This window comes from Dryas octopetala, chromosome 5 (genome assembly GCF_963921425.1).
Source record: "Dryas octopetala chromosome 5, drDryOcto1.1, whole genome shotgun sequence".
NCBI classification, from domain to species: domain Eukaryota; kingdom Viridiplantae; phylum Streptophyta; class Magnoliopsida; order Rosales; family Rosaceae; genus Dryas; species Dryas octopetala.
This window is the reverse complement of record NC_141370.1, coordinates 18,970,118-19,041,791: the sequence shown is the minus strand read 5'-3', so window position 1 is coordinate 19,041,791 and position 71,674 is coordinate 18,970,118. Positions and strand designations below refer to the sequence as shown.

The window sequence follows — 71,674 nt, the reverse complement described above, 5'->3', positions numbered from 1 at the left end:
GTCTTGTCACCCACATGCATGCAACTGAATTCTTGAAGATGAGAAGCAACTGAGAAATAGCTAGCAGGCAGGCACCAAGGTAGTCCATATATATTTAACTTGAAGTAGAAACAAGAAATACAAGACCCGAAGAAAATCATAAGACTTTGGAAAATAGAACAAAAGAAGAAAAAGAATAAGCCAAACTTTCTTTTTTCTTAAAGGATGAAGTACAAGGGATGACTAGATCAGTAGCATTGCAATAATTTGCAGCAAGCAAGGAATATAAGCAATAATTTGCGCACACCTGCTACATGGCATGGTGACTAGGTTTTTACGGGTTTTAAAATTTTTATTTACCTTTTTTTGGCATTCTAATGTTATCCCTAATACATTTTTTTTTCAGCTAATATCATTAATTGTAATAACTTATGAGATTTAATTTATACGAAATGTTCATTAATTATAGGTAACAGACCATTAATTTTATCGCCCAAAAAGACAATGACATCTATTATTACTTTTCAAGAAAAAAAGCAACGTGCTCGGTTACATACCAATCCCTTAACAACTGACGCTGCTTCGACCAAAAAAAAAAAAAAAAAACAACTGACGCTGCAACGCAAATGTAGTTACATACACAATTACTCTAATATAGATTAGCATTAGGCTAGATCCAAAATTTGATTATCTCTAATGTAATAAAAAAAAAGTGCATTCTAAAAAACTGAATTTTTAAAATAATAATATGTATATGCCAAATTGCCAAGTAATAGCACAACCATCCAATCATTCATTTTTCACGTTTGTCACCAATTGCCCTAAAAGTTTTTCATTTTGTTTGTTTAAGAGATCGAATGAATTCGCATTTCACATTTTGGTAATATTTTTTTTAGGTCGAAATTGTGATAATAATTTATTACAATGAAAAACATGCAGACGCACAGAAACATTGGACATCCCGACATAGTTAGATTTCTTTTTTGGTCCAAAAAAATAAGTTTTTTGTTGCTGAAGACCGACATGGTTAGATTGTAACTAGCAATGAGAGTGGAATTTTTTTTTTTTCAGATAATTGACTACAAGACCGCGACTCTGTACTTACCATTATCATGAGAGTGGATGATGCACGGAAGCGTGAAGCCGCCCAACTTGACTTTTAAAGTTGTTCACAAATCAATCACAAGCCTTCCTTCCCTTCCAAAAACGTGGATAATGTTGAACTTAGAGCAGTCCCACACGCGCCACCGAGCGCGTTTACTTCTTTTGAGAGGATTGCCACCTTTCCCTCTCGAGTCCGACAAATGGTGGTCGCCCTCCCATCGACGTTGATTTTTGTCATGCTTCTAATGAAAATTCAATGCACCTGTGTCGTTGAGGACACGTGGGTCCCACTTTCTAGAAGATTGACAAAAATGAATTTATTGTAAATTAATAATACGCTTATAATTTATTAAAGTGTTTACTAATATCGATGCAATTGCTAGTTTTCTTCAATTTTACACAAATAACGCACAACGAGGTGCATAAATAAGGATTGATGTCGTTTTAGGTGGATTTAACTATTTAAGTCAATTTAGTTCATATTTTAAAATTTAATATGACAAATGAAGTGGATTTGAGTTAATAAACGATTTCAAGAGACCCTAATTTACTTTATTTTGCATGTTAAAAGCTAAACTATCAACTATTTGTAATAGAATTGTCTGACTCATGCGAGTCAATGTATTGTCTATTTTTAAAAATTGTAAATTTTATTTTAAATAATTATATATTCATATATTATCGGAATCGCACTGTACATGTGACGACTATTTTTACTGAATATTTTCTCTAACTAAATTGACCTAAACTCAGTATACGTGGAAACTTTCTAGAAGCTCTATAAAATGGATTTTATTGTATGAGAATTTTCATGTGATTATTATTATTTTCTTAATTGATTGGGGGCGTGGAAGAATTGGGATTGACAGAGATTTAGGTCCCTTGTAATTTAGCTTGTCACTAATCCCAAGAGCCAGCGTGTGGAAAATTGTCTCATTTTGTAGAGGTCGGTCCAAAAGTATTTACCAAGAGGTAGACTAAAATCTCTCAGCATAAGGTCCAAGTAATCCTAATTTCTAACTCTTTCCTGTTGTCAACAAGAATTCGGACATCCACATGTCGCCAGTTGTTTGTTAGCCTTCAAAAACCCAAAACCACCCCCCCCGCGACAGTCAAAAATATACACAAAAAAAAAAATTAAATACAAAAATACTCTACAAATTTTACATTAATTCTCAATTAAATGATCTACAAATTTTATATTGATTCTTAATTTAGTTCACTAATTATAAAAAGTATTAATTTGATCCATAAATTTTTCAAGTTGTACCAAAACAGTACAAACGTTAACTTTTATTCAAAAATTAACAGAATTTGTCACATGAAAATGTGGTCACTTGCTGTGCACATGATTAGTATCCGTTAAATTTTTCGATGGAAATTAACGTTTGTACTGTTTTGGTACAACTTGAAAAGTTTGTGAACCAAATGACACTTTTTATAGTTAGTACATCAAATTGAGATTCACTGTAAAGTTCATAAACCATTTTTGTATTTAATAAAAAAATAATAATTTGAGGACTCACCAGTTATCAAAATTTCAAACGATTTAACATAAAACATAAAATTAGTATGCTATAGGATTCAAGAGAGTTGACGACCTTTGTAACAAAATGTGTGATCTTCCAAATAATATGAGTAATACAGTATGAACGAAGATGTGACAAGAGAGAACTTAAATGTCTTAAAAATATTATAAGAATGTAGAGTGTTGTTCCACATTAGAAAATTACAGTCAGTGGTGAACTAACGTTGGGAGGTAGGGGGTCGGGCGACCCCCCAACGCCGATGACCCCTCCCCTTGAAACACCCTTCTCAGCAGCTGGTGACCCCCCAACTGCTTGGTGAAACACCCCCCCCCCCTCGAGCAAGCGAGCAGCATTATGGCTTTTGTAATTTTTTTTTTTTTTCAATTTAGATTGGCCAAAATGACGTCATTTTGAGCCAGGCTTAATGTTTTTTTAAATATCCTGCTCGCGTCGTTTTGAGCCAGGAATTAGAAAAAAAAAATAACAAACAAACAAACAAAACATGCTTACAAACTACTCGAGCCCCTCATTCCCCTAGCCCCTAATTCCAAACCTTAACCAACCAAACCCCAAAATTCGCAACACCCAACCCCAACCCCAAAACCAACACCCAACCACATTTTGGCACCGCTAGTCCTTGCCCATCGCCGCCGCCAGTCACTTGCCCAACGTCGCCGATCACCTGCCCACCACCGCCATCGGTCAACTGCCTATCATGTTGTTTTATCGTGAATTATGAATGAAAGTGTTATCGTTTAATTTTTTTTTATTATCGTCCAAATTGTTTTTTTGAACTTTTACACCATGACCCCTTGGATTAGGGATATCCTGGATCTGCCACTGATTATAGTCTTATTGGTAATTTTCTAATATCTGAAGTAGCATATCTAAATTTAAGAGACAGCCCCCAAAAAAATTCATAGATTTAAGAGTAATTTGAGTACATGTCTGGCCTTTTCCTATTTCTGTTATTTGAGTTTTTTTTTTTTTTTTGGTTAAAACGAATATTAAGCAAAAGAAAGGGTAATGCATGTGCACAATTTGATGCATCTCAAAAAAAATTGGCCATCAGGCACCATCCACATCTGTGGGCTTTGCTAATTTTCCCACTGTTATCTATGTCGATCTAACCCATCTATATGCCAACCAAACATGCATGAATGATGGAGTGGAGCTAATAGCTAGTGCGACAGGAAATTTCCCATATATATGCAGCAAGCATTAGGCTTAGCATCGACCAGAGAGTTTGTACACATATAATATAAGGCCAATCAACCCAAGTCCCACTACTTAATTAATATATTGGCACTTTTTGCTTTCTTTCACGTAGCAGACAGAGTAACCACATCATCTACCACACACACAGCTCATGGCCACATGCATCACCCAATCTAGAAACAAGACAAATTTATGGGTTTGGAATCGGTTCATCAAATCTAAATTCATTTATGAAATAAGACAAGATATCAATTGGGTACATGCATGTATGCCCCCTTTATGATATGATCCAGATCCTATATATGATGAAAACAAGAAGCAAAGAAATTAAGCTGATGGAAATTAAATGAATCAAATTATGGTATTCTAAGAGAATCGTTTTTGCGTTCACGGTTAAGCATTTTAATTAAGTTTTGGTATTTATATTGTAAAAACAGTTGAATAAAAATTAAAAATCCTTCAATTAATCACTTAATTTTAGGCGTTGCAACACAATATTAACACGAATTAAAAAAAAAAAAGATAAGAAGAGATAATTAGACATCATACATAGAAGAGAAAATATATAAAGAAAGAGAAGAACAGAGAAGAAGCAAGAAGAAACATATTGGAGAGAGTATGAGAGAGAGAGAGAGAGTGAGAGATGGATACTTGGAGAAGAGTGAAGAGAAGAACCTGTGGAGAAGATTGCAGAGAAGAACCCTAGGGAAAAGAAGATGAAAAGAGCGTATGTTGATTTTCAGTCTGTTTTTGTTTATCCAATTCTTTATAATTAAGCGTATATTATCTAATCCTAGGTGTGTGGGTTATATTAGTTAATCAGGTAAGGAAAGTATTAAAAGTCCAGTCTAGTTTACATAGTCAGATAATTAAATAATATATGTGGACATTAAACAACTGATATGAATTATTTATTCTTATCCATAATCTAATATAAATATAATGTATCAAACATGCCCTTAATGTGTGTAAGAGTTGACGTGACATTATAAAAATTAAACCCTACTTTCTCTCTCCCACACACTGCCTCTTTTCTCTGTATTCTAACTTTCATCATGCACCATGCAGTAATTTTCATTATACAAAACATGCTGGATTGTGATGTTTTTAATTGGTTATAATTTTTTTTTTTCTGAGTTGCTAAATGCTGTTTTTTGTGGACTAATTTATGCCACTCCCGCTGGAAAGTTCTCACAAGGTTCCCATCAGGCAGGCATGGGTGTGTCCTCATCGACCAACCATAATTACTTGGTTTCTAGTCTACAGCTTGGGAAGTATATATACGTACTATACGCTTATTTAAACCCCAGAAATTAACATATAATTATTTTATAATTTGGAAAAGAAGTGCAAAAGAACAAAAGCTAAAAATGATGGCCAGGGACTCACGGGGATGACTTGACTTTAGCACAGAAATAGACGAAATCCGTGCACATTGATGACGATAATATCACTATCAGGTGGCATTATATATATATATTGCATAACCCAATTAATGGTGTGGGCTCTAGTTGTTGATAAGAAGCTGACAATTATATATAAATCTTTGCAAGAGCTACCACTTGGTCAAGTCTTTGGTTAATCATTGAACACAAACAATTACAATGGGCTGCATTTTGATATATAATATATATATATATATATGTACATGGTCCACTCACCTGTCATTCATCAATTTCATCCACTGATTCCACTCTACTGTTTTTTTTTTGGGTACAAATCCACTCTACGTTTCTTTCTTTCCTCAAATAATAAACACATTGAAGAAGCATTTACACTTGAACAAACACCTCACCAAGTCTTTGATTCCATATATACACTATCAACAATATTTTTTCTTTTTCTTTTTTGGTAAGATACTTGTTGAGATCAAGAGAGAAATTCATATCAAAAAATTAAAATTTTGTATAACAAAATATAAGATTTTCAGTCTCTCCACACATTGATAATATATCAATTAATTCTGAATTAGATGTACTAATATTTTTTCATGATATTAGGATATGCAAGCAATCCAGGAATTGGACCAAATAGCACGATTAGGCCTAAATTCCACAATCCCATTTATATGCATTTGAGTCAGCTTGGGATCACCTCCTCATCAATATTCCCTCCCACAGCCCAGCACTGTCTTCATCCCTATTACCTTCAAGTTTAATCTTGGGAAATCTTATATTAGCAACTTAGTGTAGCCCTTCCTTAATTTAGAGCTCTACACTTGGCCAGAGAAATTTATAATGGACTTACCTAAGTTCTTTGAATACCTGAAAAATTAGATTTATAGCTATTAGAACCCTACTTATAAAGTTATAAAGGATGAAGTAGCTTTATTGTCTTTCTCAACTAATCCCATCAATATTATGTATTTGCCTTTTTTCTTTTTTAAAGGAGGTAACCATTTCGACAGGTTTGATTTTTCATTGGCAAAGAAAACTTTTAAGTTTAGAGTCTGAATCAAACATATCAAAGTTGAGATTATTGAAAAGGAAAAAGGAAGCACACATTAATAACCAAGATGATCACTTTGGAGATCCAACCAATAATTGTCCTTGTCCATTTTTTTTTTTTTTTTGCCATGATCCTTGTCCTTTCAAAGAGACAAGAACGCGTGTAGCCTACTCAGATGGGCATTGTTCCATCCATGCACATTTTGCACACTACCCTCACCTCTTGTTGGCCTTTAATACATCAAAAGTGTCATTTTTTTTCAAGATAATTATAGAAATGGTCCATTTATTATTCGTTTAAGTCTCATTTTGTTCTACAAATTTTTTTAAATGTCATATTGGTCCACAAATTGTTTGAAATGTTCTATTTTTGTCCAAATTGGGCAAAATCATATAATTTTGCCCCTCAATTTTGTACCAATGAGTTAATTTTGAGGGACAAAATTATTCATTTTAGACAAAAATAAAACATATCAAATAATTCATAGACCAATATGAAACATAAAAAAATTTATAGACCAAAACGAAACTTAGCGAATGATAAGTGGACCATTTTTATAATTTTCTCTTTTTTTTCCATTCCACTCTTAAAACTTTTTCTTTCGTTTTTCCTTAACTCAAAGGGACATATTGAGAATAAAATCTCATTTCAAAAACTTTCAGCCTTACATAACAATATATAATAGTCTCTAAACCCTCCCCTTACTGCTTTAACACATTCAAGGCAAACTGATCATGCATCAACCCATCGAACACCGACGATTTTCAGTTTAATAGAAGCAGGGAGAGTCTCCTGGTGGAGCCAATCCCAGCCATTGACCTAGGCTTTTTGTCGGGTGCGACTTCCTTTTTTGACCAAAAGTATGTGAACGCGAAAGTGTCACATAAGTGCATGTTGTGTCATTACTGATAATGCTAACATCACTTAATTTCTTTTCTTCACCAATCACATTTCCTCACACTAACCCACTCAATCCTAGCTAGAATTTGACCACTTATTCCCAAAACTTTTCTTTGGCTTTTTGATCCTCTTTCAATTCAATGGAGATATGGTTCTTCAATATGACCTATAGAATAGTAACCTTATAAAATTTGAAATGGCCCTTCCAAGCTCAAGTTCATTTTATTTGGGATAGGGTTCTTTATGTCCAAAAAATAAAAACTCAGAACTAACTCGTGTTCCTTCAAGCTAGTATGCATTTACCGGGTTTAAATTTTGGGTTAGATTGAGCCAAATTCGATTAAATCTAAAATATATGAAATATGCGCAATACAAGAGTGAGTTGAAGAATTATTAATCGAATCCTAATACATGTTGTTATGTGACTGTGTGGTTGTGGAGATACAGATACACTGTAATTCCACTTTTTGTATGTGTTTCTTCAAGAAAGCTAGCTCGAAATGAGCAGCCTCAAGTGTGCACTCCTAGTCCTGTGGCTTAGCATTACATCATTAATATAACATGTTGTTGCTTCTGGATGGACCATATCACCAAAATATGAAAGCCATATCATTCAATGTTCAAATTACTTTATAATTAACCGTTTAATAAGTGATGTGGTACCCAAGACCTGACCACTTAACAACAATAAACAATACCCAATTGTAAAGTGCTTTTTGATTTAACTAGAATAGCAAATTTCAATATAGTGAGATAATATGGGATTCTAAATAGAAGTATCCCTACACAAGATTGGGCTATCACCATTTGGGCTTCGACACAACCCAAATTAAACATCGACTGACCTTGGTTAGTGGCTCATCTTGAGATCTAAGAAAATGAATGCATAACCACAAGCTTTACCGTCTCTCTACTACACATGAATGGCCAAGCTTGGGTTCTAAACTTTAAACTTTCCACTGGGTTCAACAGTATAATACCTACTTCTCATGGGTGTTAAGTCAAATAGAAGCCCAAGGAATGTTGCTGGGCCTTGGAGTTGTGACATGGATAAGGCTTCATGGATAAGAGTACTTGGTGGCCCAATCATAGAATAAGCTACCATAATTCAGAACCCCTCTCCCGAACAGTTGAAATTTAAATTGGGATATCAACGTATGACAACATAACAAGAAAACTAAAACAATTAAGGGTTCAATACAAAAATGGTACACAAATTTTACAGTGAATTTCAATTTGGTCCACTATCTATAAAAAGTGTCAATTTAATCCACGAACTTTGTAAATTGTATCAAAGCAGTACAAATGTTAACTTCTATCGAAAACTTTAACGAAAATTGGTCATGTGCACAACAAGTGACCACATTTTCAGAGGCATTTTCGTCCGTTCATCACATTTTTATGTGACCAATTTCGTTAATTTTCTGATAAAAGTTAGCGTTTGTACTGGTTTGGTACAACTTGAAAAGTTTGTGGACCAAATTGACATTTTTTATAGTTAATGGATTAAATTGAGACTCATTGTAAAATTTGTGTACCATTTTTATATTTAACCCAACAATTAATTTACAGATTTGATCAAGTGCGGACAAATGAATGTGCGAACGTGCTCGACAGGCACGTTTTTTACAACGGTCAAGCGCTGGTTGCGAAGACTTGAAAATGATCTATATATAGTATGTAGTTATGTACCATCTATCAGACTTAAAAATGCGGTAGCTGATGTTTTATGGCATACGGGCACAGGGATTTACTCGCAATGTTTATTCAAGTAAATAGAAAGCAGTAAAGACTCGGACCAAGAAACAAATTAAAAGCAAAGGCCCCCAAAAAGAGCAAAAAAACTGAAATCAAATTAATTAGTTAATTAATCTGATGCCATTGTCAGCTCTGCGAGTCTCTCTGAAATCCCCATCTTCGAATCTGAAGCTGAAACTGAGCCACTGCCGCCAAAACCTTCACAGTCTGACTCGGACTCAACACCTCCACCACCTTTCTCACAGTGGATCCACGCAGCGCGTCGGCGCTCTTGAACACGCCCATCATCGCCGTCTTCAGCGCCTCCATGGCCAAGTCGAGTGTCGAAATCTGACCGTCCATCAACCTCCCCACCCTCCTGGCCACCGTCAGAATCGGCGGCGCCGCCACGCTCTCCTGGACGGTTGCCATTGCCTGGTCGAGTTCCCGCTCCGCCCGGCGCGTCTCGGATCTGACGCGGTCGATCTGACGCGCCTGGTCGGGCGTGAGGTCCTGGACGGAGGCGTCGAGCATGCGGAGGATGAGCGAGGGCTTGAAGCCGGCGAGCCAGAGTAAGGTCTGCTCGAAGGAGCTGAGCCAGGGCGGAGAGAAAAGGACAAAAACGTCCTCCTCGGCGCTTCTGGCTTTGTGTTGGAAGTACTGCTGGTAGTGGCACAGAACCTGTTCGATCAAATGCCTCTGTTGAGCGTCTTTGTCTGCAGCGTCTGCTGGTGTGTCTATTAGAAGCAGGAGTTGGTCGAGGAAGCTTTGTTGTCGCTGAAGCCAGCCGTGGAGGAATGCGACGAACCCCTCCCGAACTGGGTCGGCCATGTTCAGAGCGGGAGAGCCACCTCAAGTGTAGTAGTGATGAGTTGAAGTTCAAATGGGAAAGAATTTTGTTGTGTGATATTCAAGTGTATATATAAATTTTCTGGGAAAGTGGGATATGTGTGCTCATTTGGAATTTAGTTGAGCTTTCTTGAAAAGGTGTAAACTGTAGAGTGTAGAGTGGAGGTATTAATTCATTTTGATTCCTTTACTGTTTCAAAGCATATGCGCAAATGGCCAATGCATTTTACTTCGTGTTGAAGACTTCTTGGCTTTTACTTCTCTGGCAAGGAGGTCTAAGCAGGTGAGACTTGAGAGAGAGAGAGAGAAGCTGGAGGTGGCGGTGCGGGACTAGTGCACTGTCAGCTGCAGCTGCTGCGAAAAGGTAAAGGGGGAGGTTAGGGGGACACGTGTTAGACAGATGTAATATTTCCTTTTCAGGAATCAGGATTCCTATCTTCTTCTTTCTTTTGTTTCCATTTTTGGTCAAGAATAAATTATAACGTGGCAAAATTCCACGTGGCGACACGTTACTAAGCTAGCTTCTGTCAGCCTTCTGCAATATACGCGCCAAAATTTCCGTAATACGAATACTCGCCTTAGTATATTCGATTATTATACGCGCACCGTATTATTAATTATCATCTTTTTTTGGGTCAGACATTATTATTATTATTATTATGACATTTATCACCTTAAAACTACGGCAGTGGTTGGCGTTCGTTAGAGGGTGGAGCAAGGGACAGAGAGAGCCAAAAGAAAAGGACCTTTTTTTTTTGGCCAGGAAAAGAAAAGGACCTTCAAACATTTCAAACTGTTCATATATAGTGGATTTCATTTAACCTACAATGCCAAATTTATGTATTAATAAAAATCTAAAAGGTATGAATAGTGTGTCACGTACATTGTGAAATCATGGCTTAAACATATTTTAGAGGTTAGTAAAAACTTAACCGCTAGAGAGGGAAAAACTCTCAATTTTCATATTTGGTGGTCGGTCTTGCTAGCTATCTCATGTTGCCGCAAGTTAGTAATTTGATCTCCTTAGTTTGGAGAGTCCCTTTCTTGATTTTAAAGTGGGTTTATCCATTTCTTGATCTAAGAGAGGGCTTGTCCCTTTCTTCATTAGAGAAGATTTTTCTAGAGTTTCATCATATATAGACTCTAGTTTTGTTTTTGGTTTAAGTGTCGTCATGACTCTCGCACCGCTTGTGGTTATGCGTGTTTTTAAGCCTATGTCGTATTTTGTAACCTTGAAGCGAAAAGAAAGAGGCATGCCTTACTGGTTAATCATCCAATGGAGGAGGTAAGAACGTTGTTAGCTTTAGCCAATTTCTCAAGTTTTTGTTATCAGCGGTCGAAGAGGGTGTAATACAATTGATGGCTTTGTGTTGAACATGGTATGTTCTTTAATTGGAGAATGACATTGTGTAGTTTATGGATCAATTTGGGTGTATATATGTTGCAACCAATTTTAATTTTTGATAAAATTTCGTCTTAAAAAAAAATGTATTAATAGTGTGATAATTATATATTACTCCCCCCCCCCCCCCCCTCCTCCTCCATTTTCTTAATTTTTAGTTCTTTTCCTACATTTTGCTCAGGGAACGCGTATGATAATCCATTTGGTTATTAAAAGAAAAATTCATATAAATGTAAGTGTGTATATATAGCATTGGGCTGGATCGAGAAATCGTAGTCCAAATACGTGGGTTAGTCTAATCCAAATATAAGTACCACATCAGACTGATCAGATCCATGCCAAGAAAATAGTTAGAGAGTTTGAATTGGATCCACCCATCAGTTCACTTCAGGACCAATAAAAAATGATCTATTGTTGGCCCCCTTAAAAACCGAAAAATTATAAAAAAACTCTGTTGTTGAAAATTAGAGGGAATATCAATTCAATGGTCATTTGACTCATTACATGTCAATATATATAAATTAAGTTAGGGACAAAGCACTACCTCCACAATCAACAGCTCATTAGATATTTTTAAGGCGAAGAAGGTTCTATCAAGCTTATAGGCTGTTTGATTAGGGTTGTATAATGGGTCGAGATAGGCTGGCCCGACCCTACTTCATTGGGTTCAAGCCTGGCCCAATTTGGCCCCAATGAACCCAAATGTGTTTTTAAGTCCCTCTTTCTTCCTTCTTTCGCTTAGGCCGTCTTAGGGAGGATGAGAAAGAAAGAAAAAGAGAAAGGAAGGTGTAGAGATCATGTTTGTAATGTGAAAAGATTATGCTTGGATGTCCATAGCATCACTCTAGGCCCAAATGAGATGAATGACTGCATAATAGGTGGGCTTGCTGTACAATGAGTGCGCCAAGTGAGCTAATTTGAATTGATAGTATGCAAATTTATTTTAAAGTAAATTACCAAAAAGTCAAAAAAAATTATAAGTTTCACTTAAAAACTCATGTAAAAGATTTATTTATTTTTAAGCCACAAAAAATAGTTTAAAACTAAACTTTTTTCCTGACGCCATATGTAACCCTCACAGAGTTACACTTTATTTTGTTATAATGCAGTATGTAAATAGTTACACTTTATTTTGTTATGATGCATAATGTAATTTTTGTAAAGTTACACTTTATAATTTCGTAAAATTATACTTTGTTGAATACTGTAGTATTATTTTCAGGTTTAAGCATTTAGAGTTTAGGTTTTATAACTTCATATTTAGGGTTTTAGGACTTTAACCGTAAATTCTAAATACTATACCATAAATCCTAAACTTTCAAAAGAATTAAAAAAAAAAAAAACAAACTAAAACTTGGATATGCTTGAGTTTGAATAGTATTGATCGAATGCTCCATACTTGATTTTTTTTTTAATTGTGGCTTAGAAACATTTGTTGTGGCTTATTAATAAAGAACTCAAAATTAAAACCCTAACAAGTAACAACTTATCGCAAAAACATCCAAACTAGTTGAGACCAAATCTGTCTTTCCCCCTAATAAAAATTGGTTGTCAACAACCCAACCCCACAAGGGGTTAATGTATCAAGACAAATAAAGAAACGTGATAAATATGTGATAGCTGTCCTTAAGTAAAGGATTAGGGATGGGGTGTCAAAAGGTTAAAAAGTGCATGCAATACTTATTGGACAAGTATGCCCGGTCAGTGAGAATAAGATTATTGCTTTGAATGTCGTTTGTCAGATGCCTTGTGTGTTGCATTTAAAAATCATAGGACTTTGTGAGTGAATGAGTTGGCCTAAATGGGTACGCACACACAAATCCTAGGACACTACAAGACCTCTTTAATTCAAGCCAGATATGGTATTTAAGTATTTTGGATACCTTTCAATAACTCCAACTAAAAATAAAAAGACACCAACCAAAAATAAAAAAGAAAAGAAACTTTCAATAATCTCACAAAATATCCAAAACTTAGGATTTTGAACTGTATTTCATGTGTTTAACTTTAAGTTTTGTAAATGAGTAGATGTATGCTTCAGTAAAAGTTTTGGAAAATTTTAAGAAATGATTCATTTTAATGTTTTATACTATTTGTAATAAGGCCAAACCAAATTTCTATTTGTAGTAGAGTTTGCAACTTGAACTATTTGTAAATCGTTTGAACCGAAATATTATCATATTTATTAAATATCTATTTCCTTTCACTTCTCTTTTCCCCTATTGTCATCCTCCCCTCCTCCCTTCCTTCTACCCAACGAGAGAGAGAGAGAGAGAGTCATCGATGGTGAGGTGAGGCCAGACAGGATGGGTGGGTGAGTGAGAGGGAAGGACGGTGGGGATGAGGCTTGGGTGGTGGCTATCCACTGTTTGGATCTCTTTTGTTTTGTTAATTTTTTATTTATTTATTTTTTACAATGGAGAATACAAATTTGAACAAAAACAATTTTGTTGGGTGTACAAAGAAAACTGTGGGGTTTCTTTAAAAGCTCCTTCAATTTTTTAAATCAAATTTTTATAGGTAGGTTTTATTTACAATTAAGTACAAACTAAAGAATGATGGAAATTTATGAAATTATGTTCATATAGTTATGTTTGGTTTCCAATTAGGCCAATGTCTTAACATCCCACAGACATCTCTTGCAAAAAATTTTAATTGTTCTTTATTGAAAGCGGAACCTAATTATATAGATCTAATAAAAAAAATTAAAACCACGCGAACTTAATTAGAAAGTAAGAAAGACATTCACATTAAATTGATTATTTTCTATATTCTAAAGAGTTTTACTTGGTTGTTTGCGAGTGATTGTGCGATGTTGATTAATAACTCATTTTCTAACATGAATATTGAATGCAGCAATGACATTAAAAAAGAGAAGAAAACAGAAAGCAACAAACACTTTTGTATTATTATGATAATAATTCATCAACATTGAGGCTTTCTGTGCAACCTGGCAGTTGAGGTTCTAAAAAAACGACAGCCCTCCGAAACAAAAATATCTGCAACCGACGTTTTGCCCTCACTTCCAATCATAATTTGCCAGTTAAGTCCAATAATGAGCCTCCCCTGAATTATCGCTTTTATCCACATCCAGGACTCGTCCGTAAATTACACAAAAGTCAAGGGCATTTCCGGACGTCCACCTCTCTATTCCACTTCACACTGACTTCATACCTGACGATTGCGCGGTTTAACGAAACCGCCACCTCTACAGCTTCTACTTCAATTTACAGACACAGAGAGAGAGAGAGAGAGAGAGAGAGAGAGAGAGAGAGAGAGAGAGAGACTGAGAGAGAGGGGTCGCCGCGATGCCAATAACTGAAGCAGAGCGGGGACGGGGGCACCGAGCCAGGGCTCGACCGGCGGCTCGACCGGCGCCGGTCCCAGCCAGACCTCCGCTCCGCCAATTATTCCGGGTGGCGTCGGTGGGTTGCGGAATTCAGTTCGGGTGGGCCCTACAGCTCTCGCTCTTGACTCCCTACGTTCAAGAGCTCGGAATCCCTCACGCCTGGTCCAGCATCATATGGCTCTGTGGGCCGCTATCGGGCCTGCTGGTCCAGCCCTTAGTGGGCCACATGAGCGACCGTTGCACCAGCCGCTTCGGCCGCCGCCGGCCCTTCATCGTCGCCGGCGCTGTCTCCATCGCTTTCTCGGTTCTGATCATAGGCCACTCCGCCGATATCGGGTGGCTGCTAGGCGACCGAGGCAGTGTCAGGCCCAGAGCCATCGGGGTCTTCGTGTTCGGGTTTTGGATTCTGGACGTGGCCAACAATATGACTCAGGGACCTTGTCGAGCTCTGCTTGCTGATCTCACTGGTATGCAACTTCGCATTTTCTAGCTTCTATATACATTATAATCTAAAAATCAGATGAAACGTTCTTTTTGGAGTATTTTTTTTTTCTTGTTTTTTGTTTTATTTCTCATTTTTGTACTATTAGGCGCTAAATTTTATATTTCTTGGCGGTCGTTCTTCGTCTGTGATTTGTTGAAAGTAATGTTTAGTAAAGTTCAAAGACCTTCTTCCTACTTTGAGTAAATTTTAAAAGATATTTGAAAATATTTTTCAGATTCTTAAAACATGGCAGCTGGAAAACTCAACATAAAAGTGAAATTTATAATTTCAATATTGGAATTTGGAACTACAATCAAAACCCATATCAGTAATTCATAACTATAAGGATTGGAATTTGGAACTATAAAAGTGAAGTGCTTATAAATAACCAGCACTAATCATTTGTTAGAATATCAGTTTCTCTCAGACTGTAAATCCCTTTTCTCGTCGGCCAGCGATCACCCATCATTGGCCACCTCCTCTGTCGTCCACCAGCTACCCTCTAGTAGTTGCTAGTTAATCACTCTCCCCTAGTTGCCGAATGAAGGTCACCGGCTGCCAGCCACCACTGTTGGTTTCCAACAACCATTCACCACTCACCAATTGCCCTCCACCGGTTTCCCTTTGCTGACCAGTGGTTGCTCTCTATCGATTGCATTCACTAGCTATGGTGGACTCCAATTTCCAAAATTTATTCATGGGCATATTCAACTCTAAATATTGTCCTCTATGTCTGGCATTTATTCATCATAAAATTTGCATTTCAGCCAGTTTATGCTATAATAATATTTTATGCTATAATAATATACCTATTAGATAGTGCTGCAGTCTGGTCATGGCTGGAGCCAATTGGTCAAGCTTGGTTGAGTTTGATTGGTTCTGCACTGCGGTTGCCTTGAGCTCAGATCTTTTTGTTCATAATCCATAAACTTTTTTTACAGTGCAGTTTTTGGTGCTATAAAAAATGTTGGTGGTTTCACATTACTTTAAATATTACATCAAACCTAGGGCTTCTTTGATATTTAGATAATTGGTAAGATAAGATACCATAAGATAGCATATGAACTTCACTTGTTTTTTCTCCTGTAAAGTGTTAAATAATTGGTATGGGATGGGATTAAACAATAGAATATGATGTCATTACCTAGTCTATGTTTGGTGCATGCCAGGATTGGATAAGATCTATTTTCTTTTTTGAGGTAGACGACATGTGCCCCCACCCATTTTGCCCCGTTTATTCTGTTTTAATAAATGAGAAGCAATCATGTGTCGCATTGAGTTTCAGTAATATCACTGATATTAAATATGGTTAGTTTTTTATGCATAAATCATCGTATTCATTTATGGCTGTACTTATTTGAGTAATTGTGTGTTTGATTGCACTTCAATTATTTCTAAACCTGTTCTTAAAATGGATATATTAAGCTCGGTGTGCTTTAGCAACCCTGAGAATTTGTGTAAATTAGAACTCAAGATTGTAATCCCGATATGCTTGTGGATCTTTTGAGGTTGCTACATGTCTCTAGGGTGGCAATGAGCCTTGATAAAATAGAGGTTCAGTACTTGGTATGCATAGTTGATTGCAATACATAATAGTGGTTACCATTGTATCAAGAAAGCCAAACATTGGCCTATGTGCTAGATGAAGAACAGGTCTCCAGTCCAACTATTGAATAGAGATTTTGTCTGCAAATGCTAGAATTTTGATTGCTCGCAGGTCTTATGATTCCCAAAAAGCTATGAGGGCAGGAGTCTGTAATGAATTAATACCAAACTGCTAACCAACGAGGGTTTGGTTGGAGTGGTCAGGCCCATGGTTTGCTCCCATGTGGTATGGGGTTCAAATCCCCTCAAGGTACCCTACCTAGCTATTTGCTAGAGTTTCCTGCCTCCTAAAGATTGTAGGGTTCGGCTGGAGGCCCCAGTCTCGCGTCCAGGACTGTGAAGCGGGTTTGGGGGATTTCTGGGTATCAAAAAAAAAAAAAAAAGCCAAACTGCTACAGATCATCCATGTCCTGAATATCTTGCAAGAGGAAACCTTTGCTTTTTACTCTCAAAGTAGACCACTTATTTATTTAACAGTGTGGATAATGCCTATGTGGAGAGGGATTTATCGATACATGCGCTATCTAATGTTTTGCTATGTGAAACCCATAATGAAAGGAAGTCCTAAAAATTATTGATGCATGAATCATGGTTGATTGTTTTGATTAACATCAGTTAGAAATCTGCATACTTACGTGCTATGTATCGAAAATGTACTGAAAGATCAAACTTTCAAAATAAACAACCAGTAGCACTTATCATTTTCGTAATTTCTCTCTTTTTAGGAAAGGATCATCGAAGAACTCGAGTGGCAAATGCTTATTTCTCTCTGTTTATGGCGGTTGGTAATGTTCTTGGCTTTGCAACTGGATCATTCAGTTACTGGTACAAGGTTTTCCCATTTACACTTACTTCTGCATGCAATATTAACTGTGCAAATCTCAAGTCTGCTTTCCTTCTCGACATTGCATTCATTGCAATTTCTACGTATCTAAGCATAACAGCAGCTCAGGAAATACCTCTGGGTTCAAGCGACAGAACCACACCCTTTGCTGAGGAAGGGCCAGAACAGTCAGGCCAGGCTGAAGAAGCCTTCCTCTGGGAGCTGTTTGGGACTTTTAGATATTTCTCAGGGTCTATATGGCTAATCCTACTTGTTACTGCTCTAAACTGGGTTGGTTGGTTTCCATTTCTTCTCTTTGATACTGATTGGATGGGTCGAGAGATTTATGGTGGCAAGCCAAATGAAGGGATGAATTATAGTACTGGAGTTAGAATGGGTGCTCTTGGTCTGATGTTGAACTCAGTTATTCTTGGTATAACTTCGGTGCTTATGGAGAAGCTTTGCAGGAAATGGGGGGCTGGTTTTGTGTGGGGGATTTCAAACTTTATCATGACTCTTTGCTTTCTTGCAATGCTTGTTATTACATTCGTGAACAATGGTATTGGCTTAATAGGCCATGATTTACCTCCAGATGGCATTGTGATAGCTGCACTGATTGTTTTTGCAATTCTTGGGGCTCCACTGGCGGTAAGTTTAATTTTCTCATAGAATGGAATGCATGCCTTCTATTTGGCAATGTTTGATTTGCCGTAAAAAGGCATAAAGGGTTAAAGTTTTATGGGTAGAAATGAGAAGGATATGGGAGGAACATGGGAAATGAGCCCTTTTAACAGGAGAGTATCCTTTTCCGTTGCTAGTATAAAATAACTTAAGGACAAAACATTGGAAGTATATTTACTCCAAATTTATGGTTTTTGGTGTGCAGAGCAATGGTGAATATTGGTTACATCGTACCAAACATATTAAAATGGCTATTTTACAAATATCGAGTATTTACTTCAAAACACTGAAGGCTTAATCTTCTATTCATTTGCACTCAAAATATGTGTTGGGCATTTCGAGTTGGGGATCTCCTCTGTAAAAATGGTGACATGGTCCATTACATATGAGCTTGTCTAATTTTTATTTTTAAAAATTTTGGGGCATTTGAAGTTTTTAGGGAGAGGCCTCTTTACTGCAGAATGATTATTGGAATGACTGTGAGAACTCAGTTTATGAACTGAATTTACATTACTGAAATATTTGTTGCAGATCACATACAGTGTTCCATATGCCTTGATTTCTTCTCGTATAGAGTCTTTGGGACTTGGCCAAGGTGAGCATTTCTTCAACGGATGTTGCTGCGGTTACGAAAGTTTCTTTCGATTTTTAGTTGTAGGATGACTTTTGCTGATTCTTGGTTTTTTACAGGGTTATCAATGGGTGTACTGAATCTGGCAATAGTAATCCCACAGGTATGGTTGCTCTTTTGCTTTTAGCAATGCATGCACATGTGCCTTTGTGAAACTAAATGAACATGAAACACATTACTGGTATGAGGGTTATTTAGTCAACCAATTATGAAGAAATACCCATACATACATACATACATACACACAGACATATATATATATATATATATCTAGACATATTCTCATGTTTGACCCTAGGTATTGCTGTAATTTGGTAGTGATCCCACTTTATGGTATTCCAAGTATGTTAGTTAACAATTAGGTACCAGAATTTGTTAATCAGCTGTGAGTTTGTCTACTTGTATCAGGAAGAGGAACATGAAGTGAGAATGAAAAGATAATGCAGTAAAAACTCAAGTAGTTCTAGGTGCCTGGCAGCAGGTGTCTCATATGTGCAACCTTTTAGGATAAGTTCCAGTAGACTATAAGGCCATCAGTTTCAGATTAAGTTATTATGTTATATGATTACAAGATAATTAAACTAGGAGGAACTCTGACCTTCTTAACTAGTTTGAACTCATCCACTTGGAGGCTTATACTGGACATGCATAACTAGTGAGATTTACCATATCATTTCTTTTTGGTCGAAGAATCATTGTATCTTTGACTAGTTTTGAAGTATATTTACATTTCTGTATGTCCTATTCTTCTTACTCCATTTCTCCCCTTGCAGCTTCTGTTAATGCTTGTAACATTTGAATCAGTTTTCCAAAATAAGATTCTATGTTATTTTTTTGTTATGCATGTGTATTTTGATATATTTTCATCCTCTCAAATACAACTTGCAACATGCTATTTTTTCCCCATGAATGAATTAATAAAATTTAAAATGATACGAAAAGATGATGGGATGGGACTATGATATATATTTAAGGTTTTTTTTTTTGTCCCAATTAAGTCCCGAAATTAATTTTTTGTGTCTAATAAGTACATAATAAAACTTCTAACGGAAGTGGTCATGTGCCTTGCACATGCCCACATTCTTAGGGGCAACTTTGTCCTTCCACCCCAACCCTTCCCTTTCTCTCTCTTCTATCTTGTCTCTCTCCTCACCTACCACATAAAATTTCCTTTTCTCCATCTACTAAAACCACCCTTATCTATCAACATCAAGAGGTTCCCCTTTCCATAGTCAATGTCTTTACCTTCAGAGGAAGAAAGAGACTTATTCCTTGCAGTACCAAGTCGCCCTCTTGGTGTCTTGTTTGGGACCACCCTTTTCTGCACCCAGTTCAGGAGCATGTGGTAACTTATTGACCTTGAAAGATGTTTTTTTGTCTTTGAGGCATATACTCGATTGAAGTCAGCAATAAGTTGTTCCTGGCCAAGCTAGAAAACTCAGGTAATGGCAAAACAGGTACACTGCTCTCTTATTAGGTTGGAGAGGGGGAAAATTGTTTTTCTTGTTGGTGGATATATATGCAGGCACGATGTTCCAAGGCCTTTCAAAATGCAAGAATGTAACTGATGTGGCATCCCATTGCACCTTAGACGCCTTCATTGGGAGCCACCTTTTGATTCTCTAAAAACTCCCCTAGTCCATTGTCATCACTGTCCATATAAGCAGAGTCTCCTCAATTGCTTCTGTCTCAAGCCCATCTCAGAAATTTCTTAGAAAAAGTTCCGCGTAGGAGGTTCAACGCCCTCTATCACCATTCGACTGTTCCTCTTAAAAAACTTGACAATATCTCCTCTGTGTCTCTCCCCCACTCACCCAAACAATCGCCAAGCTCACCCCTCTGTGTCTAGAAGTGGGAGTGCAAAAAATGGGTCTTATAGAGGGTTTGATGATGAGGCTGGTGAAGAGAGAGACAAGAGGGAGAGGAGAGAAAGAAGGGAGAGAAGGGAAGGGGGAGGGTTGGGGTGGAAGGACAAAAATGTCCCAAAGAATGTACTCTTGTGTAAGGCACATGACTGCTTCTGTTAATTATTCTAACAGAAATTTGATTATATACTTAATAGACACAAGAACTTAATTTAGGGATTAAATTGGGACAAATTAAAGTTCAGGTACTGAACTGAGAGACTAGGGTCAAAGTTTAGTTGGAAAAGATGTAACAATCCTATATTTAAAAAGTTTTAGGTGAAACTTTGTAGCCACATAAACATTTGTTATATAAGAATCCTTGTGGTTCATTTTAATTTCCACATAAAGTGAGTATCATCAAATATTTTAAAGTTTCTCAACATAAGTTATTTTGAAAGTTTGGTTGCATGAAATATAGATTACTGTCTTTTACCATTTTGGCATCTCTCACCCTATTTTTCCATTTTTTTTTTCTTTTTTGAATTCTTTTTTATATGAAATGGGACAGACCTAGTTTAAATGTAGTATTGATTTTCTGAATTTAGATTCGTTCTATGGAATAAGGTTTCTCATTTAATTTTAATGTTTTAAAAATTAGATGGGGGCATACTTTTCTTCTTAAAAATAGAAGTTCTTGACATTAGTTTCCAAAGTATACTCTAACATCGAATTTTAACTGATTATTATGTTGCAAAAGAGAAAGGAGTATAATTTTCAATTTTGCATGTCTTGTGGAAATCACAGATACATCTCACCTCAGAAGAATGAGTAATATTAGAGTTCTGCTGGAGTTTTTAGTTTAAAAATTGAATATTAAAAACTCCAGCCTTTTAAATCCCCCCCCCCCCCCCCCCCAAAAAAAAAAAAAGAGCATTTTGTATTATACTCTGCTGCACCTTTTTTTATTGAATATATGCACGAAATATCACTTTCAAACTGTGCACCTCTCCCTTTGTACTATTGTGTGAAACATTGTTGGAATGTTGTCTACTATCACATTAGGAAGCAAATAACTCTGTGAACTGACACCATTCATAGAAACAAGACACCTCTACCAGAAAAAAATAAATGGGTCGAATGAAGAAATCATAGTGCTATGGTGTAGCCGTGTAGGTACAGGTTGGTACGCTGTGCAAAGCATTAAAGCCTGAGCTAGCATTGTTAGAAAAGAATCTGCTTCTTGTATTTATTTTCCTTTATTCAATCAATAACTCAACTGTTTATCCTGTAGTGCAATATTAAGTCAGTACTACCTGATTGAACTCCCATGCACTTCTTTTTGAATAAAAAGTTGTTTGGTAATATGCCTCTGATAAGATTGCATTTATCATATTTTTAAAACCAATTTTGTTCATGAATATTTGGTTTTTGAGAACAGGTGATTGTATCCATAGGAAGTGGACCATGGGATCAACTATTTGGCGGTGGCAACGCTCCAGCTTTTGCTGTGGCAGCAGTTGCAGCCTTAGCCAGTGGGTTGGTGTCCATCTTGGCAATACCTCGTTCTAGTGCTCAGAAGCCCAGAGCTATCACATGAGGTATTTTGTTGTATCAATTTCCAGCACACAGTACAATCTCAATAGGTAGTGAGAATTTGTAAATAGCTATCGTGACTTGCTATTGATTAATACAGTCAATTGCTTGGGGTTGCTTTTGTCCTGGAAATTTTTGCTTTCCCTTTTTCCCTTTTAGATATTCAAATAATTGAAAGGCCTGGCAGCAACTATATGGAAGTTGAGCTCAATTTCTACGTGAAGTGCTTCCATTCAGCAAATTGTACATCAGAGTTTTTACAATATGTTTAACTCCTGTTTGAAATTGAGGACCGTCTCCTGCTGGACACTTGATGAAATCGCTAATGTCGGAATCATAAATTTACAATGGGAGATGTTAGACACTACCGTTTTTAGACGTGTGATGGGAAACAAGTTAGTCATAAAGCGTTGATTTTTCACAAACGCTGGCTACACAAATATGTTGATGTAATAGCTGCCACTAAGTGACTAGTGAGACAAGTTATCTACAATAAGTGGAGAATTTCTTCAATGAAATCTGTCACATCTGCTGGATTGTGGCAACTTGCCATGGAAAAGCAGGTGAAGCCTCAGCTGTAGATTCCAAAATTTCTCCAAGGCTAGTTCCCTACCAACCAATATATGTTCTGCAGTTTGGGAATTATTCTTTTTAGGCAAAGTTGATTGTGCGATGGTGGTTTAATTATGAGGTATTGGAATCGCATGCGTTTTGTGCATGAATTTGTTGTATGAATATAGTGAAATGTGCTTGTTGTGGCCAACAGTGAATATGTGAATTGTACTGATTAAAACCTTGATGGAGACATGCCTTATTATTCTCTGATGAGTTTATCTTGAAAGCTCGGTTCATTTTGTGAGGGGTTTATGTTTATTCTGTTCCTTCTTTTTTTTTTTATCTACTATTTTATTATTCATTTTACATTTCTTTTCTTGTTTGTACCTGGACCTTGGAATAAATTCTTGCGTTCATTCTTTTATCAGTATCTATAATGTCTGTATCCTTTTAGTGCTCCCATGCAATGTTTGCTACCGAAGCCTCCGAGAAATATTTAAAAAAAGAATTGTTTTTTTGGTACCGTCCAATTTCGCTATAATGTTCTAATCGTAAATGAAGGCATGGCAGTGCAAAAGTGGGGAAGAAAAGGAGAGAATTCTGTTTCCAGAGTAGCATATTATACGATTGAGGTACGTTCTTGTCAAATATGGCTGCAGAGTTTGATGGGAACATAGTGGCTTTGCACGTATAAAACTAACCATACACTTGACACAAGTAAGCCCTTTTCACTATTGTGATTACTGGCATTTCTTTCTGCTGTTTAAATTGTTCTGAAATTAAGCATCAACCTTTTCCAGAAAAGGTAGGGAAAAAAGCTTGGTGAGACTGTGAGAGGGATAGAATCTGTGAATTTGTTCTTTTTTTAAGGGGAATATTATCTTTATTAACGTCAAATTCCAACAGGGTCTAGTCATTTCAAATCCTGTTTCCAAAACTTGCATTGTGTATTGTGTATAACAAGTTGGTGCAAAATTGATTTTTCTTTTTGATGACAGTACAAGTGCATATAATCAACATGTGATTCTCAAACTTGTCCATTCTTAATGCTACAAACCGATGGAATTTACATTTGGTGAGTCCCACTTTCTCCTTTAAGATGCTAAATTTGAAATGGGTTTTCCATTTGGATAATGATGGTGTCTGTAAATTACCATTCGTGCATATATAATGCACAAATGACCCGTGAATCATTATGCAATTCTATATAATAAAATTACAAATGTGACAGTAGAATATGCCAACAAAACAATAATGTAAAAAATAAATGCATGTATGATTGATGCATATACATAAAGTTGGGAACCTTCTGCATTTTTTGTTTTGTTTTTTCATTTCAATTTTTTATTCATTTTAGGTCCATTGGTTTTGTTGCTTCACAGACACACAGACAGACCTCTCTCGTCTCATCTATAGCAACTGGTTGAGCTCGATACACATGGAATCTGACATTGGTTATGGGTTTCAGGGAAGTGAAAATCTTAAATACAACAAGGAAACAAATGAAAACTGGTTCTTGATGTTGCTTATCACACACTGTGAGAGTGGAGGGAAAAAAGTTTAACTTGTTCTGCTTGTTTTGGGCTGGTAATGGCAAGCAGAGGCAGAGGCAGAGGCAGTGCTGCAACACAAACAGAAACAGAAACAGTAGAAACAGCCAAATCCCTCACTCTCTCTCTCTCTCTCTCCCCCACAGAAGAGAGAGTCTCAGCTCTGTTGTGAGACGCATACAAATTAAATGGTTGTAAGTGGAGCACGTAATTGTCTCCCAGTGTCCCCTTTCTCCCATCTGCCTCTTCTCCATACAGCATTACAGCCATCTACTGTCAACCCATTAAAATCCATTGTAGTGGTCCCATTCATGACCCAACATCTACCTCCACATACCCATGAAGATAACCCTTTTTTGTTTTCAATAATAAAAATTGTGAAAAATGCAATATAAGAACCCATTAGATTGGGCATATTTTCCTCACTTGGAGTTGGAGACCCTTTTTCCAAAACCCCACTTGTTCAGCTTATTAGGTTAAGCCCCAGGCAACCTGAAAACTAGGCACAATTTTGATACCCAATCTTATTGGTTGTAGATATTTGTAGCCCATTTCAAATATCTATTCTTGTTAACGTCCTAAACCAACAACCTCAGCTACATGGGCACATGCACAAGTTTGAGGAACATCCCCTTCATAATTAGGACCTAAAAAGGCCTAGTATTTTTTACCTCTAAGGGAGAAGCTAGGACTAGTATTATTTATTTTTTTATTAAAGTGATTCCATATGTCATTAGGATCTTAACAAATCTCTCAATGGATCATAAATATAAGCTATCTCCATTCCACTTTCAAAGAAACCAAACTCCACCACAAGTTATATTATAATATTATATACCTCAAAAACCATTCTTCATGCCTTTTAAGTTTTTAACCCCAAAAAAAAAAAAAAAAAAAAAGAGCATTCTTCATGCCTCAGTTTCATTCCTCCATTCTGGCCAGCAAAGATGGGGACTAAAGTAGGTTTTACATAAGCTTAATAGGCACCTATCAAATTGAGAAACTAGTCATCGATGTTTTGGTGCTCAAATGGTAGTAGCTAGGCACTAGGCAAGGCAAGAGTACGTTCATATTCAGAATGAGCTTTAATCAAATGTGTTTGTATATGTACTAAGATGGAACAAATGCATGGCTGCAAAGCTAAAAACATGCAAAAACATTTGCCTAAGTTGGCAACTTGACTGTAACCCAATCCATTGTCAAGAAAACAGTACACCCCAAGCTTATAGGCTCTTGTCAATGATGTCATTTCTCAAGCAATAGCAGGCTAATTTCCTGACCAGTTCCACTTGGCATTCCAAGATAAACTTGTTTTTACTTTCTTGGTATAGAAAATGATACCCCAAAGATAAGGTTTAAAAAGATCATCCACTTAAGCAACAAAAAAAATAAGTTTTTAACCATATATATTATAAATAGACACATATACACACCAAGTAAACCCACTATTTATCAGAAAGTGCCTGATAAATGGGCCACAATTATCATTAGACCAAAGCACCAAACAGCATATTGTGTACGGTGGTTAAAAATAAATACCAACATCACCAATCACCTCTCTGGGTTCACTTCCCTGAGTCCTTTGCCCTTTCTTTATGTTCCTCCACCCCCAAATGTCTTCAACTTTCCCACAACAAGAACAAAGAAAATGAACTGACTAACCTAATATTTATTGGGAGAGATAGAGATGGAGAGAGAGGCTTAAAAGAATGGAAAGTCGCCCCCCCGACCTCCTATGAGCATTTTTTTTTCCTTTTTATCCTTTTGGCTGAATATTTTAGGAGGACACTTTTTCCCTTCGGTGTTCTCTTGGATATATTGACACGTTCCTGCAACCAAAAGGGTGGGACCCAATTCCTCCATGTATAAAACTCTCCTCACCCTACCCCTTTCTCACATTCAAATCCCTCCACCAAAAACAAAGCCAAAAACAGGGTCCCATAATTTTCACTTGTACTACTTCCTTGTCCAATTCTTTATCCAAAAATTCTTAGCTTAGCTTATACCAAGCAAAGCAAGCTATGTGCAACCCAAAGCCATCTTCTCCTTCCTCATTTCTCTCCTCTACCAAAACCCATTTCATGAATCCCAACAAAAACTTAGACCTTGATCACCCTGATGATTATGACGATGATCAACAAGAACTTCATAGATGGCCAACTCTTTCTGAGGTACATACATAAAAACAAAAACCCAACAATCCTTCTCATCATCTTATTATTAAACAATCATTTTTATGTCAATCATTTTTTATAACAATTGCTTCATTTTTTATAGGCTCTAGAAGAAATCAAGGCCATAGGGAAGATCTCTGGTCCAACAACAATCACGGGTCTACTTCTCTACTCAAGAGCCATGATCTCCATGCTTTTCCTTGGCTATCTTGGTGAGCTTGAGCTTGCTGGAGGCTCTCTCTCAATTGGGTTTGCCAACATCACTGGCTACTCTGTAATCTCTGGACTGGCCATGGGAATGGAACCCATTTGTGGTCAAGCTTATGGCGCCAAACAATGGAAGCTTCTCGGCCTAACTCTCCAAAGAACAGTCCTCCTCTTGCTCTCCACCTCCATCCCCATTTCCTTCATGTGGTTCAACATGAAGAGAATCCTCTTGTGGTGTGGCCAAGATGAGGAGATTTCATCAGTTGCTCACACTTTCATTCTCTTCTCAATTCCAGACCTCTTCTTCCTCTCACTCCTCCACCCTCTCCGAATCTATTTACGAACTCAAAGCATCACATTACCAGTTACATATTGTTCCGCGATCTCTGTGATCCTCCATGTGCCTCTGAATTTTCTTCTAGTGGTCAAATTGGAGATGGGAATTGCTGGGGTCGCTATAGCCATGGTTTGGACTAATTTCAACCTCTTCATATTACTCACCTCCTTCACATATTTTTCGAGAGTGTATAAGGACTCCTGGGTTTTTCCGAGCATGGACTGCATTCGCGGATGGTCCTCTTTACTCGCGCTGGCAATCCCAACTTGCATCTCTGTTTGCCTCGAATGGTGGTGGTACGAGTTCATGATAATGCTGTGTGGACTCTTATCCAATCCCAAAACCACCATTGCTTCAATGGGAATACTAATCCAGACCACATCTCTAGTCTATGTCTTCCCATCATCACTAAGCCTCGGAGTCTCCACGAGAATTGGGAACGAATTGGGCGCCAATCGACCAGCAAAAGCCCGAATCTCCATGATCGTCTCTCTTGCTTTGGCCTTTGCTTTAGGCCTCGGCGCAATGGTTTTCACCACCTTGATGAGGCACCAATGGGGTCAATTTTTCACTCATGATGCTGAAATTCTCAAGCTCACCGCGATTGCATTGCCAATCGCGGGGCTTTGCGAGCTTGGGAACTGCCCACAGACCACTGGCTGTGGGGTTCTTAGAGGAAGTGCAAGGCCTACCATTGGAGCCAACATTAATTTGGGGTCTTTTTATTTGGTGGGTATGCCTGTGGCCATGCTCATGGGGTTTGTAGTCAAAATGGGTTTTGCAGGGCTCTGGCTTGGATTACTTGCGGCTCAAGCTTCTTGTGCTTTGCTCATGCTTTATGTTCTTTGCACAACAGATTGGACTGTTCAAGTCAAAAGAGCAAGAGACCTTACCCAACAAACTTCTTCGTCTTCTGGTTCTTGTATTACTAATACTCCTCCTCCCCCTCCTTCAATGTTACCAATATCTCAATCAGGGTCTATTACTAATTCAAAGGAGGGCAATTACAACAAGGTTAATAGTTTTGATCAAGATCTTCAGCTGATACTATGCATTAAGGATGACGATGATGAACTTGTGATGAAGTCTTCATCAGTGCCACTTGAAACAGACCCTCTTATTGTATGATGATCAACATCTACAGCTACACACAGCACTGTGCATTATTATTAATCAGAGTCTCAATCACACCTTCCCATTTTTGTTTGCCTCTTGAGGAACTGATGTGAAGATTTATTTTAATCAGAGTTCCCAATCCCACTTCCTGTACTGTAGAAGACAATCTTTTTATTTATTTTTTTATTTTCTCTCATATTATTCTACTTTTTTTTTTTCTTTCTTCTTGTTGTATTAATTAATTAATTAAACAATATTGTACTATAGAATGAAGATACCTTAATTAGTTTTTCCATACTGATGAATGATGATGATGTCTATGTGTAGTGTGTAGTGAGAGTTGAGAGTTGAGAGTTGAGAGAGAGTGGTTTAGTTGTCGGTTGTTTGTGAGGCGTGGCAAAAGGGATATCTGCCTACCTGGCGTCCTGGTCTATTCCAAATTAGGCAACACCCTGACTGCCCAAAAGGGGAAGTTAGCATTATACCCTATAAGCTTGAAAATGGGATTTGTTTGTTTTTTAAACTTCTACTTTTGTGTTGATTATGTGTTTGTCGATCAAAATCATTTAGGAATTAACATTTAGGTTTTATAGGATGTAGGGTTATGTTAGAGAGAATTAAACGATTGAGACGTAAAATAGAGCCCCATTTAACTCCTTTTATGTTTTAGACATATTTGAAAAATACAGAATAGTTAGTATGAGAAACTAATTATGAGAAACTATTTTATAAGATCCCTTAGATTAATCCAATAACATATATTTAGTTTCACTCATATCCATTTTATTACTAAATAACCTGTTTTAAATTACTAACCTAAAAAAGAAAAAACCTTACCCAATCTCATTTTAATTTTGTCCCATTTTTGACATCATTTGCCGAAGGGTCACTCTATATCCTCCTATGGTGTACAAATTTTGAATCTAGCTTGTCCACTCTTTTGGCCGGCCTTGTAACAAAAAGGAAAAGGGTTTCTTCACTTTTAACTGGATTTAAGAAAAAAAGGAACTTGAGACTTTCATAAAGCTACAAGCACTTAAGACTTTCGAAAAATATATTTACTTTCTTATTTACAAGGAAGAAATAAAATTATTGGTATCCCTAAAATTGCCTACAAAATATATGTATAAATAGTAAAAATAAAAGATGCTACTAGTTAGACAACTTCTTTTTAAATTTCCTTAATTTTCAACATAAGCAAGATTTACAGTCAAATCTTTTCAAAAAGAATACATACATAAATACATATGCACAAATACCATTGAACTGTAATCTTATCTCCTAATTGTTTTTCTCTTACTAATGACTGCTTGGAATCATTTTTCAAGCATGCAAAATTGTTTCTCATGCATGCATCTAGTTGATCTATAATATTCTTTTATGTACTCGATCGGAAGCCTCTTTATTCTTAACTGTTTTTTTTAAGGGCTTCAATTCAAATACTCTATAATAAGTGATTGTCCTTCAAGGCTTCAACTAAGCACACTTGCTATTATATCTTGAAGCAATTAATGCCACCATGTACGTTGAAAAGGAAACAAAAATCAAATTTAATATCAAAACTTAGCACAAAGAGAGAGAGAGAGAGAGAGAGAGAGAGAGAGAGAGAGAGAGAGAGAGAGAGAGAGAGAGAGAGAGAGAGAGAGAGAGAGAGAGAGAGAGAGAGAGAGAGAGAGTAAATGACGACAATAATTGGAAGTAGAGAGTTGTGTACAGAAGAGGGGGCCTTGGATGGGGGTGTGGGGTCCCAGATTCTAATTGAAGAAACAAAATCCATCTATTATTGCTTCTGTCTACTTCTCAGATGACAAATTTTGGAGCAGTGCGTCTGCATATAATATCCCATCATAACCCTGCAGGCTATGCCTAGCTAGCTACCGGCACCAACCATTCGTTTTTTTTTTTTTTTTGGCCACTGCACCAACCATTCGTTTATCTTCAAGAAAACTTACACAATGTAAATATATATATATAGTGCCCTTTTAATGTGAGATCCTTCCTTTAATAAGGGATGTTTGTGGAGTCAATTTTACACTGTAATTCGAGAATTGATCTATTTTCTCATTCCAAGATTTAATCATGCAAAAAAAAAAAAATTTAATTAGTAATTAAGTGATCATTGCTTTAAGTGTTTATCAAAAATATTATATTTATTAATTTATTTAATCAAAATTAATATCTCAATATATATATATGTATACAAAACCATGGAAATTAATAAAATTGTGGATAAATTGAGAAACCAATTAAGTTGCATGTCTTGTAAATATATAATGTCTTCATCAAGTGACAAACAAACACTACAAATAAAGGGAGAGAGATACGTGTAGTACAATTGAGATTTTAAGTGGTACACATAAGTCCATCCAATGCAACATTTTCTTTTCTTTTTGATTGTACGTTTAAATGAAAAAAGGTCAAGTCATTTGAATTTTAGTAAATAAAATTTAGAATTAATTACTTTAGACTAAACTTTACTTATTATTTGTAACATGTAATATATCTATTTATAATATTTAAAAATTAGGTCACTTTATTATAATATCTAGGTCAGTTGGCTTCTCTCCACTCTCTCCCACCCTCCAAAGCCGAAGAACATGCCAAGTTCATCACTGTAACAACGCCCAGATAGTTATCAAGGAAGCTAGCTCCACCCACATGTCTTCCTTATCAGTAGCAGATTCTTGATTTTTTTTGTTTGGTTCAGTTTTAGTTTCACCTGCAGTTTCAGTGGTGTAGAACACTTGATATGAGTTCTTGGATTTTTTTTTAGCTCAATTTTTGAAACTGCAACTTGTAGTTTCAATCACTTGCAGTACTACAACTGTAGTTTCAATGGTGTAGAACACATGATATGAGTATTGTCTAAAACTCTAGTTCCAATTATGTTAAGTGCGTGGCTCATAAGAATGTTAGAAAAGAAATTAAAGAAAAGAAAGACTTGAAATAAATGCTTTTTGGTTTAGGATTTGGACCTTTTAGCTAAAATTGTAGAGGTCGACGAAAAAAAAAAGCTGAAATTATAGAGATATGAACAGTTCAATTAATTGGAGGGACCACTGGTACCTAGTTTCTTTGATGAAGATTTCAGCCTCTGCAACATAACAGAGAGATGGACAAAGGAGAGATAAAAGGAGAGAGATGGAAGAAGAGGGGAGAGAGAAATGGTCTAATACAAACCGAGAACAAGAACACTCAGATCAATAGAAGGTGGCCCGCAAAAGAATTATGAGGCTTTGGGTGTGTTTGAGTAATAAAAAAATTTATCGGTACCTAATAATCAATAGACTCTAAAATTTAATAAATATAGCAATACCCTTATTTTATTTTAGAGGAAATTAAAAATTTGGTCCACTGATTTTATATCTAGTACAATTTTGGTCTACGATTTTTTTAAAGTTATGTTTTGGTTCACTAATTGTTCCACTTATTCAATAAAGGTCCAGATTTGTTTTCTCAAATTTGTCTCGCCTTTACCTTATCAAATCTCGGCCAAATTCAGCAAATATATACTTGTTTTGAAGATATGCATCTCATCTTTACAACTATATAAAGATCATTCAAATCAGAGTTCTAAAATTCAAGATAATTGACCCCCAAAGTAGAGTACCCGAAACTACCAATTTTTTCTAGAAAATTTTCAGATTTTTCAAACTTCACCAAACTTCAATTCTCTTTGATTCTAATACTCCAAATTGATTTCTATGACTAAGAAATGATGAAATATAACTTATACTTCAATTATAATTGAAGAAAACACAACCAAAATGATTTAAAATCATAACTTAAAAAAAAATCGTAAACCAAAATTGAACTATGTATAAAATAAGTGGATCAAAATTGAACTTAAAAAAATCTTGAACCAAAATTAAATTAAATATAAAATAAATAGACCAAATTTATAATTTCTTCTTTATTTTATATACGTATTCTTTTGGCTTTTGGGTATTCGAGCCAGTGCTTTAACCCACTTCTCATGTCTCAGCTTTCCTTATCTTCTTTTTGTAATGAATGTATTGATAAAATAATATCTCCATCTCTATCTAGCCATCCTAGTATTACTCCACAAACATGCATTTGTGGCAAAGAATTGTCTTTATAATGGGTGGTATACCATCCATATTTCCTACATTTCGTAGTGGGAATTAACACCCCAATTCGGCTTTCAAACACAGGTTGCGTTGCAACTTGCAAGGCTGAAAAATGTTTTATTCTGTCCTATTCCTTTATTTTAAGCAAATATCTTTCCCTCATTCTGAAACTTTTAATATATATATATATATATGTATGTGCATCTTTGCTCAGGCACCCACGCAAACTTGTATTTTTGTGTTTTTGGAGGAAGATGCAGACCTACGTAAACTTGGTAAGGTTTTAAAGTAATGTACTTATATTTGAAACCCAATGCATGATTTAATTGAGCATAACATGAAACAGCTAGTGGATATGATAGTTATTTAATAAATTAAAAGCCATAGATCACTTTAATTTTAGAATAAAGTGAAATATGTATCTGACTATAGTACCTTAAATCAAATATTAAATATTGATTATTATGCCATGACATTTGCAAATGCATCATTATCATTTGTTAAGAAGAAAAAAAAAACATTCAAAATAAATACATTGTCTTTATATAGAATATAATTGTTATACACTTGAGGAAGTAGGAATTAGGATTGTGTGGGTCAGATTCCAACTGATTAAGTATATTAAGCCAAACATGAGCCAATGACCACAACACGTGCCTGTCAGGATGGCCGAGTGGTCTAAGGCGCCAGACTCAAGTTCTGGTCCTCTAACGAGGGCGTGGGTTCAAATCCCACTTCTGACAATAGTTTTATTACTTTATATGATGATTTTTTTTTTTCTTCTCTTAAGATTTAAGAACAACGATCGAAGAAAACTTTGCATGCATGATACCCTAATCTCTATTCATAGACACCAATATATTTTTAAATTTTAAATTTTAGATACCAACTGATATAATAGTATTTTATTTATTCATTTTTTATCCCACAAATACCTAGAGCCATATTTAAAAGTAGAGGCACATTTCTTTGGTATATACAGTTTGTCGGGTAAACTACGTTTTTAGTTCATGTATTTTGACTTGAAATTATATTTGGTCATCGTGATTTAAATTTGTAAATTTGGTCATTATTTTTTATATTGTTTGCAACCTTATAACAATTTTGAAATTTCGAAAAAAAAAACCCCATATTTTTAATATGTGGATATATAACCTTATCCGTTTGTTTTCAAAAAAAAATTTTGTTGGGCAATTGAAAGATCATAATGCTAAATTTAATTTCAATTTCCATTTTCGTGTTTAGTTGGTAGAGAAATTGAGACTCACAAAATTTTAGGGTTTGAACTTTAAGTTTGAGATTTCATCTTTGAATTCTTGTTTGAAAATCAAATTTAAGGCTACATATATTATTTTCGGTCACCTTTGAGTAAAATTTGTGAGTTTAAATAAGTTATTTCTTTTTATTTGAGAAAACATTTCATGTTAAATGCATAATGTCCTAAGATTGCAAAGGACATAAAACTTAAGGGTAAATTCGCAAAAGTTAAAACTACGAGAACCAAATGTGATTTCGGGTCAAAACAAGAGACCAAAAATATAGTTTATCCACAGTTTGTCTATAGTACAATGTTGAGTATGACAAAATATAACCACATCTTATTGTAGAAAATCTATATATTATTAGTGAAAAAGTGAATTCTCCAAAATTCAAAGACTAAAAATGTATTTGTATGGTAGAACTTTTTTGGCATGTATGCTCAACGCTACCATCAGATGCTCACCCATTAATTTAGTTAGAGCTTAGTTGTTAGTGTTAGTTAACACTCCCAAAAGGTTTATAGCTTACATTTTCTTTGCTTTAGACCATTCATGTAAACACACTCGTACTTATTTTTCGGAAAAAAATTTGAGTGGTCATACCACGTTATTGTAAGATAAAATAAAATTTTTTATTTTTTATTATTTTATGAGTAAATTACAATTTATATCCTGAGGTTTGAAGTGTTCCATAATTTGCACTCTATAGTTTCAATTTGTTTTCAATTTAGTACCTAACGTTTTGATTTACTTACAAGTAACTACTGCCATATACGTCAATTGATGACTTGACAGTTGCAGGTCCTATATTTTTGTTAACCCGTAAGGCCGAATGATCTCTATGCACGTACATTTTCAGTACATCAAGTTTGTTATGAATTTTGGAAGGTCATTCAGAAACCAAAAATTAATATCAAACTGCTGAATCACTACTTATGGGGCAGTCTGGGAGGTCGTTCGGCCTTACAAGTCAATAAAATGTGGGATTCGTAACTGTTACGTCATCAATTAACATCTAATTAGACAGACAGTCAGACAGACGACAATAATAAATAAATCAAAATGTTAGGTATTAAATAAAAAAAAATTAAAACGATAGAGTGTAAGTTGTGAAACTCCCCAAACTTCAGGGGTACAAGTTATAATTTGCTATGATTTTATGGATATTTAACCCACCATATATCAACGTGTTGGTGTAAGATGACCATCTCATCTAAATTTTCTCCGATCTTCTTAGCCTCATTGCGTGTATTGTCAGATGAACTTGACGAGTTTTCACCACCATCAAAATCAATATCATCAAAAATTAAAACTATAAAGAAGTCATTTGCATATAGTTTGTACACTTGTACTTCCATAAACCAGTGTTATCTACAATCGAGCATGCATGGTGTTGTTTATGAGGTGCACAATAGAATATATTAACACTTGATATCATCTAAACCCTTTTTCACTTAAAAAAAAAAATCATTCTTTTCCAAGGGAATCTGTTTACAATTGCTGGGATATATCAATCAAAATCATCATTGTCCAGCCCATCATTAATGAACGTGGAAATTGGAATCGAACAAATTAATTCATCCCACGTGTCACTTCAGAAATATTTTAATATTCTTCTTCGTAAGTCACCGTTGAGGACGCAACACGTGTGGGGCATCTGAAGCAACTTTTCTCGACTGAGTAGTCCACCAATGGCATCACACTATGTGCCGCAAGAACCATTTCCATGGACAAAATTAAAAAACACCCAAAAACAAGGCAAAATCAAACCGCCCCAATTGGTGAATTAGTGGTAGGGTTGCATTGCACCAAGAAAATTAATTGAACAAGAAAATAAAAAAGGGACCAAAAAGTTGGGAAACAAAGATTAATTAAAGAAATCAAATTCCTCTACTTTTTGATGTGAGTGCAATACTGCAATGGCATGTTTAATTATAAAGAAATTGCTTTAGGCACGACTAAATGTGGCAAATTGGGAATGGAATTGATGCATTTTATGCTTTTTCCTTTCCCTATAAATGTCTTATCAAAAACCACCCCTCCAATAAACAGAAAGAGAAAGTAGTTGGTGGCCCTTATCTCTTCCATAGTGACCAGTGCATGAGTAGTGAAATTAAGAATTAATAAAGGCTTTCTAGGCTAGTGGCCACTGGCCACTACATGCATATATAATGCATGCCTTTTATCATAACAAGTATTCAGGAATGAAGACCTTCTGCTCTTGGAAAAGAAACTAACAAAAGAAATGAGCCTTTATTTTGCGTTAAACATGCACCCAGCATTACCATATATTCACCAACTGATATATAAACCAAATGATATATTCCTAGCTAGCTCCCATAGCCGACAGGCCCGACACACCCTTTTCATGTAGGACAAAGTGCCCTAAACAAACAAAATAAGGGTGTGTTAATAGCTTATGCGACCCCCTTTCATAAGGGTGACCCTATTCCACCTGGAAAAATATGCCTGCAATCTCGTGATTACAATTGAATTTTGGGTGTACCTAGTTCTATCCTAATTCTTATCCTATTGGCATTGTACTAGTGTGAATATGTATAGCTGCAGCCACTTTTAACTAATATATATATGTGTGTGTATGCATTCATTGTATCTTTGCTTCTTATGATCTATTAATTTGACGAGAGTTTTAATGGTACTTACAGCCGATATCATATATATATAGTAGAAAATTATATCTTATATGAAATAGTGTATCCTTAAAATTCATTTAAGAGTTAAAAATTGGAAGTATTAAGTATGTGAGGTTTTTTCGGCCAATAACTATTTAGTTTAGTAGATGATATTCAGTTTTTTTTTTTTTTCTTTTTTGTCGAAGAAGGAGGTTTTGAGTTCAAATATTGTCATAAACAATAGTTAATTTAAAAAAAAAAAAAATATGTGAGACTTTTCCTTTCCTTCATTGGTTAGAATTAAATGACTACATTATCTCATATATATATATATGCCTAATTAATATTGCATCGACATTTCAAAAAAAGAAAATTGCATCGACACAAGACTCGTACGTGTTAAAACCGCTCTTGATCGATGTAGACAATACTTCATGTGGTACTGCGAGCATACTCAGTCCAAGATCCAACCATCTAAGAAAACAACAATATATCACTAGTTTGTCAAAGTTTACACTTCTACGTCATTGCTATGGTCATCAGACTTATCATCCAATCATCCATGGATTTTGCCTCTTGTGGTCTTTGGTTCATCAACTTCACTTAATGTCAAGTCTCTTATGTCAATTCCCCCATTAATTTCTTTATTATACTGGCCTCTTTATGTGTCTCATCTTATATGATAGTCATAACACTCTAAAATATTAAATTATACCTAAATAAATTAAATTTGAGACATACGTGCATATTTCAATATAGACACTATTGAGAGAAAGATTCCACATTAAAAAAAATATAATCTTACTTAAATTTGAGTGACACAAACGTGTGCAGAAATCACACATATTTATTTATGTATTGTGTATGTGGTTTTTCATACTTATTTGTGCATTGAGTGACGCCACAATACAGAAATAAGTACGTTTTGTATGTTCTCAAAAGTGTGCGTGAGGGAAAGGTGGCTGGTATTATAGAATAACCCTAATTTGAGAGTTTCTTCTTGCATAATGGGCAATGCATGATTTCTAGAATAAGAACACAACCCATTTGATTATCATTAAGAAAAGGCTAGCTAGCTACATATATAGGATGTCATATCATATCCCTGACTATATTGAAAAGTGAAAAAGTTCATGATATACAAAGGGTGGAGCTATAGCATTGGCGGCCCACCCATGCACTTAACCCTATATAAATACGGCTATATAATGTAGTGTGTGTGTGTAAGCTTTAGGCTTATTCATACCATTGCCCTCTGTAAGATGCACTTTTTTTCACTTTGTCCCCTGAAACTTAAATCCTCTCAGTTTGCCACCTGAACTTCGCAAAGTTGTTGCAAAAGACCCTATACCGTTAACTCTGTCAATTTTTCCGTTAAAATAGCTGACATGGCACTTATATGGCATGAGTGAGACCTTTTTTTAGTTATGTAAGATCCATGTAGACAAGCAAAATTATAAAAAATTGACATGGATCTTATTATTTTTAGTTTAAAAATTATTTTTTTTGTCCACATGGATTTTACATAACTAAAAAAGGGTCTCACTCATGCCATATAGGTGTCACGTCAGCTATTTTAACGGAAAAATTGACAGAGTTAACGGCATAGGGTCTTTTGCAATAACTTTGTGAAGTTCAGGTGGCAAACTGAGAAGATTTAAGTTTCAGGGGACAAAGTAAAAAAAAGTGTATCTTACAGGGGCAATGGTATAAATAAGCCTAAGCTTTATTGACAGACTACCATCACACCATGCCGTGCTGACCAGAAATACTACTACTCTAAAGTCTAAACCTACTATTATAAAAAAACAATCAGATCATGCAACATTCAAAGATGCCAATCGTGTGTCATTCGCAAGGACACACTCACTGCACTGCCGTAATGCCTTTCCAAAGGGGTCCCCTGCATGGTGCCCTGCATATATGCATGGACCACTTTTTATTTATTTTGTTTTATATTTTTTCAATTTTCAGTACTGGCACTGTGGCACATCCACTAATGGACCTACAAGTTCTAGGGCTTTTATTGTAGTGGGGTATGGTACCACATAAAGGGCACAAATGTGGTCATTTATAGGGCAAATATTGTGAGCTACAGGACTCCATTGGAAGTTTGAAAATTTTAAGGGTTTCTCTTTGTCTCTTATGGAGAAGATGATGATGTTTTCAGTTGCTAGCCCTATTTAAGAACCGACCTATCATTTTGGATGTTTTCAATAACCCCCAAAAAAATTCTTGGTTCGGACCCACTTTGTGTAGTTTTATATATAATGACGTCAATCTACAAAACGGTGTGAGGGATAAGAAGTACTGGTACGTCGTGATAGAATTTAGATGAGCCACGCACTTTAACTTTGCCACAAGTGAAAAGCAAAGAGGCAGCCAAAGAGAGAGAACAACTTACATATTTCTAAATATATTTATGGAATGAGGCTTTTATGCAAAACACGTGGATGATAGGGGATGCAAAAAGCACAGAGAGAGAGAGAGAGAGAGAGAGAGAGAGAGAGAGAGAGAGAGAGAGAGAGAGAGAGAGAGAGAGAGAGAGAGAGAGAGAGAGGAAAACTAGGCTTCATGGTAATGCTTCTTTGATCTGAAGTGAAAGGGAAGCAAATAATAGCTACCACTTCTCCAACTTAGTAGTGGGGTTGACATTTGTTTTAGACAATTCGATACATTGTGTTTTGACGCATGCAATTAAATTTTATTTGTGGTTTGACTATGAGGCTAGTTGGGTCTTCAAATAAATTGGTATATTCTTAAGAGTACGTTGAGAGCAATTGTAAATGTCTAAATGAGAGAGCGAGGAAAGAGGGAGGTGGAAATCAACTTTTTCAAACTTTTTGTTGGGATGTGACACATAACATGCATGATAGTTCCTTATTCTTATAAATAAATGAGTTTTAATATGGACCTTTATGTGAGATAATATATTCTTATTTGAACAACCAACTAATGAGAGAGAGAGAGAGAGAAAGAGGAAAGAGGGAGGTGGAAAAGAAGTCCAAGAAGCTATGAACTCTATGGAGTAGAGGAAAAAAAATATACTAAAACATTGTTTGTTTGCAATTGGAGGGTTTTCTAGGGTCAAAGTCCATGATAGAGAAATTACACTAGGCATTATCCTGATGATGATGATGAAGAAGAATTATGATGACCCTAAGAAGCTAGCTATAGTGCATGAGTCAAAGAACAAAACGTTGTCATAAATATATGTGAGTATGTGTGTTCAAAAACGCTAACAATCGGGCATGCACAACTTAGACAATGACATGGATTTGAGCCTTGAACATGCATATCAGTCTTAGTTAATTGTAACACGCAAGCATGCCCCATTGGCAGTAGTGGTGTTCCCACATTGGAAGTTTGAATGGTAGAAGCCAAGGACATAAATATCTATGAATACTATATATACATATGGTCACGGTTCAATAACAAGAGGAATGCACGTACGTTCGATCTCCAATCATCATAATTATGAAAATTACGTACCCTTTTTGTTTGTTTAGTGAACAATATATGGGATTGAGTTGGGCCTCTTGGTGTAGGAATAAATATATTGCAACATTTTTGTAAATACGTGACTAAGATTTAAAGTTAAGTCGAAACAAGTAGAGAAAAACAATTAGAAGATCCAAATCCAGTTATAATTAATAGACAATTGAAGCACACAAAAACAGTACTGCTATCTCTAAAATCAATTTTATCCTCATAAAATCTTCGAATTTAAAGCCTAAAGTCTGGGGATGAGGGCGACGACGAAAATCGAACTCTCACAACAGGTGTTAGAGTGTGTTTTAGCCCTAGAATTATAACTTATAAGCTCCCACTTCTCAAAATTCTTGATTTAATTAGCATAGTTGTGGTCGTTGGTCTCCACAAGACAATTAATAAACCATTTCGTATGGACGCTAAAGATATACTTCAAATAGCAGGTTACTTGGAGTACTTGCTTGAGTACATAACTAAAACAAACTTGGTTGAAATAATTTTGTAGGAAGAGAATTTAATTTACTCAAGCAAGTACACCAAGTAACCTGAAGAAGGGTACGTGGAAGATAAGTTTATCAAAATATGTGTGAATTGTGAAATTAGGGATATTTTTGTCCAAAAAGTCCAAAATAAAAATAACGATGTTCACAGGCCAAGTGGCCGGTTAGTGCACTCGACCTGGTCCAATTAAAAATAGGACAAAGGTTAAGAATTTAGCCCATAGAGCTGGGCTACGCCTGGTAGAATTTTGTGGCCCAATCCAGGCCTGATGCATAGGATTAATCAATATTTAATATAGTAGTATTAAGGACATAGGTTTTTTTAAGTAAGGCCAAATGAGTAACTACATTGAAAAGACATGCACTCAAAATATGGTTAAGCTGGCCCATTTTTAAGTTTTGGTGTTGAGTGCTGAACACTCGTCAAATGTTTGGCTTGAGCGTTTCAACGCTCAAAGCAAAAATTTCGAACGCTTATCTAAAAATATTGTTGATGTCAAAATCTCCACAAAAATGAATCAGCGAACAAAATGATAGATTGGATTCAGAAGATATTGATACCTAAATGAGCAAGTGTTTGATATGTTTGCAAGTAGAAATCCAGAAGATTGCATATATACCTTGGAATGGCTTAAGCTTTCATATGTATATAGCTGTGGAATCTTGAGGTCCAAGTTTCTGTTATTTCATGTCCCTCCCACTCACGCACACTCTTCATTCTATTCAGCAATGCAACTCTTCAATTGTTCATCTTACATTCCTACTAGGCCACTTACATGTTCAATAACCCACCCTTCCATTCTAGCATGCACAGACCATTATCTTAAGAGGTCTATTCTTATTGCCAGCAGGTAATACATGAGATATATATATAGCACTTGGATCAGCAAACTCCAGTGTCAGTTTGGTCCATTAATGACAATATTCCTCATCGCTTCACCAATGACCTTTTTGGTTCTTTGTTTTTTGGACAACCTTGACTAATTAATGATCTTGCACCCTCTGTTTTTTGGGCTACAAAAAGATATTATAACCAAACAACAAAAAACATGCAACACACATATAATTGATAATAATGTTGGAGGCTCTGGATTCCATCACATAATAATTGATAATAATGGACAGAATCAAACGTATACTAGCATATATGCAATTATGCACAGTGATAAAAAATCATTTTATTTTATAGCTAAATATTGCAATGATCATTGTGAATTAGACTACTAGAGTTAGCTAGCTAGCTAGATTGGCAACTGATTGTGCAGTGCTTCTGATATAGTGATAACTAGTTGCTTTAACGCCAAACGATTCTAATGTTCACACTGCCTAACTAGCTAATTCCATGTTTAAAACGGTGCTGAAAACGCAAGTAAAACAAAGGAGCCAAAAAGGGGTGGAAAATGAAAAGACAAGAAAAGAAAAATTGTCTCATTTATAGCCATTGACATAACCCACAAACCTTACTCACACTCACATACTTAACATACACGGCCTGTATTTCTGATTAACCAAGGCTAAGCAGCTATGCTTAAATCTCACTCGCGAATAATGCAGTAGTATTTTCAGAGTTTGTTTAAAACTATTTATATAAAAAGCGTTTTTACTCAATAAGACTTGCTGACAAAATATTTCCTATAAAATTACTTATCATGTATTAGACTAATGTATACGCCTCAGATTAATGCATTGCTTGTTTAGTGATGGCCTTTTCAAATTTTCAATGCCATTTGGCCCATTTTGACGATGTCGAACTTGATTTGGAGTCCCTTGATTGGGACTAATATATATATATACTTTCTGGTTTGAAGAGGTCCTTTATTGACTTGTTCAAGTCTTACAATTATACTTTTGTTTTCGAGTGGAAAAGAGAGTATCTGGGCTAGCTAGTTAACCCTTGATTGGACCACAATAATGCTATACTAAGTTTTACCGATCACTGTATTTCCACATATAGACTACCATATGTGGAATCAATGTTAAAGTCACCATCAAAGACCACATCTTTTAATTTAGTTATTTTTTTGAATTAATCAACCGTATCCCATGAGATTTAAAATAGAACTTCATACGACAAAGGAGACTAAGTGTTACTCAATAAACTAAATAATTACCAATTTAGTCATTTAAATTAAGAGCAAATTATAACTTATACCCGTGAGATTTGGAGTTTTTATAACTTGTACCCTATCGTTTCAATTTTTCAATTTAGTAGTATATTTAGATTTACTTACAATTGATTACTGTTATCTGTCTAATCGTCTAATCATATGTTAATTAATGAAGTGGTAGTTGAGGGTCCCACATTTTTGCCAACCTATAAGGCTAAATGACCTCTTTTCATATGCATTTTCAGTACATCAAGTTTGGAGAAAAACTTACATATCCCTTTATGTGATACCACATGACATCCTCCTCTCTCATTGGCTCACTCTCTTCTCTCACTCTTTTTCTCTCATCTCTCGTATTTATCTCTCTCTTCAAGGGATGCCACATCACTACAACATGGGGATATGGAAGTCGTTCAAACCAAAATCCATATCAAACAGTTGAAGCACTTTCTATGGGGCATTTTAGGAGGTTGTCCGACCTTACATGTAAGCATAAATGTGAGACTTGCAATTGTCACATTATCAATTAACATTTGATTAAGTGGTTAGACAGATGACAATAATCAATTAAAAGTAAATTAAAATGTTAAGTACTAAATTGAAAAAATTGAAATGATATAGTATAGGTTGTGAAATACCCCAAGTCTCAGGAATGTAAGTTATAGTTTGCTCTTAATACAAAAGGAAATACTTGATACACTACATGGATTGTACGTAGTTAGATTTTCCAACATCCTCAAATCAAGAAAAATCAAAGTCATAGATTTCTTGTGTGTTTGTAATTTTGTATGGCAGCTAAATCACCTTCTCAAATAAAATTAACAAAAATCCAAAGCAACAAATCCGTTATTAATTAGTCTCAAATCTGAATAGTAGATGGAGACTGAATAGCAATTATTTAGGAAACTAGTAGATTACTGCGGATAAAGCAGTAAACATCAACACCAAATACATATTGATGTAATAATTACTACATGATTATTAATTTATTATTACTTTCCACACCGTCTCTCACTACTCTCTCCGACATATTGAGGAAAGAAGATACAGCAGGAGCGTAGACCTTGGACCAAGGATGGACACGTGTTGACTCCCCATTGGAGCACAAGCGCGTAGCTTAACATACAAAAATCGACCTTTTCGCTGGTCGCCCAATCAACACGCGACACCGGACCCCCTCCGCTGTAAAAAACCCCCCAAACCCAAACCCGCCTCCGTTGCTGCTGAAAGTGCTTAAGCCGACCTCCGCTTCTGCTCAAAGTGCTTCTTTCTAACCCCAATTTTTTCAAAACCGACATATACATTCCGATCTCACTGAGTCTGCCGCAACAGACCCGAATATGATTTCCATATACAAAGTCCGACCCGGATTTTTTCCCCAAGTTTTTATTTTTTTTTAATTTCATTTTGAAGTTCAATTTTTAAGAAATTTGAAGGGGATTTGAGCTTTTGAATCTGATTGAGGGGAATTTGGGAGGATTTGGATTCGATCATGTAGTGGAAGCTTGAGGGTTTTGGAGATCAATGGCGTCGATCCGGAGAACTCTATCGCCGGCTTTCCGCGACCGGCCGTACGTGAACGGCGGGTCTCCATTTTCGGTACAATCGCCGTCGCAGAAGCTTCTCTCCAGCTCTAAATACTCATCACCTTTGGCCTCGGCGTTTCTCTCCGCCGTCACCGTCCGGCGATTCGTCGCCGGAGTTCTCTTCCAGCGAGCTCCGCGCAAAGGCCAGCAGTGGCGCAGAGGGTTCTACAGGTGCTTGCTCTTCTTCTTCATAGGGTTCTTGCTCGGCCTCTTGCCGTTCGGACACGTGGATGACGATGCCGATATTCGCGCCGGCGGCGGAGGCTTCAACTTCGACATCAAGCCGTCGCACGTCAACGTGCGGTTAGACAACGACGGCGCGGATCGTGTCGCGAAGAGCCGCCGAGAGGATCTCGTGGTGGACGTGAGCCTCGGCGGCGTCGTGGAGGGTGGAGATTTGTCGCCGAGGAAGCAGCTGGTGGTAGTGACGCCCACGTACAACCGCGCACTGCATGCCTATTTCTTGAACAGGCTGGGGCAGCTGCTGAGGCTTGTACCTCGGCCGTTGCTTTGGATTGTGGTGGAGACCAACGGCGCGTCGATGGAAACCGCCGAGATTTTGAGGAAGAGCGGGGTGATGTACAGGCATTTGGTGTGTGGCAACAACTCCACGAGCGCAAAAGACCGAGGCGTGTATCAGCGGAACACGGCAATGGAGCACATTGAGCGGCACAAGCTTGATGCCATTGTTTACTTCGCCGATGACGACAATATATACTCGCTGGAGTTGTTCGAGAACTTGAGAGACATTAGGTATCTTCTAAATTAAGCTTCATTTCACTCATTTTCAAGCACTTGGACTTCTGTTTGTCTTTGTGTTTGCTTCATGTGCTTGTTTTAGAATGATGATTTTCTTGCTTATCTGTTCTGATTTTTCGCTGTAATTACAACTTTAACGATTGGAGCTACTTGGGTCTGCTTCCTTTTACATTTCCTGTACCTCTGTGATCTATTATGCCCAAATTTTATACATAAGAATGCATAGCATTTGTCCAAATTTTATACATAAGAATGCATAGCATTTGTCCAAATTTTTGTAGCATGATTGACTGGTTTCTCAAAGCAAAGCCCTTCACTAAACTGCGTTTGGCTAGAATTTGCATTACTTGATAGATTTACATATTCATATAGCTTCAGACATATTGTTTGACTTAGGTTCTTCACATCTTTAAACAAACATGTATGTTTTACCAATACTACCATCCTTTAAGCAGTAGAGCATATAAAGTTGAGTGCCTTCGGTTTTTTTTTTTTTTTTGGCTTTCAATCATTTGTATAAATTAACTTTTGCCCATGCTAGTGTTCTCTTTTTCTTCTTCCATCCATATTTCGACTTCTTTTACTAAATTCTATCCTTCAGCTGGAGAGATGTGAGTGTAGTTTCATTTATCACAATGTTCTAAATAGGTGAGTACAGAAATCCCACAACTTTCCTCTAAGCCCCCCACCTTGGTGGAAAGATAGATGGAAGATTAAAGAGTTGCCCCTTTGGATCCTTCTTTACAGAAGAGAGTGATACAACCTTAATTACCAATTTGCTTCCATCGCTTCGATAAACTGTCAAATGTTGGTGTTCATGTCCATCCCTTTGTTCATTCTCCAAGTCTACAACTCCAATGTGTTTACAGACTTTCATAATGTCAGCTTCCATCATTATGAATTTTATGCTACCTGCCTACCTTTTCTCTCTGGCTAATTCATGTTTTGACTTGTTTTGAAGTCGTTTTGGAACTTGGCCGGTTGCTATGTTAGCCCAAAGCAAAAACAAGGCCATATTGGAAGGTCCGGTATGCAATGGGAGCCAAGTAATTGGATGGCACACAAACGAGAAAAGCAAGAGACTCCGTAGGTTTCATGTTGATATGTCAGGATTTGCTTTTAATAGCACAATATTGTGGGATCCAAAGAGATGGCGCCGCCCCACTTCAGTTCCAATTCGACAACTAGATACAGTGAAGGAGGGTTTCCAAGTATGAATCTTATAATATCATCTTAAAGTTGCTACATAATTATCAATTTGCAGGTGTCACCGTAACTTCTTGCACTTACACTCTTTTCCCTTTCTATCCCCAGGAGACCACTTTTATAGAACAGTTGGTGGAAGATGAAAGTCAAATGGAAGGTATGCCAGCTGGTTGTTCAAAAGTAATGAATTGGCATCTTCACTTGCAAGCTTCTAGTCTTGCTTATCCCAAAGCTTGGCAGCTTCAGAAGAACCTTGATGTTGTTCTCCCCGTTAACTGATAGAACTCACTAGCCATGCAATTTTGATGCCTATAGCTAGAGAAAGGTATGAAATTGTTTTATTTGTATAAGCACTTTGAACTCTTGTATTTCAAATTTTATGTTAAATATATAGGCCAACCCCTAGAGTTGAAAAAAAAAAAAAAAGTAAAAAAAAAATATTACAGTGTTGCTCACCCTTACACTTTTTCTTACATAATAATAAAAAAAGAAAAACAATTAAAAAGTTTATTGCTCAATTTGGCAGAGGGGAAGTTTTACTCATTTGTTGAGGGAACCTGAAGGCCATTTCTAATATAGTTGTTGTTTTGTGACAAAATAACCTTTAACCTTGTAGAGAAAATGATACAGTCATTTCCTTTTTTTGGTGACAGTTCTTGAATTTCTGGTTGGTGGTTCTCTGCCTCTGAATGGATGATGCTTGAATTTGCTACTATCAATCACTAAGCAGCCCCAGAAGCTCGGCTGGCAATGACAAACAGAAAAAATTTGTGGTTTTTGTTTGTAGAATTTTTTTTTTTTCCTGCATGATATTCTTTTACAGAAACGAAATTTCGTTTTTGTTGTAGAGTTCTGGTGCTTGATTTCAGTTTTCTAAATTGTTTAATATTCAGAACAGTTCGTACCCCAACCCCCAAAAATAGGGTGGGGGGTAAGTTTGTTATGGATACATACTCTATGTGATGTAAGCCTTGTACCAAGATCAAGCAAGGGCAACTTGTCCTAAAATAGTTCACTGTTCACAGTTACAAGTAAGCATTTCTGCTCTTGGCGTTTTCCTATTCTCATTTTGACACCTGAATGCAACTCTAGCATTTTGTCTGTTACTCCATATAGGAACATAATGGTCCATTTTTATCCCTATAGTTTCATTTTGTCCTCATTTTTACTATTCAAGGTGATGGATTAAATCAACCTCCTTCCTTTTTCTGTGAAGAAAATATGATATTATTTGTAATTGAGATGTCAACATACCAACTAACTAGTGGTATTTCTTCCCCAATATTAGAAAAGTACAAGTTCAAATTTTTCCCAAATAAATAAACCAAGATGTGTCTCTCCCTCTGGGCAAGCGGTATCTGTTAGTAATTGTTTTTTTTTTTTTGTCTTTTTGTGTAAACAGATCTTATCAAGTTAATAATCCACAATAAATGGCTATTTTTAGTGGTTTCTAGGTAATCCTAATTTGTCGACACCCAGGATTTATTGGTCGTGCCCTGCCACATCTGAGTTGAGAAGTTTTTGTCTCATAACCTCACACGAGGAAACTAAAAGGATTAATCTATGGTTCAATCAGATTATTACATGTCAGTTTATTGCATGTGTTTGATTTTATAATAAAAAATCCTAATTAGGTAATAGGTTTGGCCCTTGGCCAACTTACAGGCTCACTCTGGCCTCATAAGTAATAGAGTTTCGAGTAATGATATTTTAGTAAATTTAAAATAATGTAGATGATAATAAATTGGCTAAACAATTTTTTGAGTTGATTGATTTTTTACAAGTGTTATCTTTAAATAATGTCTTACAATATTGATAGTACCGACCATTGAATTGTAGGTAGGAGATAAGATATTCTTATTATTCTTAAAGCAAAGTAAGGACATCCTTACTTGAAGGCTTGAAGCTCCCTAGATAAGTGATGACTAGTATTGCCTCCCGGCCCAGCTCTATGAGCGAGTAAGCGATACAAAAAATTATCAATATAAGAAGAGGATTCAAATTCTTGTTACCTCATAAGAAGATGAGCTATAAAAGACTACAAGCCAATTGACGATGAGTTATCATCATCTTTTATTGTAACTTTTTGACTTATTTATTTGTTGGCTTTACTGGTTTAGTATACACAACGGTTAATTATTATCAATTTAGAAATATAAATCGTCATTTTTTCAAAAGGAAATGAGAACAAGTCAACACGTTCCATAGTACATATATTATATAGCAATCATTGGAGACATTCTGCCCTCAACATGCCATTAGTTTGCATCTATATTTGTTTAAGAATCACAAGGCCTCTTTGTCACCACTACGAAAGCAGAGGGTAAAACGAATCGAATTGACACATGAACAAATGAAAGTGGATATGTAAAACAATTCAAATCGACAAAGGCACAATACATATCAAACACGACTAAAACAAACACAATATAGGCACGACACGAGAACCCATATTATGTTGGACCAAAATATCCAACCCATGAAGCATGGCATGACATGAAACATACCAACCAGCACTAGATTATGCACAAAGAAAATAATTAGAATTCATAGAAAAAATAAGTGCACAAGAATATGAACTGAGAAATTTAAGAAGAATACAACTACAATTTACAAGGGCCTGTTAATGGGCTGGACCATGCTTTCAGCAGCTAACTACCAAAAATATGAAACTTGTCAATTAAACCTGCCATCAGAACAGGATGGAAGAACCAAAATTTACAAGGATAAAAATACAAACATATGTATTAAAATGAAAACAATTATGGTACATTTCTCAGAGCAGCTGTGAGAAGAGTGCATCCCTTCACTGCCAATTCCTGAAGAACTAATTACTACATATGCCGCAGGACTGAAAATTTATCTTAGGTTCCACCAATCAGCAGTCAAAAACCCCAAGTGATCAGCCGCCATATTCGTGGTCAATTTAATATCTTCCTTTCCTATAGTATGGCTCTCAAACTATCCGATGTCCCAATTTGTACTATACATAGCCGGTGAAATTCTGAACTCCAAAGGCTCTCTAAGTATCACGTTGGAGTTGCTCCATGAACCGATGAACTTGTGTCTGTAGGGCGAAACGGTGATGACAAATGTGATTGCTGTAAATGTGTGTCATTTGCAAGACCAAGAACTGCAAGTGTTGATCTGCCAAACACATGCAATAAGTTCAATTTAAACAGGAGATAGAAACCACACAATATGTTATATGGAAAGGAAAATAAAATAGAAGGAACAACAATTACGGTAAACACCTGACTAATATAGTGAAGTGAAAGTCAAAATAGAGCAAATTCTAGAGCTTACAAATAGAAAATAAAGTAAATTGCCATGGAACAAAGTGGTTGGTCAGTCAGATGCACAAGAATATACCTAGGGAGTGAAGCTTTTACACTAGGCTGGCTAGCATAGGCAGCAAGGGGACTTCTGAGGTTCGCATATTTGTTCAGAGCACTTTCAAGTTGTGGGGGTGGTAACTGCAAGGGAAAAATAGGAAAAGAAATCGATAAACTAAAGATGCCAATAAAACGTTAGAGGAAGTTCTCCATATAAATAGACAATGTGCTACCTGTAACAATACATGGAAAGAATGTGGCTGGGTCTGAGACGCACATTTCAAGAAGCCAACCCAAAGTTTTGGCATTCTCCAAACCTGCAGTAAGATTACATACAGAATATCAGTTGGCCCCTAGCCATGCTGATAACCAGTCTTGACAAGTCAAACTGAAAGAGCACAGGACTTCAAATAAAGCAGACAGATAAAAGCCTAACTCTAACCTGAGTATTCATACCTGTTTACTCACAAGTTTTGAAAGGATTTCCATAACAAAATCAACCTGCATCGAACAAAAGAATGAAACCATGTACATAAACTAAACTCTGACATAATATGAAAATCAGGACTATATTGTGGCAAAAAAAAAACAAAAAAACAAAAAGGGATAGGAAATGAAGGAAAGAAAGAAAGAAGTTACCAGTGAAGGAAAAGCGTCAATTGCCTGAATAACTGTTCTCATAAAGAGAAGAGGAAGAGGAGTTTGATCAACCTGAAAAATAAATCAGTTACCAAAAAGAACTAAATAATACACATAGGACCAAGAGTAATAGACAACATATACATACCATCTGATTCAAGGCTTTTGCCAAGACCTGCTGTGTGAAAACTGTGCGTTGTTCAAAACAAGCTGAGCAAGCATCTGTTATCTGAAAACATGAAACAGAAGCATACAAAACATTAATAAATGATGCAGCACACGTAAGATAAAGAGAGGAATCATACAGTCACCATCAAGTCATGGCATAGTCACCGGAAAATGTGAAAAAAGTGCATCATGTAACTGGTACTTAATGTATACTTGCAGCATGTAAATGATATCTCCAACAAATTAAATGGAGTTAAAAAAGGATGCTTCATTGAGTTGTGTAGAGGTACAATGAGATTCATTCCAGAATAGTCAAACCACTTATCATTGACGAGGGATGCACTTTGACAAGTCAAAAAATCTAAACCAACCCAACCCATGGGTGAACCTGGGCCAGAGAATTTTGCATAAGCCAAAGAATTAGTTGAACCTCAAACAATCTAATTAGTCCCAAGTTGTTTGAGGTTTTATTCCATCCAAGTTGTATTTTCTAGAACAAATTGTCCTCAATATACATTGCACAGAAGATGAATATAAACAACCCAAACTACAGCATTAACCAGGGCCATTTTCCCAAGGCAGGGATGTAGGAAATTAGCTCAAACCCTGTGATGGTCCTGGGTTGCCCTATCTAATCCAACATGTGTAAACTCCACCCCAGACCTCTATGGTTGCCCATTATTATGAACACTGGCTACATCAAATGACTACAACCATTCTATTATCTGAATTTTGGGCATACAATTATTTTTGACACATTAGATAGAAGATAGGACCCCATGGCTAAGATGAGATTCATAAATCATCTTGTCTACTCGATAAGACTTGATTTTATATATATATATATATATGTATATTCAATGAAATAAAGACTTGCCTTCTTAAGTGCAGGGCCATCTTTCTCAGGAACAATGCCATGGATGGAAACCAGCACTTCTGCAGGAGTTAAAGCTGGACCTGTATGAGCTGAGCCCTGGGATTGATAGGATATGACATGTTGACTTCAGTTTTATCAAATTGTGTCTCATTTATTATTCAAACTTGAATTGTTTTCCTTGAAGAGAGAGAGAGAGAGAGAGAGAGAGAGAGAGAGAGAGAGAGAGAGAGAGAATGAAAATCAGATATAGAAGACCGCATGTACCTGCAGTATGTGAGCAAGTGCTGTCTGGAACTTTTCTAAAGGAAGAGCGACAAGCCGAGGGAATATGGGTAAAACCTGGATCCATAAAAATGATTAGTCATAAGGAAAACATCTATGTGAAACTATCAGCATAATAAACTCCACTATTGCAGTTACATTTTTTTTTGCAATTAACATAAATATGTTAGTATTGTTTCTCAAATACGATTTAAGAAACCGTGCTAAGGAAAAGAACATTATACAATAATTATTGATCATTTGGTTCAATTCGGGGAGTTAAGAGTATAAAATAATTATCATTCTACACTAACAGATTAAGTTTTGGGGAATAGTGTTAAACAAACAAAACTTAAGAAAATGAATATATCACATTAGAAGTACTAGAAGAGGAAGAGGAGCAAAATCTATGAAACAAACCTCATTTTTAGAAAGTGAAGACAACATTGGAATAAGAATTGTGACATCCTGTAGGCAACAATTATACAAATTAGGTTTAATCATTAAAATGGGAAAAAAATTTAATACTGAAAAAAGAAAAAGCTTTAGTTCTTCGAAAAACCTTTAATTTAGTTTCATACAAATGTTTAACAGTGGCTATCAGATCAGAAGAAGGAGTTGTCTCTTGAGTCAAGATTTGCAGCACCTTGCCATATTACCAAAAAAAAAAAAAATATAAGCATCATCTACATACAGAAAATTTATGAATAAAAAAAAGAAGAAAAACAAACAAAAGTTTCAATATTGAAAAACACTATCATAATAAAAACAGAAAATACAACACCCACCAGCATCAAAAGATTTTCACTTCCTTGTGGTGGATCAGATATAATATCAAGCAATTCAGAATATGATGACCCTAGGGCCCTTATAAGAACAGGGATATGGCGATGAAAAGCCTGCATCATTTCAAAGGTTACAAAATAATTAAATGTAGTGCCATTAGTAATTACATATGATTAAAAAAAGTCACATATAAAATCCTTTCTCACACGAGGCTTATTTCCTGGTGATGAGATGGGATTTTACTTACATTATGCAGCACTTGATAACATTAAAAAAAATTAAAAAAATGGCAGGACCTCATGAAAGATTCCACTTAAATCCATATGATATGTATGAATTCCATAGATTTTCACAGACAAACATAAATTAATTAACAAAGGAAATAGGAAAACCTAAGTCACAGAAACCCAACCCAGTTAAGATAGGTTTGTATCAAGTACTAGACAGTGCTAAATTGATTATAGCTCCACATTATTAGACGGGCAGGAACATTGGCTCTTTAACCTCAGTGGCATGGGATGCTTGCCTAAACTTAACTGACTGTCTTAGAGGATCAGCACTATATATATATATATACCTGCGGATGTCCGCACATTCGCACCCATCGCTGAGCGCTCGGAGACATGTTCGCACATTCGTTCGTCCACACCTGATCGAATCTATATATATATATATATATATACTACACAACTGATTTAAGTTTTAAACCTAGAAATCAAACTGAACCATTTCAAGCTTATATATTCTATAGTTTGGATCTGTTTCTGTTAACAAGCATAAAACTTAACTATCCTGATGTGTAAGAGTGTTACATTCAAGAAATGGCAGTCTTGTGTTAGTGTAAGAGAGCTTAGGGAACATTGTTGGGCCAGATTTCAATCAACTTAAGCTTTTGAATGATAATTTCAGTAATGCAGTCATATATACTGCATGACATATAGAATTGGTTCACCTGATGGCCCAACTCAAACCAACATGGCTACAGGACAATTTAAATGCGCCCACCCACCAGCACAAAGATACTACAGTCATTGCCAGGTCCTTAATTTGTTCCCTATGTATTTCAGCATTGTAGACACTCTTACTACAAGATACCTCACAGCTCACAATTGCACTATCACAGAGTTCATGCATTAAGTAGTCGCTTATGTCGAAAGATACCATACTATACAAAACATATTAACTAATCTAACATGCTAACAATAACTACAAATAATATCAACAGAAATCAACGAGAGTCACCTGCTTTACAGCTTTCGGGGCATGTCCATAAATATTAAATACAAGTTGAATAAGTCTAGGTTTCTGCACGTATTAAAAAATTAAAAGAAAAAACCCTACATTAGTGTTGCCAGGAAAAACAAGCCTTAGAAAAAGAGCAATTACCACAAGTATCTAATTAATTGCCGGTCAAGGAGAGATTATATACAAACCTTTGTACATAAAGCAAAAAACAAAGAAATGAGTCGCTGAACTTCAGGAAATGACATGGTTGATACTGGTTGGTCCTTCCTTGTGGAATCATTTTCAGAGCTTCCAGACTCCAAAATTTGAAAATCACTAACCAATGTTTCTTGGCTTCCAATCTGAAAAGAATTGGGGAGGAGAAAGACATGTAGTTTACTGAAGATGTTAAAATGCAGATGCTACTCTAATGGTAAGTGGTAACTTAAAAGATAGAAACCGAGTGTACAGTTAATGTCATCTAATTCAAAATGGTAACTTAAAAGATAGAAACCGAGTGTTAGAATTCCCATTGACTATAGAGATAATAAAAGCAGCAATCAAATAACAAGTAAACCAGATGACCCTGCAAAAGTTACTATGACAAGAATGTGATGTGGCACGCACCACTAATATGTACATGTTATTCGGAGGGTAAAGATTTGGGGAAGTTTTGCTATTAAATTTTACTAGGAATATTTTGCCAAAGTTTGAGTGAGAATCTGTATATATGCATCCTTCTCGGTAATTCTCGATATTCTTTTTCCTAATTTAATTAGTATACTTGGTGCCTAAGTTTTTTCCTATTTTAATTAGTATTCTTGATGCCCAAGTTTTTCAACCCTATAGATATAAGCTATTCTAGCCATTTGGCACGATCTTTCAGTATTGAATAATGAAACAGAGTATTTTCTCTATTTCATTCCAATTTCTTGGTATTCTGCACTATCAACAAGACAATAGATGTCATTTGTTCTTGGCATTCTCAACCGAGTATCAACAAGTCTAAAGGTAGGTTGTGACTGAGTGTTCCCATCTTTCGTGTTTGCTACACAACTTAATCATTAGGATGTCATTGCAATTTAGAAAACAAACCCATATGGAAAAAGGCAATTCATAAATATCAGACTATCAGCAGTCAAAATCATAAAGAAATATGCTTAGAAACATCATAAGGACCTTCAAACACAAAACTCTCAGTCTGGCCAATTGAAAAGTTGTTACTGCTATATTGCTGGTGGCATTTGCCAATGAGTAAACCCAACAGATGACAAAATGTTATCTTCACCATACAATATTCTCATGCTTGGTTGCACGAAAGAAAATGGAAATAGTAGAGGAATAATTGAAGGAAACCTACCCTCGCTTCAGCTCTTTGCCCTGTGGACCCAGATTGTGAATGCTCTATATCCGAAGGAAGCTGTTCTACAGCACAAAGCAACATATTTGTCGCAAATTTTTCAATAATTTCAGATAAGTAACTCAACTGATAGAGTTTGTTTGCCACCTGTCCAATACAAACAAAAGACAATTTGATGCATTATTAGGAATGGAAAAAACAGTTGCATTTCAAGACAGGGACAAAAATTTAATTGAAAAAGGGAGCCCAGCCAACAGCTTGAAACCAGTCCATTGGCAAGACTCCAGGATGTTCTTGAGCAGTAATATCCCATACCAGCCGGATAGATTTGGCTCGGATTTCATCTTGTGAATGAAGAGCACACTGCCATTAGGAAATATTAGTTAGGCATCTTTCTTATTTGAAAAAAAAAAAAAAAAAAGCACAGATTTTATTAATGAATTAACACAACAGACAGGCATATCTACATAAGACTATAACCAATCATGTCTAGCTACCCAACAACAGACAGGCATATCTACATAAGACTAAAACCAATCATGTCTAGCTACCCATCACTAAAAATTCTCCTCAGTAATGCTTTAAGCTTCTGCAACACATCAATGTGAACATCACAAAATCACAACACTCCCAAAGAAACTTATTGCAAAATGCTTCTTAATTCTTCTAGGGGTGCTACGAAGAATTAAATATTTTTGGATACACGTACCTCACTATTTTGCATAACTTTAGTATTTAAGGATACACAATTTAAATTGGTTGTGTACACAAACTAAAATCCCTGCTTATGATTAAGACCAATCAACCCCAGGTCTCTGACACAACCCTCTGGAGACATCGCCAGCAGGCTAGCTGGAACTTTGAGATATTATTATTGCTGGTCAGGCTACTATATAAGATCAGCATCTAGAAAATATCATCTCTATATGTGATCCAATGTGGTAGATAAATCACTTCTTACATAGTTACACCTAATTTTGTAATGAACAATCAATCTGTTTCAAAACTTTGCTGATACAGGATGCTAAATTGTTAAACAGCCAACCCAGTCAGCTCTACATACAATCTAGATGTTCATCTTTATTCAAATCCTCGACAATAATAATACTTTAACCCTTTGAATGTAAGAAATTCTTGGTCTGGTTCAAAAAACTCCTTTCATAGCCAATAAACATCAAACATGCACAACTATAAAACATTCTAAATTCACTAGTCATTTTATAGTTTTGAACCATCCAACATTAAAGCACTTAAATCTATTTAATAAGATCAGTACACCAGTAGTGAATTAGAATTCATTTGCTCCTGTGCACTTGCATCAACTAAAATGTTGTTCTCTTCCTTGAATTGTCAGCATCTAGATGTCATCTTACATGTTAGAGAGAAGCATATCCAACTTCAGACAAGCAATCAGCAGATAAATCAAAACGTTTAATAAATTTGATTCTTAAAAATTCATTCCAAGTTACCTTCAAAATGATATCTAAGAAGCTTTGTCGATAATGTGGCCGCCCCAAAATCAAACTCCAAACAGCACCAAGGCCCTGAGTGACACGCTCAATGTCCCGAACATCTTTTCCATGTTGATCAGTAACATCAGAATAGCAGAGATCATCTAGTAGTTTCAGAGTGGAGTCAGGCAGAACTGGAACTTCACCAAGAAGTCTACTGAATGATTTGTCTGACGCTGGAAAGGACTCAAGCAAAGACTTAGCCTGCATTGGAAGACTTCATATATCCACTTCTCACAGAAACGGCAATAAACACAAGGAGGAAACAGCTAGAAAAATGCCTACCACTGCCAAGAGGAACTTTTCGTACACAGCAGTAGCAAATGTAGAGTTTTCAACTGAATCAGACATCGTCAGAGTATGTAGATGGTACAAGACATGCAATACTAGCTCATGCCCCTGACATCAATTCTTATAAATCAGATTGCATAACATTAAATAACTAATCAACTAAGTGAATGGCTATTATTAGGAAAATCACTAAACTTATGACTAAAGACAAGTTCTTTGAAGACAAATATGAAAACTCAAACTAGTATACCACAACACTACCTCCCTCAGACACATTTTTCTAGATATGGCATGCATAGACAAATAGAAACCTTTGGCATATTATTTTTGTACATAATTAATGATCAAATTATATTAAATCAATGAACACATTGCTTTTAAGTACTTGCATATTGCCCCACGCTGCTCACCAAAGGGGAAAAAAAATCCTCACTCATAATATACAGATGGTTGACACTTGAAAATGGTTTTCTGCTGAATCATAGAATACAAACATACCCAGTTCAAAAGTATAGTTCTCTAAAAGCAGCTTGTACACCCAAGTCACTATGAGATGTACTAATAATGGCAGAAACTTGCCAAACTTTTAGTTTTTCAAATCACCAAACCAACATAAAGCTTACTTTTTTCAATATTACTAATTAGTTTAGGCTAGTTTAACAAAATGTCACAAATACCATATTCTAGCACACAATAACAGCTATCATTTATGTATTACCCAAAGAAAAAAGTTCAAGAAAGTTGGGAAAAACAGACACGAGAACCTGAAATACATACCTTTTTCTGTTGGTAATCCACAACAATATGTTTATGCAGCATTACAACAATTTCATCATCCGCATCAATCTGTGAGATGAAAACATTTACAGATACTTTGTCAAAATAAAGAATTCCGATTAATTGCATTCTGAATTAGAGGTTCATAGAAGACATCCATCAAATTTTATTTAAGGGTAAACCAGATCAAGAGAATCGTAGAGGTAAGAATAAGATACACAGGTTTAACATTCTTTCACAGTACCTCCTTTTAACTATTTCCAATCTGCATTTAAGTTTAAACAATCATAAGATTCGTCCCTACCTGAGCAACCAATCGAGCAAGTAATGCCAAGCGCATCTGACTGTAATCTGTCCCTTGCAAATACTTGTATGATTCAATAATCCGTTCAATTGCCAATTTTCTCACGCTTTGTTCCTGCTCTTGGGTCAGCTCAACATATACTGGAAGCTGAGGTAAATCCTGACACATATCTTCAGATGCAGACGTGTTTGAAAGAGCTGGAGAATGCTGATCAGATTCTAGAAAATATGAGGTATCATCCTCATCTTTCACTTCAACATCAGACCACTTATTTGCATCGAAGTCCTCATCAACTGTTTGTACAGGAGAACCAGTGAGATCTGAGGATACATTGATCTTAGGAGTGGGGTCAATTTCCACAGGTCCATCCAGAACCTCCTCCTTGGGAGCTAGTTGACCAGTTCCAGAAACCAATGGACTATCCAAAATCTTATCATCACTCTCTGTTTTGGGCATGGGAATTGCTAAAGGAGTTTCAACATTTGTCACAGCAGGAAGCGAATCAGGCTTACTTAAAGTAACTGAACCATCAAAGTCAGATTGCATAGCAGTAGTATCCTCAACAGCAGGTGTGGATGCCAGTCCAGCAGACACTGATACACACCGCGGATCAAGGCGACGGGGATCCTGAAAAAGCTACCAGGAATTTAATTCAAAGTATTTAAGCATCCTAAAATATTGAAGACTGATTAATTCACAGCAGTAGTAGATACAAAAACATGAAGACGCTACAATTTAGTGAAGTTTACCCTTCGTGGATCTCGCTTGGAATCCGTGAGGAGATTATTCATATTGGACATATCAGAAACTGATAAGCCGGTTACAGTTGTTGAAGAAAAAGGCCCTTGTGCAGTGAGAACTGGAGACTGTGCAGAAGAGGTTGGGGACCCTGCAACAACTTGTGCCGAACTACTTAAAGAACCTATCTGCCGAGGAACTGGCAAGTTCCCGAGCCTTGTCAATGGTGGGGGCATCTTAGGCAAGTGCCTCATATTTGTTATGACAATATCAGCCAACAAATCAGGATGGATATTTGAAATAAGAATTTCAAGTGACTCAGCACCTCTTTCCCCTTCAGCAAGCAAAGCACCAATCATGGCAATCATTTGCTCCACAGGAGTCAATTCGCCATCTAACATAGGAACGTCAGAGGACACTCCATTAACAGAATTGGCATCACACCCAGAATCATTCATTTGAACAGGCAAAGTCGAAAAGGTGTCAGGACCATAACGAACTCGCTTGGAAGGCATCTCATGACTATTAGCTGACTCTTCAATATCCAGAAGTGTAGGTCTTTTTTTTAGCAGGTCCCCTGAAACAGGCAACTGGCTTGACTGTTGATCATCCTGATGATTGGAATTTCAATAGATTGTGAGGAATGAAACCAAAAATTCAGTGATTCCATTCTCTATGTGAAAAAATAAATATTTACAAGATGGTGAATTTATTTTACCTTGCCCAACCGAGCATCACGTGAAGCACGCTCAGAATTTTTCAACATTTTATCAACTTGACGGATTACTTGATCAGCCGCATCCCCAGCATTCATAGCTCGTAGGGCCCTAAGCAATCTATCTCTTGACTGAAATGCGACAAGGACGAACTTGTCAGGCAACAGAACAGATGGAAAATGGAAAAATTTTGGGACTTTTGCATTTTATCTTTTAATGCTTAATGACCTCACAGTTTCATTAATATTAGAACAAAAGGCGCACAAAGAAGCCTACTATGTTGCTTTATGTTAGCCTTTTTGCCTGTCATGAGGAATCTATTCTGGAGGGTTTTATGCCAAAAATCTGGAGTTTCACAAAATTATGGGAACATGCCTAAGTTTTCACTACTAACGGGAATAAGAAATGTTCATATCTTCAATGAAGAATGTCTACTATGCCTAATTGTAGAATGTCCACATTTCCTGACAGACTGTGACCATATCCATGTCCATTCACAAAAATACATGCCTATGGATGCAACGTTTTGAAACACAGGATTTTTCATGTAAGATCCTCTCTATTTTACCAGAAAATGATTAATTACTCATCAAGATGAAAATGAATTTTCCACTTCGAAAAAAAAAAACATATAAATTAACGGAAGTTTTTATCTCATATCAATCCATGATTCTGCCTTTATTTTGACATGTGGACAGTAACTTTTAGAGTTCTACAGGGTTGAATGCAAGAGATGACTTTAAAATTTCGACAACATCAATACAACTATCAAATCAGGCCCCAAAAGAAAATAAGAGAAAATATGTGAAAGAAAGAAGACAAGAGAGGAGATTATTAATTTCTCTCATTTTTGTTTGGATGGATAGAAAGAAATTAAGAAAATCTAAATTAAAGATATTTTGTGTATTTAAAAATCAAACATACAAATCTCCTCTCCAAATCATTCCACTTCTGGAGAGTTGGAGAGAAAATGAAAGTAGTGATTGATGAATAAAAATTGTTTCTTATCGGGAAAAAAAAAACATTGAAAGAAGTGATCGGAAGGGGCACAATAATAGTGATAACTGATAACAACTACAGCAACATATGGAGGAAAAAAAAAAAAAAGCACTGTACCTCTACAATAATTGGTTTAGTACACCTAAGGAATCCCAAGAAGGCAGTTCTTAAAGAATACTGGATGCTGGCAGTATGGCGCCCTTTCATCATCTCAAAGTTTAGATCAAAATCAAATAGTGCAGAAAGAATGGTACTGTAGTGAACTGGTCTCTTCCTCGCTATGGCGGCAAGACTGTCAAACAAAAGAAAAATGTTTGATGAGGAAGAAGCACTATGAATAAGAACATAGTGAAGCAACACAGGTCCGCAGAAAATTTAAGCAGAACTACTTGAAAGCTAAATAGTAACACAAAACTTGAGGGGAAATCCAAAATGTTGTATTCAAAGTAAAGCACTATGAGATGAAAACTGAATTAAAAACAACAAATTCCCGCTCTTTCAGATGAAAACCAAATTTCAGTACAGAACATCTACATCATGAAAACATGAGTGTGCCACTCATGCACATGCATGCATCTACAAACACAAAACACACACAGTTACAAAACCCACAGAAAACACTGAAAGTAAAAATGATTACCAAATTTTTATTTTTATTTTTTCACATAGGAGCCTAAGAAACTCTAGTATAGTCCTCCAATAAAATTCCACTAAGCATACAAATTATTCACTTAAAATTAATGTTAAGTATATTTAAAAATGACTCTTAGAAATGACGGCAATCAAGTTTCATAGATTGCAGCTTCTGCAATAAAACTTCTCAAGAGACCAAAGAAAATGCATCTTCAGTGGGGGACAATCATCAAGAGCAAGATACTCCAGTGTCGTCAGAGTGAGGTCCACAGATAATAGTGCACCTATTCTTTACAGATTGATAACAAACCAGAAATCATAGAATGCTCTACACATTTTACATGTCAACACACATTTTGTTCTGTATATCTTGTAACTTTCACCACATTTCCTCTTGTAATATTTAACCATATTTCTTGATTTAACAAAAGTCCTACTTGTTTGCTTACAAGTTACAACCTACAGATATAGGTGACTTTGTTCAACCAAGACATTGCTCCTAAAATATCTTAAGAAGGTCATATATATTGTCTATTTGTCATCTTCTTACATATAATCTTAATTAGTTTCCTATAGTAAATAGATAATACAAGCTATTGAAACAAAAAAAATTATGCCTTATGGCTTGAGGATCATGTATACAACTTGCAGGAATAAAATGCATCCTCAAACCCATAAGTGGGAATCACACCAGAGAAGGAGAATTCTTATATGCCTCCAAAAATAAATTAAGAACTAAGTAGTTCCAACGAAAGAAAAGCTAAGCAAAAATTGAAATAGAACACTGAGGAAGATGAAACTAAAATAACTTATTAACCAGAGACTGGAGTAAACCACCATTTTATAGGAAACATAATTGAGTTATTGACTTCTGGATAAATAATAATAATAAATAAAAGATTTTGCCTGACAAAATTAACCAAGATGATGACATCCCCACAATGCATCCCCCAAGAACGAAATTTTACATTCTTCTTCTTTCTTCAACAATCTGTCATATTGTTTTTCATATTGTTTAGATGCTAACTATGCAATGGGCATCCCACTCATTCTCTTTTCTTTTTATAAAGGTGTCCCAGTTATATTCTTCATACCATACTTTTGATAGTAGTGTCTATAAAGCATTTTATTTTTACTCTTCCTAGCTTGGAAAAGGTCTCCAGAAGACAAGTTCAGGTAACTTATGAGAACAAGCATATATGATACCAAGAGCTTCTACTGGAAACTTAGCGATCTCTATAAACCTCCAAACCAAGCCAATAAGAAAAATTTTGACATATGAAAGGGATACATATTACTAAAGTATATGCATATCTCATGAAATTCAAGCAAACCACAAGCACATGAGCATAAGCAATGATTATAAGCACAACTAAGGATGAGGAGAGCAAACTAACAAATTGAACTAAATGTATCACAACTAAAATTCTTCCAACTATAAATAACAAATTGATTGACTACAGAACGAAGCTTCACAAACTTTTTATGGAATAAGCAAAAAAAGTAGGAATAACTGAGATCATCTAAATTTCACACTTTTCACTTGACTTAATAAACATCATTGCTTCGTCACAGAGGTTAATGTGTTCAATTAAGTTCATACATCAGACTTCCCCATTAAAACCACAAGTACTGAAAAATTCAAAACAAATCCTAGTTAAAGAAATTCCTAAGCATCTAGATGAATATATTGTATTAATTGTTAACTCCAAACAAACAAATGACCCAAATGACAAATCCTGTTCAATTGAATACTTGAAACATTTTCTGCTTATTTATTCAGTTACAAACAAAAGCTCCAATATCTATGCCGCTTAGGCGCTTAAATATTATTAAGACTAAGACTAAACCCTCCTCAGCCTTTCTCCAGTACAACAGGAGCTGTGTTACAAGGACACTTAACATATATGCTGAAATACTGTTGCATTGCAGTGTTCTCAAAATCAAAAATACACGAAAGAAATCAAATTATGGCTAAACCATTCAAGGCGTTTCAAATCAGAAGGGTTACCAGATAGTCTGAACCATATTGTTGCCACTAACCTAAGTGAACAACAACTGCAGATCACTGCCAGGGTGCCACCTAAGGGTCTATATCCTATTTCATATCTGTTGAGCACCGGTTAAGGATGGTCAAGGATATTCTGTTTGGATTAAAAGTGAGACAAATTTTTAAAAAAATTTCAGATACTGGGATTAGGACTTCAAAATTATACAAAGTTTAAGTAAACAAGAAACCTAAAGAAATGAAAGATTACCCAGGACAAGCAGCATAACAACCAAGTTAACATATCTACAAAACCATCAAGCAAAAAGGATTGAAGGCACAAAAACCCAACCTCAATCCATAATGTGCAGTGCATGACCAACTGAAGCTATTAAACTAATCTCAAAGCAGACAAAAATCTAAGTCATCTGTATATAAGAACTATGAAAGAGTGGATGCCCAAACACTCATGCCTTGCTTAGGACATATTTAGAGGGTCCATCCCTTACCACTTAAATGATTCACTTAGACTATTGTACCCAAGACATTGTGCAGGTAAATAACTCTTCTAATAAGATTATCTCATGGTACTTGCTTTATTTGAAAAGTGAGTTATACCCACTTTCATTACATCTCATTGGTACCATCAAGAATAGTTCAACTGTAACAACCAGTTTCATCCCTAAAATTTTATTCATCATTTCAGAACTGTATACACTTCTCCTACCTTGAAAGCAGGCACTTGTTTGACCACCTTGTGATTAGAATTACCTCGTAAGGAACTATTTAATGAAACGCTCATTTAAATCATTCACACTGCTTCAGATTCACATCGAAACTTTTATACAAGGATAAAGCTGAATAGTTGCTACTCCTCTAAACTAAACAACATAGAATTTAAATTAACCCTTGTAGCACTCCATCAAGCATCATCTAGAAGTTACCAACATAAGACAGCATTAATAGATGAGTATAGAAAACCCACATCCATAAAGTACACATTTTTTTATAATGACAACAGTAACTACATAAACAGTACAGCCAATCCACCAACCAAATTGGTAAGGCCTGTACTTCACCCATCTCAAACCTTAATTAAGGTGCATACATACACCAACTTAACAAAAGCACCTAGGGATGAATCTCCCTTGTTTCATGTCCCAGTGCCACTTACACTGGCACCCAAAACCAGCTCAATTTGATTTTTCTATGGGACCTCAGAAAGAATATATCGCACTATGGTAAAAAATTTTAGATATTAACCTTCTATTTTCTGGAACTCATCCAAAGTTTTTTATAGGAGCACAGTCGCACAGAACATTTAGTGGAATCTATTTCATCAAAATAACAAATTTTCAAGGAATCACCATGGAATCTACTATAATCTGCAGAGTGGCTTTTTTTGTTAGAAACACAAATTTTATTAAGAAAACCAAAAACTGAAGGAAATACAAGCAAAATGGGCAAACAGTCCATCACACACCTAAACAACAGCCAAACCAAAAACCTGTAAGCATTCAGAACACGCAGCCTGACTCTATTCCAAATTGCTCCCACTTCCTCCAATAATCTGTTAGTGGTTTGGGCCACTTTTCCTACCTTATGTCATAATGAGTACTTGCCATCAGCTTAGAATCTTATAATCACTACAAAAAGTTAAGGCTTCACCACTTTATTAAATTATTTTCAACAATATTAGTATTACATATAAGGATCACCCAAACTATTTTTGTAAATATTGTCACTCGCAAACTTGTAGTACAAATGTTGACTACAAAATATTAGCCCATGTCTTTTAGGACCACTACCATGTGCCAAATCACCATGAAAATAACACTCATAAAGTGTAACTTATTTAAAAAAAAAAACATAATATGCTAAAAATGACAAAACACATATGAAAATACATAGGCTTAGCCAATAAAATATATACAAGTAAATTCATCAGCCCAACAAAACCAAAAGGTGGAAGCTATACAAGCACCAAAGCAAGACATGCTTGCACAATATAAATCTAAGTAGACAATTTTCTATGAATGAAGACTTATATCCACTCCTAAGTCTTCAGGAATCACTCCTTTCTCATGAACTTATTAGGACTCCTTTGGTCATTAAATAGTAAAACTTTCAATCTATCCACATAGATCAATTCACCATACAAAAATCTGATGATAACCTCTCCAAATATTTTGATTATGTTAGTCCATGTCAACATGTTGTGATTTCCATAAAGCTATTTAATAATATAATATACTGGAACCAAGTATTGCACAATTAGATAAATAAGTAGCACATAATCGATCTCTCTTTGGTGCTGTTTTGTAACTTTTGAGAAGGTTAAGGCAAAACAGTATCTCCAGTTTCACTATATATGGCTACCAACACAGGCATTGCTTCCTACATTTACACAGACTTCAAGAAGACAAATTTTCATGAGGCAAATGCAAGTTAGTAACTACCTGATACAATTTCTCACATTTCAGACACATTTCTTTCTAAGATACTTTTAGACCATTTGCCACAACCTGAATGCATGTTACTAACTACCTATATTTTCTAAATGCATGTTACTAACCACCTATATTTTCTAAATGCATGTTACTAACTACCTATATTTTCTGAATGCATATTTGCTATTTGTTTCCATATTTGCCACAACATGGAAGTCTTTCTATGAGATAAACAAGTTTGTTTAAACTTTCTCACTGTCCTCATCACTTCAAAAGACTTCTTTTACATGTAATAACAATATATTTCACTATTTTAAGCTGTCATATACCCAAAATACCAACATACTAGCATCGCACTTCCCAGACAAAATGACTGCACAACATCACATCTAACAAAACTTTTGTCAATAGCACATGCGTCCAAGTGCAGATCCTGTCATCAGATACTTTTCCTTTTCTCCAAGTTCTGGTATCTCGTTTTGACAGTCCAAGGATTTCAGCTATATAGCATAGAAACAGAAAGAGAACACAATTTTCATGCATGTGATTCATGTCCAAGGTGTTAAGATGTAAATAAGTAGAATAGACTACGAAATTGAATGAAAAATTAAACTGTTAAAACTAAAGCTTGGTTGACAATGACATAATATAGACAATGATGATTTCCATGATAATTATGATGAAAATATTGTTCCATATCAAAAAAAATTTCAATTTAACTGAACTTTTTTTTTTTTTTTGGTCGACAATTTAACTGAACTTCATATGAAATACCAACAGTCAATGTTTCCACTCCATTTTAGAGGATTTAATTGATTGTAACTGATAAGACATTACTAACAACTCACTCAATGACTTCGAACTACATGTCTAAATTGCTCAAATACATAATCCTCAGAACAATGAATTTGAATAACAAGTATTGAGTGAATAAACTGTGCTGTTACCTCTTTCAGTCTTCACATATCAAAATTTTAATATATATATATATATATATATATATCTATATATGTATATATACGTGTGTCAGAACTAATAGGAATATCGTTCAAAGTTTAAAGGCCAATTTGATTGTCTAGATGGTATGTTTCAGTCTTAAGGAACCAGATCTTCATAACCTATATGGCCAGAAACAACATGGGATATTACAACACATTTTATTTTGAAATGCCAACAACAAACAATTCAAGATTCAACGAAAATATAGGCTGTGATGTGAACTGCCGATCATATAGAAAAAACAAAATGTGCACACACATAACTCCATGCAAAGAATCAGTGTTACAAAGAACTGAAAATTTGAGATGGAGAACAACAAGAAACAAGAGCAAAATATTGAATAATAACCCTTGGTTGAAAAGAAATTTTGATTATTAATGTGTTAAATGTGTATCAGCTGTTATAAAATAATCAATACATCTTCAAATAGCTCACACATTATTAGCTGCATGGGCATACAGCATAGAAACATAAACACTGGTAAAGTAAATGGTCTCTCTAACAGTTTACAAACATAAACTGCATTGCTTGATCACCATGTTTCCCTCAGCACATGAGATGACCATTTTATCCATCAGTTATCCAATCTAATCACCGGCCAATGGTGCTCCACAGTACCCAAACAATTTGCAGTTTAACATTGTCTAGCCCTGTAACTCCCATTATCTGAACCACCAATGCAGCAGTGTCCAATGCCATTACCTCCTCATAAGAGAGCTGGTCAGCATGCTGCAATAATATCACAAACAAGCAGTTGAACTTGTACTAAAGCTGTTCCCCAAGCTTCAGCGATCCCTCCATAAATTTCAAGATGGTTAAACTGATGACAAAATCCAGTTTACCGTCTATATGTTAAATATTTAAGGCCTTCATTAATCTGAACATATTTAATGGCATCAGTAATGGTGAAGAGACATGATAGTATCACTTTAAATTACAACCAAATACATTAATGTTGCAACTTCTAGTGACTAGTCACCTTTTTGCATGGAGAGATGAAGGATAAAGCTAGAATATATTTGAATTCTTCAGGTGTTATAAATTCTGGACACAGTAGAGATGTGGGTGTAGGGAGGAAGTTAAGGCTACATTAGAGCTCCAAAGTGTTCCATTTGATGAAACAAAGTTGTGTGCTTTAAATAATTCAATTCTAGTTGTACTTCAGAAATAAGAACTGTATGCATGCTTGGTGCATAAAGTCATAATGGTAATTATCTTTGCAAATTTAATGCATATGTACATGTGTACAATGTGTTCCTTTTTATCATACAAGACTTATCATGTTAAAGCAATATCTGCATTTTATATAGGAGTTAAAGCAAAATATGCTAAATCCATAATATGAGTGACTAGCCACGAATAGGCATACAAAATATCGTAAACTGAAGTTGTATGCTGATAATATATACACACAATGTATGCATAACACCCATGAACATGTAGACAGCCAATTATCCAGAATTGAAATTGTATTAAGTTCTCCATTCTCCATTTGAAAGAAAAATTTACAGAAAATGAAAACCCATGACGCAAACCCACAGATGTCTTGTGTTAGTGTGCAAGATAACGGATAATAGGTCCAACAAACCTGAACACTAAAGCTTAGGATGAAGGTTTAGATACCTGAATATTAATTAACTCCTACTTTCTTATCAAGAATATCAAATTTGGCCACCAAAACAATAGTACAACAGGTGAAATGCAAAAAGGAGTCCAGACCATGCACTCAATATTCCTAAATTTTTAGATTGCCACATGTTTCATCTACTTATTTCCCATGTCATTTTCTCCTTGAAGATTCACATCCATGAAAAGAAATCATAGAAAAAGAGAGAGAGAGAGAGAGAGAGAGAGAGAGAGAGAGAGAGAGATGGACTTCTTAACCATGAGAAAGTGGTGTAATTACACAAAATGAACAAAGAACTTGCTACCAGCAAGTGAGCACTCACCAACTGACAATGGTAATTGTCAAGGAACCATGTAGACTACCAGTCGACCGCAACAAATTTAATAGAATGCCAAGGGTCCTATTTGCTTCTGACATGAGCATGTACGGGTCAAGAATAGGGTGTCTACCATCCAGCCACGAAATATTAAAAGCCCTTCTACTTCCTGTTGTATATACAACCAAATTAACACCAGAATAAACCAAACTCTAAAATAGATGAAAGCTTGAATTTCTGAAGAGACTGGCAAAGGCATTAGGTAAGAAGCAATGCAACTGTCTAAAACCTACACTACATCATCTCTACATCATCTCAGTAAGACTGTCGAGTCTTCAATTTATTTAAGAGAAGATTAAAAAAAAAAAAGCCTTCAAAGTTTGAATGCAGTACCTTCGGCAACAGGTTTTTCAGAATCATTGGTGTCAGATGTGAATAGCAAAACATACGTTTCCAAAAATTTCAATGCAAGCAACTTTGTCCCCACAGAACCAGGCTACAAAATCAAATTGAAGCAACTTTCAGGTTAAACTAATTTTGCAAATATCTAGCAACAAATAAAGTATATGTTCAAATTGCAAATGTTTTTATATATGTTACATTAAAATTCTATACTAAAATAGAATACATTCTAATGTTTACAGTGTATTCACACTTATTCAAGAGTATTTATTAAGGTTTGGATGCATTTTAAAAGTTGAAAATTGACACACATGTATACATATATATATGAAGTATGGTACCCCTGAACTTAGGAAAGAAGAAAATTCAGACAAACCTGAGCAAGTCTAATAGCAGTTGGAGAAAATTGAAATAGACTAGCAAGTAAAGACCTACCTCTAATGCAATGGCAAATATGGCGTCCTTGAACTTAGCCATCCACGACCAAAGTTCTTCAAGCCATATCTCGACTTTACCTCGCCGGTGAAACTTTTTGAGAACCATATGTATTCAAGCAAAGTAAACAATATGATTCAGAAAAGGAAGAGAGAACTGACAGTTAAAGTGTTAAACCAAATAAGAAATATATAAAACTTCCATCAGGTAAGTATTTGAACATATAAAATAAGCTTACATGGATCAACAGATTAATAAGCAAACATGACATTTTGTCCAGTGGGTTGGGCTTTTTAGTTCTTTTTAATATACTTTTTTCAGGCATAACAGGTTCTTCCTAAATCAGTTCACAATGTGCTTTTACTAGACAGTGTAACTGTGGTTGATAATTTACACATAAAAATTGGAGTATTTTTCCTTTATATTGCTTCTGGTACAAATGAATTGACTTGTTTAAAAAAAGCCTTGTTCTTTGGATGTTTTATCTCATGTCTGATACTGATTTGAACTTTTGTGAGTGCTGACCACTGATTCCATGATTTACAAGAAAGAAACCCTTTTGTTCTCATTATGTTTATGGAGCACAGAACACTTTTGTTCGCATTATCCAGACTAAGTCGAAGAGCAAGTTGCAAAGTAATGAAAAACATATCAAATAAATTAATCGAACATATTTGTTCAGTATATTCAATATACAAGATTAAGTACATATGTGCTGTTTTGGCTAATAATTGCATATGTGCTTTTTTGCTATTAATTACATATGTGCTTGCATGTTATGTTCGTAGCATATGCAAGCACATTTGTGCACATGTGTATGTGACTTGCGTGTAGAGAGAGAGAGAGAGAGAGAGAGAGAGAGAGAAACCTGCAGTGTCATCTCCTCCAAGACACTAACAAAGAAATTTGTGCAACTAACAATAGATTGCCTTGCAACATTAGTGTCATTGTCTTTCAACAATGCCAATAAGACAGGCATTAGTACAGATGATTCCTCCATTGCTTTCAAGCCAATCTCCTCGATTACCCTGTCAGCCATAAAGAATAATGGATCATAATCAAGCTTGACCTCAAAAAGGGGGAAAAAATGAAATTCCTAGTGAATATTGCCATGCACACATCCCTGACACATATGTGTCAATAGATTTTTAGGCAAAACATTTAAATATGAAAATATCTAGGCTCACATATATGACAATCAAGTAATTTAGTGCATGCAACAAACTCTGTTAGAATCGTCCAAAGCACATAATCCACGAAATTATCATGGTGCAACAAAGGTAACATTTTTCCTCTATTCTTTCTCATTCATATGAACAATGCTTCTGTTACAAAGATGACTATCACCAGACTAAAAATAAAATCCTTCAAATAAGTCAATCTATTCAACAAGTGTAACAAAACGGAAAACTCAAATTCCTCCCTAAAATAGAAGGATTCCACCAAATTTTGATAAAATTGCATACATATGCATGCATACATACGTACATACACACACAAATGTATCTATAAGGGTCAACAGTAAAACTAAGTGTTCAACAGGACCAAAACGTAATGGAGAAACACAATGCACCCCATAAAGACCCACGAAGATAAGCACAAAGTCACAAACTTTGAATTCTATAAAATTCAGAAAATCAACAAAGTTGAAAAGCAACTACAACAACATGCTTATTTGGGCAATCAATCATATCACACTTGCCAAGTGGTAGAATTTAGGGTTTCGGGAACTCACTCGAGGAGGGATAACCGGACGAGGCTTTCGGGGGAGGACTGGAGGTCCACCAAGTAGGGGAAGAGCTCGGCGGCCGAAGAGAGCTCCATGGACAACAAGACATCCTTAGCCTGGCTCAAAGACGAGAGCTTGACGTCCAAATCGCCGTGGTTGTTGGCGGTGGCGAGGAGAGAGAGTACTTGGTCTTTGGGAGCTCCGGCCATGATTGCTTAGAATCGAATGTGTTGGGTTCAATCTGGGTGCGTTAGGGTTTTGAAAAGGGTGAGAGGGAGTTTTGGTGGGATTGGGGTTGAGGGCGAGGGAAGTGGACAGAGAGCATAGGATGAAATTGAAGGGGGGTGAAAGTGAAGCAGCGGGCTGTTTGTTTGTTTATTCTGTTGTGTGAAAACCAGAGAGGAGATTTGGTTTGGTTGGGTTCGACTGGATTTCGTTGATGTGGATTTTGAGGATGTGTTCGAGTTCGAGTGTTAAAGATGTTCCTCTCTCGGAGGTTAGTCAATTACCAAGTTAAATAAGGTTTATTGACCAATAAAAAACGTAAATAATATTTAGGGTTTTAAAAAAATATATATCAGTTAGAAATTAGGCTAATAACCCAGTCTATTTGTTATAGGAAATTTCAGTCTGGTCCACTTTAAGGAGAAACACGCGACAGGGAAGTCATCGAGTGCTCGGTAGCAATTGTCACTGTCAAATAATGACAATCATTGATTGTGCGACAGTAGTTATTTAAATTGCAAAAAACACTTGTATATTACTATTATTTGATAGTGGCAATTTGTCAAGTTTTCAAAAAAATACCGAACGCTCTGTGCCAAAAACACGGAAAAAACATAACTTGCGTTTTATTTGTACAAAGTGTTGCAACTTTTTAGATGAGTTTATTTATTATTAAAAACTGTAAAATTGATCTTATAGTAATTTACTTTAATATTTATAAAAGAAAAATTTAGCATATTGGCAAAAAAAAAAAAAAAAAATTTTGTTACATTAGAGGGAATCGAACCCCGAACCTAGTCTGATCTTAACCTTTATCTCACCCACCCACAAAAAAAAAACTTTAATAAAGAAATATTATATATGTAATGTATGTTAGGCATAAATACATACAAAACTAAATAGAGGTCCTTGGATATAGAGTTGATTTTAAATATTTTAAGGATAAAATAGTTGTTTTCTCAATTTATGGAATCAAATTCATTATAATTGTTACCTAGTAATATGGTTGTAACTATCACTGATTAGAACATCTTCAACATCAAAAAAGTGGAGTGTTATATCAAATTTTGAAAATCAACATCCAAAAACATGTTTCAATGCATTGGAAAATTGGAACAAGTACCCAAGACCAG

General features: G+C 35.8%; 5 protein-coding genes and 1 non-coding gene across 9 annotated transcripts; 4 read left to right on the top strand and 2 right to left on the bottom strand.

Annotated features, from left to right (window-relative positions):
* Positions 1 to 9,022: 9,022 nt before the first annotated feature.
* Positions 9,023 to 10,255, bottom strand: RAS1 (RESPONSE TO ABA AND SALT 1). The gene has a single exon (XM_086245287.1). The coding sequence runs from the start codon at positions 9,744 to 9,746 to the stop codon at positions 9,063 to 9,065; it is 684 nt and encodes a 227-aa protein (XP_086101413.1). The 5' UTR covers positions 9,747 to 10,255; the 3' UTR covers positions 9,023 to 9,062.
* Positions 10,256 to 14,192: 3,937 nt separating this feature from the next.
* Positions 14,193 to 23,038, top strand: SUT4 (sucrose transporter 4). 2 transcript variants are annotated; one of them, XM_086243239.1, is made up of 6 exons: positions 14,193 to 14,982; positions 17,330 to 18,075; positions 18,640 to 18,703; positions 18,799 to 18,842; positions 22,025 to 22,184; positions 22,339 to 23,038. In XM_086243239.1, exons 1-5 carry the CDS (start codon positions 14,475 to 14,477, stop codon positions 22,181 to 22,183), a joined length of 1,521 nt encoding a protein of 506 aa, XP_086099365.1. In that variant the 5' UTR covers positions 14,193 to 14,474; the 3' UTR covers position 22,184; positions 22,339 to 23,038. The 2 variants fall into 2 exon arrangements, with proteins under 2 accessions (XP_086099365.1, XP_086099364.1); XM_086243238.1 differs by having other exon boundaries at positions 14,198 to 14,982; positions 22,025 to 23,038.
* Positions 23,039 to 26,203: 3,165 nt separating this feature from the next.
* On the top strand, positions 26,204 to 28,323 carry ZF14 (MATE efflux family protein). Its single transcript, XM_086244074.1, has 2 exons — positions 26,204 to 26,455; positions 26,562 to 28,323. The coding sequence occupies exons 1-2, from the start codon at positions 26,306 to 26,308 to the stop codon at positions 28,128 to 28,130; spliced, it is 1,719 nt and encodes a 572-aa protein (XP_086100200.1). The 5' UTR covers positions 26,204 to 26,305; the 3' UTR covers positions 28,131 to 28,323.
* Positions 28,324 to 32,868: 4,545 nt separating this feature from the next.
* On the top strand, positions 32,869 to 32,952 carry TRNAL-CAA (transfer RNA leucine (anticodon CAA)). The gene has a single exon. It is a non-coding gene; the product is annotated as a tRNA-Leu (tRNA).
* Positions 32,953 to 43,375: 10,423 nt separating this feature from the next.
* Positions 43,376 to 46,790, top strand: IRX9-L (Nucleotide-diphospho-sugar transferases superfamily protein). The gene is made up of 4 exons (XM_086244224.1): positions 43,376 to 44,540; positions 45,508 to 45,757; positions 45,861 to 46,077; positions 46,406 to 46,790. Exons 1-3 carry the CDS (start codon positions 43,726 to 43,728, stop codon positions 46,029 to 46,031), a joined length of 1,236 nt encoding a protein of 411 aa, XP_086100350.1. The 5' UTR covers positions 43,376 to 43,725; the 3' UTR covers positions 46,032 to 46,077; positions 46,406 to 46,790.
* Positions 46,791 to 48,311: 1,521 nt separating this feature from the next.
* On the bottom strand, positions 48,312 to 70,781 carry LOC147285307 (symplekin). Of its 3 annotated transcripts, none has more exons than XM_086243509.1 (27): positions 70,323 to 70,781; positions 69,456 to 69,615; positions 68,588 to 68,680; positions 68,144 to 68,246; positions 67,757 to 67,919; positions 59,856 to 60,030; positions 58,742 to 58,870; positions 58,035 to 58,634; positions 57,286 to 57,921; positions 56,982 to 57,050; positions 56,199 to 56,312; positions 55,872 to 56,117; positions 54,718 to 54,765; positions 54,403 to 54,549; positions 53,252 to 53,404; positions 53,061 to 53,123; positions 51,821 to 51,931; positions 51,595 to 51,678; positions 51,453 to 51,500; positions 51,036 to 51,110; positions 50,772 to 50,867; positions 49,875 to 49,955; positions 49,727 to 49,798; positions 49,544 to 49,588; positions 49,321 to 49,404; positions 49,125 to 49,228; positions 48,312 to 48,899 (listed from the first exon to the last, which is right to left on the bottom strand). In XM_086243509.1, exons 1-27 carry the CDS (start codon positions 70,523 to 70,525, stop codon positions 48,782 to 48,784), a joined length of 4,020 nt encoding a protein of 1,339 aa, XP_086099635.1. In that variant the 5' UTR covers positions 70,526 to 70,781; the 3' UTR covers positions 48,312 to 48,781. The 3 variants fall into 3 exon arrangements, with proteins under 3 accessions (XP_086099635.1, XP_086099636.1, XP_086099637.1); XM_086243510.1 differs by having other exon boundaries at positions 57,286 to 57,912; XM_086243511.1 differs by lacking the exons at positions 48,312 to 48,899; positions 49,125 to 49,228; positions 49,321 to 49,404; ... (1 more) ...; positions 49,727 to 49,798; positions 49,875 to 49,955 and having other exon boundaries at positions 51,614 to 51,678.
* Between the last annotated feature and the right edge of the window lie 893 nt (positions 70,782 to 71,674).

What these genes read in the sequence shown, in the direction of transcription:
- RAS1 (XM_086245287.1), bottom strand. Translation starts at nt 9,746, where the DNA reads ATGGCCGACCCAGTTCGGGAGGGGTTCGTCGCATTCCTCCACGGCTGG.
- SUT4 (XM_086243239.1), top strand. Translation starts at nt 14,475, where the DNA reads ATGCCAATAACTGAAGCAGAGCGGGGACGGGGGCACCGAGCCAGGGCT. An exon ending in GTCTTTGGGACTTGGCCAAG is followed by an intron (nt 18,704 to 18,798) that starts GTGAGCATTTCT and finishes GGTTTTTTACAG; the next exon opens with GGTTATCAATGGGTGTACTG. An exon ending in TGGCAATAGTAATCCCACAG is followed by an intron (nt 18,843 to 22,024) that starts GTATGGTTGCTC and finishes TTTTGAGAACAG; the next exon opens with GTGATTGTATCCATAGGAAG.
- ZF14 (XM_086244074.1), top strand. Translation starts at nt 26,306, where the DNA reads ATGTGCAACCCAAAGCCATCTTCTCCTTCCTCATTTCTCTCCTCTACC. An exon ending in GATGGCCAACTCTTTCTGAG is followed by an intron (nt 26,456 to 26,561) that starts GTACATACATAA and finishes CATTTTTTATAG; the next exon opens with GCTCTAGAAGAAATCAAGGC.
- IRX9-L (XM_086244224.1), top strand. Translation starts at nt 43,726, where the DNA reads ATGGCGTCGATCCGGAGAACTCTATCGCCGGCTTTCCGCGACCGGCCG. An exon ending in GAGAACTTGAGAGACATTAG is followed by an intron (nt 44,541 to 45,507) that starts GTATCTTCTAAA and finishes CTTGTTTTGAAG; the next exon opens with TCGTTTTGGAACTTGGCCGG. An exon ending in CAGTGAAGGAGGGTTTCCAA is followed by an intron (nt 45,758 to 45,860) that starts GTATGAATCTTA and finishes TTCTATCCCCAG; the next exon opens with GAGACCACTTTTATAGAACA.
- LOC147285307 (XM_086243509.1), bottom strand. Translation starts at nt 70,525, where the DNA reads ATGGCCGGAGCTCCCAAAGACCAAGTACTCTCTCTCCTCGCCACCGCC. An exon ending in CTAAACCAATTATTGTAGAG is followed by an intron (nt 58,871 to 59,855) that starts GTACAGTGCTTT and finishes GTCGCATTTCAG; the next exon opens with TCAAGAGATAGATTGCTTAG. An exon ending in GGCAAAGAGCTGAAGCGAGG is followed by an intron (nt 53,405 to 54,402) that starts GTAGGTTTCCTT and finishes AATTCTTTTCAG; the next exon opens with ATTGGAAGCCAAGAAACATT.